General features: G+C 43.7%; 2 long non-coding RNA genes across 4 annotated transcripts; one reads left to right on the forward strand and one right to left on the reverse strand.

The window, feature by feature from the left end:
* The first annotated feature begins 20,045 nt into the window (after window positions 1-20,045).
* Window positions 20,046-27,098, forward strand: LOC311426418. Its single transcript, XR_014686733.1, has 2 exons — window positions 20,046-24,209; window positions 24,338-27,098. It is a non-coding gene; the product is annotated as an uncharacterized lncRNA (long non-coding RNA).
* Window positions 27,099-56,146: 29,048 nt separating this feature from the next.
* On the reverse strand, window positions 56,147-70,463 carry LOC311426409. Of its 3 annotated transcripts, none has more exons than XR_014686721.1 (3): window positions 70,304-70,463; window positions 57,938-58,067; window positions 56,147-57,800 (listed from the first exon to the last, which is right to left on the reverse strand). It is a non-coding gene; the product is annotated as an uncharacterized lncRNA (long non-coding RNA). The 3 variants fall into 3 exon arrangements; XR_014686722.1 differs by having other exon boundaries at window positions 57,935-58,067; XR_014686723.1 differs by having other exon boundaries at window positions 57,935-58,067; window positions 70,272-70,463.
* Window positions 70,464-72,089: the final 1,626 nt, after the last annotated feature.

Genomic DNA, 72,089 nt, shown 5'->3' on the forward strand with positions numbered 1-72,089 from the left:
TGCAGCCACTCCATCTCTTGTGGCTGGGTCAGAGAAACGAACTGTAGCAGTGCAAGTTGCCCCTGTAGACAAGGTGAAAAAATGGTATAGAGATTCAGATCGTTTAGAATGCAGAGAGTCTTCTGCCAAATCTAGGTATAGAGACGACGATGCTGGGCCATCAGGGATTCAGGAGGAGGAAGATGAGGATGCCGAAAAAACAACAGTAACTACCCGAAACCTATACCAGCGTGAGCTACAAGATGTGTGAAAAGATTTTGGTCGCTGCATAGGTGAGCAGCTTGTCACCTGGCTGCTCCAGTGATGGGACACCGGAGCCAATTGTGTGGAATTAGAGGGCAAGGAAGCCAGGCGGCTGGGATCCCTTGCTAGAGACGCAGGCATCGACAAAGCAATTGGAGATAGAACACGATCTCACAGCCTCTGGAGGTGTCTCCTCTCAGCTGTAAGGGAAAGGTATCCCTTCAAGGAAGAACTTGTATGTCTACCAGGCAAGTGGACCACTATGGAGAAGGGAATCCAGTACCTGAGGGAATTAGCCGTACGGGAGGTGATTTATGAGGACCCAGACCTCAGACAAACATCCAAAGATCCAGATGAAGTCAGGTGTACACCACCCATGTGGCGGAAGTTTGTACGGAGTGCACCATCATCATATGCCAGCTCATTGGCAATAATAGCCTGGAAAGAGGATGAGGAACCCACAGTGGATGAAGTGGCTAAACAACTCCGGCAGTACGAAGAAAGTCTCTCCTTTTCCTTACAGGCCTGTGTCGCAGTGGCTCAGGTGAATCTCGACTGGTAACATAAAGGTGAATTATTTATAGCCCGATGGGCCCATGACACCTCAGGCCATCAAGGTAAAGATGTAACATACAGATGGGCTCGTGATCGAGGGGTGGACCTGACAATCGACACTATAGCACAGGTTATTCATGATTGTGAAACATGTGCTGCAGTCAAGCAAGCCAAACGGTCAAAGCCTCTTTGGTATGGAGGACGATGGCTGAAATATAAATATGGAGAGGCCTGGAAGATTGATTACATCACACTCCCTCAAACTCGCAACGGCAAGCGCCATGTACTTACAATGGTGGAAGCAAACACCAGATGGCTGGAAACATATCCTGTGCCTCATGCCACTGCCCGGAACACTATCCTGGGCCTTGAAAAGCAAGTCCTATGGTGACATGGCACCCCAGAAAGAATAGAGTCAGACAATGGGACTCATTTCCGAAACAACCTTATAGACACTTGGGCCAAAGAGCATGGTATTGAGTGGGTGTATCACATCCCCTATCATGCACCAGCCTCCGGGAAAGTTGAACTATACAATGGACTGTTAAAGACTACCCTGAAAGCAATGGGCGCTGGGACATTCAAGCATTGGGATACGCATTTGGCAAAGGCCACCTGGTTAGTCAATACTAGGGGATCTGCCAACCGAGCTGGACCTGCCCAATCAAACCTGTTATATACTGTAGAAGGGGATAAAGTTCCTGTCGTGCACGTAAGAAATATGCTGGGTGAAACAGTCTGGGCTACTCCTGCCTCAGGAAAAGGTAAACCCATTTGTGGGATTGCTTTTGCTCAGGGACCTGGATGCACTTGGTGGGTAATGCAAAAGAATGTGGAGGTCCAGTGTGTATCTCAAGGGGATTTAAGACTGGGTTAGAGTCGCCCATGAGTTGAATTGTATCATGTTAATTATTATATAATACTGTATGTCATCTCTACCATCAGTACTATATACCCTAGATGAAAATGGTGATTAATTAGAAGGCATGGGAAAGAGTGTAACCTGAGCATGACATAAATGGAATGGAATAAGGGGTGGATAGATGTCCTGGTTTCATTTAGGACAGAGTTAATTTTCTTCCTAGTAGCTGGTAGAATGCTGTGTTTTGTCTTGGGATGAGAAGAGTGCTGATAACATGCTGATGTTTTAATTGCTGCAGAGCAGTGCTTACACAAAGCCAAGGACTTTTCAGCTTCTTGCTCTGTCCTGCCAGTGGGCAGGCTGGGGGTGCAGTAAGAGCTGGGAGGGGACAGACCCAGGACAGCTGACCCAAACTAGCCAAAGGGGTATTCCATACCATCTGACATCATGCTAAACAATATATAGGGGTGGCTAGATGGGGGGAGGAGGGCCGGACTGCTCGGGGTTAGGCTGGGCATCAGTCAGTGGGTGGTGAGCAATTGCATTGTGCATCACTTGTTTGTACACATTATTATTAGTAGTACTGTCATCATCATTATTTTTGTTGTTGTTGTTGTTGTTGTTGTTATTATTATTATTATTATTATTATTATTATTATTCTGTCTTAATAAACTGTCTTTATCTCAACTCACAGGCTTCACTTTCCCGTTTCTCTCCCCCATCCCAGAGAGGGAGGGGGGAGGGTGAGCGAACGGCTGTATGGTGTTTAGCTGCAGGCCGGGTTAAACCACAACACCTTACTATAAGCTACTAACTTAGGTATTGTTAGCAATGAGAGACATACCGACATAGCTCATTTGACACTAAAACCAATAATTCATAAGCCAGGAGAATTTCTGACAGTTTCCCTGGTCTGGTGGTTTTACCGTGCTAGGCAGCTGAACTCCACCACAGCTGCTCTCTCACTCCTCCTCCTCAGAAGAGGAGGGGAAGAAGTAAAGGAAAAAACAACTCACGGGTTGCGATAAGGATAATTTAATTAAAGGGAAAAATAATTATTATGGAAAGATTATTATTAATTAAACAACTTAACTAAAGGGAAAAAAGGGAAAGGGGAAAAGGGAGGGGAAAAGGGAAAAAACAAAACAAAGCAAATCAAGTAAAGTCTGTGTGAAAGTGCAGAGGAAAGAAATTACTCTCTACTTCCCACAAAAGAGCAATGCTTGACCACATCCTTGAAGCAGGGCCTCAAGGCATGTAGCCGGTGTTCAGGAGGACAGACGTTTTCACAATAAGAGCCCTCCCCTCTTCCTTTTTTTTGCTGAGTGTGATATATGGTATGGAATATCCCTTTGGTTGGTTTAGGTCAGCTACCCTAGTGATGTTTCTCTTCTCACTTTTTGCCCACCCCCTAGGAGGTTTAGAGAGAGTTCTGATGCTGTGCCAGCACTGCTCAGCAGCAGACCCACGCTGGTGTGATACTACTGCTGTTCTAGTTACAAGTGCAGAGCACAGCACTATATGGGCTGCTGCAGGGAAAGTTGACATCCCAGCCACACCCAGTACACCTGGTTACATGCTAGTCTATCTGCTATGTTATCTTTCCTCAGGCTCTTTTAAATTAAAGTATTCCGTCCTTATAAAATAAATTACTACAATAGCTCCAGAAGAGCTAAAAATGTGAAAGCAAGTGTAAGTGTATTTCCCTCCATCCCCCCACCCCCCAAGAGATAAATACTGGGGATATTGTTATGGTGACCTAGGAGAAATTGAACATGTATTAGAGTTGATGAAGATAAAATAATATTGACAGGTAATATATGTACTTAGTGCTTTTAAAGATCTGTTTTCCCAGAGCAGAGGAAAGTTACAAACCATACTGATTGGAGGAAAAATAAATAACAAATCTGAATGAAATTTAAGACTTCCTTCAGGATAATTTAGTTGTTTATTATTCAATAACCATTGAGTAGGACAACTGTGGCTGCAAGCTCAGTGGCAGAAAAGGGGTGATTAGAGATAAGAACTATATAGCAGAGAAGCTTCCTCATCTCAGCAAACAGTATGAACAAGATAGTAATTTGGACTAATAGGCATCATCTAGATCTACATAATGTTTTCATGTAGATATTTTTTTCCTTTACTGAAGTAAAATATAGCCCCATTAGACTTGCACTCACTCAATCTCATATTTCATTAACCAAAAAAGACATTAATAAAATGGAAGGATGACTGCTGACTTCAGGTAAACCACAAAGTTTGTTATTTGTTACAGGGATTTGCCAGGCTGCCCAGATGCAAAACTTAAAGAATTTACCATAAAAAAAAAATCAAGATCCTAGATCATCAGTAGTCATTTTTAACCTCCTTATGTCCTCACAGCAGGCACAAACAGCTGTGTTATTAATAGATGATTCTGTCCTTGATGGTAATATTTAACACATATGAGTGGGTTATCCATAATGACCACTAATAAGGCATTTGAAATCACATGGAAATGCCACCCAACACAAGGATTTTTTTTTTAATTGTTATTATTTTTACTTCCACTCTTACCCATTACCTATTCAGACCTGCTACTGCATTCTTTATCTAGCTGAACAAAATTATGCATGAAATAGTATTCTATTTAGTTTAATGGTTAACAGAACCTGAATGGCTACATGCAGTGCATTAGCTTACTTCTGAAAGACTCGGTAATTTTTAATACGGTGCAGAACTGTTCAATGTATAACCTCTGTGAACAGGCCAGCCTTATTTCCATTATCAGCAAATATATTCCAGAAGACTATTCCACAATATTCATTCTTATATTATTTCATCTTATACAAAAAGAGCTCTAAAATCAAATTCCCAAAGCTCCACTTTTTTTGCTGTTTATTATTAAATATTACCTATATTTAGCTTAGCTAGAAGCAGCTTAATAGGATTTATCCCCACTGAGCCTGTATAATAGCAGATTTGCATGTAGCAATCACATTAACATCTATGAGCTGTTTGTTGAAACCGATGAGGAAGCAATAGAATTCCAGAAAATTGGGCTTATCAAGGTCAAAATATTCCTAAAATAATATTTCTGAATTTGAAATGACTAGCATTTAAGAACTGGGACAAATTCATCTCTGCAGCATTTCATGTCCTAAAACATCATTAAGATATGCATAGATACTTGTTCCAGAATACTTCTTGCTTTTCTTAATCCGAATATATTTCTATATATACCGATGAAGCCTCACTCAACAGTTAGCTTTGATAGCTCTGTCTCCACCACTAGTGCAGAAACCCCCAAAGTAACACTGACAAGTTACTCTCAAGTAAACTTTATTTGCTGCAAGCCAGTTATCCTTCTAATGTTACATTGATATGGCTATACTGCTTTTGGGATTGGATGTTAAGGTGTCTATGTGTTTTTTGACTTGTGCTTGGCCATCTTTAAAAGCATGGTGAATTTTCCTGACTTTGGATTTATTTCATTTACCCTCACTTGGGAGAAGGGGGGGGGGGGGGGGGATAGCTACATTCAAGATATCCTACAGTATCCAAAACACCCACATGGCACTAGCAGATCTCACACTGGACCTGTAGGAGACTGCACATCTGGAACAACAGCTGCAGACCAAATAGCATTGCCAGAGCTACCTCAGATCAGAGAAGACATGTAGATAAGCACTACTGACTAAAGTTTTTAACATTTATACTCCAGCAATGTCATGTTTTCTCTTATGTGCATTGACACATACCAGAAAAGAGTAGCCAGTGGACCAATCCTATTTCAGTGTTTCTCTGAGTGTTCTTGTTCTTCCCTGTTAACCAGTGGTGGTAAGACTTCAGCCTTTAAATCTTGTGCAAGTCTGATGAAAGGAGCTCTGCTTTTTTTCTCATCTATTGCCGACAGTCTCTTTATCCTTTTATTCAATCCTTCCCTCTGAAATAGCCATTCAGTGCCTTTTGAAACAAATGGACTTAGCTGTAAGGTTGATATCTGACCTCTTCAAAAATATTTAAGATGCCCCAGGGCTTACTTGTTCATTTCTTGACTTTCAGCTTCAGACAACCAGAATACCTATGTAACTGTACTTTCTCTATTTTTTGCTAGCTCTCTCTCTTCAGAATTTTATTGCTGCATGGTATAAAGCCTTTAAAGCCTTCTAAAACAAAACACTTAAGTCTAGCTTCATCCACCTTAGCTTGATTCATCCCACTTAAGATTCAAAACATTTGTGGATGGGTCTACCCATCTCCACTTGGCAACTAGACCTCTGACAGAGATCTCAATTAGATTCCCAAAGGAGTTGAATCCAGGACCAAGAGCCAGATTCCAGCAAGTGTTTGGGTTCAGGATAATTGGGTTTGAATATATTACAAAATGCAGCGGTGAGAAGTGAAACAATATGTGCTTTATCTCTAAGTTAGAATAGCCAAGAAATAAGAGTTTTCAACTGCAGAGATGTGATGGATGTATGGGAATTCTTTTTAGCAGCAAATGAATCACTGGAGCTTCACAGAGGTTATTGAATAGATTACAACACAGGATGTCGTTAAGAAGTTTATCAAGCTTCCCTGTTAAAGCAGAAAGGTGGACTAGATGACTTTTTGCAATCTGTTGGCCTTTTGATTCAATGTTGAATTATATTTTAGTTCATGAATTATTCCTCTGGAATCTGTCCGTCTCTACCTAGTGAGGTATCTTGGCATCTAAATGAACTTTCACAGTTTTGCTCTATGAATTCTTTTCAGAGGTTGAAGAAACTTTTAGATCCAGATATGATGATCTCAGCAAATCTAACATTTTTTAAACAGATAAGAATAGTGCTAATACCTGACTCTCTTGACAGAAATTCAGGGATATTTCTTAAAAATAAAAATAAATAAATAAATAAATAAAAATCACAGCTCAACACTACGGAAACAAAACCTTTCCATTTCCTTGCTTCTTATCTGCATCTGACCTTGAGTGTCTCTTACACCTGACAAGGAATTAAAATATTTCATCTATCTTAACTCTCATTTCTCATGATTGCGGGGGGGAGCTATAATAAACATGAACATTTAATCAATAGCCTTGTATGAGCAGAACAGTAAAGTACAGACTGAATAATGAAGAAATACAATTCTTACTCCTGTTGCATCTCTAATTACAACTTTGCACTTCAGTCCTGTGATATTACCTGAGATGATGAAATGTTCTACAAAAGTATTGATTTTGTTTTGAATGTCAGATCTTGCACTTGGCAGCTTTTTCCATGAAACAAGTGAATTACACTTGGAATTCTAATTAAGTCCCGTTTTTCAAATGAGAATCAGACAAACAGCAGTATAAATATACAATTATTGGACTACAGTTATTGACCTTCATATGGGTAAAATGACCACAACTTTGAGTGGTACTGAATAGTACATTATTTGCTTTGATTGAAAGCTTTTATGAAAACAAATATTTGTCACAATGTTTGTCTTCTCAATGCATAATTTGCCATCTTGAAAAAGATTAGTTAAATAGTTGAATTGGAACATGAGAGTACCTTTTTTGTTGTTTTGTTTTTAAACTTCTTTGGTGACTTAGCAGCGTGAAGTACTAACATTCTGAAAAAATCAGTTGTCTTCTCATCTCCTCTGATTAAGAAAAGCACACATGCAAGGAAAACACCACAGAAACATGATAGAATTAGTCAGCAATGACTGCAAACCTCACTCTAAACTGAGCTTTCAGCAAGTGTGAGATCTTTGCAAAAGATGGGCTACGGCAAGCAGAGTTTAGAGGCTGGAACTGAATAAGAAAAAAATCAGTCACTGTGAAAAGCTGAAGGGAAAGACCTCAGCTGTTTGCCAGGATCAGAGAAAAGCTAACACTCAGCCATTATTTTTCACAGTATTTTTAGCTAGAGGCTGGTCACTTTTTTTTTTTTTATTTTTTATTTTTTATTTTTTATTTTTTATGTTTTATTTTTTATTTTTTATTTTTTTAAGATTTTGGCTTTGGAGAACTTCTGAGACTATACAAGACATAATTGTTAGGTAATTCTATCTCGCATTCATGGATAAGAGATACATCATTTTAACTTAATTTTCTGTTTGATTATAATTATTTAAAGACATAAGCTGGGGACCCCAGCACAAGAAAGATGCGGACCTGTTAGAGAGGGACCACAGGAGGGCTACAAGGCTGATCAGAGGGCTGTAGAACCTCTCCTGCAAAGATAGGCTGATGGAGTTGGAGTTTTTCAACCTGGAGAAGAGAAGGTTCTGGGGAGACTTCATTGTGGCCTTTCAGTACTTAAAGGGAGCTTATAAAAAAGAGGGAGGGTGACTTTTTACATAAGCAGACTGTGATAGGACAAGGAGGTTTTAAACTAAAAAAAAGCACTTGCAGGGCAAGCAGGCGATCAGGCCCAGTCAGCATGGGTTTATGAAAGGCAGGTCCTGCTTGACAAACCTGATCTCCTTCTATGACAAAGTGACGCGCTGGGTGGATGAGGGAAAGGCTGTGGATGTGGTCTACCTTGACTTCAGCAAGGCTTTTGACACCGTCTCCCACAGCATTCTCCTCAAGAAACTGGCTGCTCTTGGCCTGGACTGGCGCACGCTTCGTTGGGTTAGAAACTGGCTGCATAGCCGGGCCCAAAGAGTCGTGGTGAATGGAGTCAAGTCCAGTTGGAGGCCAGTCACTAGTGGCGTCCCCCAGGGCTCGGTGCTGGGGCCGGTCCTCTTTAATATCTTCATCGATGATCTGGACGAGGGCATCTAGTGCACCCTCAGTAAGTTTGCAGATGACACCAAGTTAGGTGCGTGTGTTGATCTGCTTGAGGGTAGGAAGACTCTGCAGGAGGATCTGGATAGGCTGCACCGATGGGCTGAGGTCAACTGCATGAAGTTCAACAAGGCCAAGTGCCGGGTCCTGCACCTGGGGCGCAATAACCCCAAGCAGAGCTACAGGCTGGGAGAGGAATGGTTGGAGAGCTGCCAGGCAGAGAAGGACCTGGGAGTGATGGTGGACAGTCGGCTGAATATGAGCCAGCAGTGTGCTCAGGTGGCCAAGAAGGCCAACGGCATCCTGGCTTGTATTAGGAACAGCGTGACCAGCAGGGCTAGGGAGGTGATCGTCCCCCTGTACTCAGCTCTGGTGAGGCCGCACCTCGAGTACTGTGTTCAGTTTTGGGCCCCTCGCTACAAGAAGGACATGGAGGTGCTTGAGCGGGTGCAGAGAAGGGCGACGAAGCTGGTGAGGGGCCTGGAGAACAAGTCCTACGAGGAGCGGCTGAGGGAGCTGGGCTTGTTCAGCCTGGAGAAGAGGAGGCTCAGGGGTGACCTTATCGCTCTTTTTAGGTACCTCAAGGGAGGCTGTAGCGAGGTGGGGGTTGGCCTGTTCTCCCACGTGCCTGGTGACAGGACGAGGGGGAATGGGCTTAAGTTGAGCCAGGGGAGTTTTAGGTTAGATGTTAGGAAGAACTTCTTTACAGAAAGGGTTGTGAGGCATTGGAACAGGCTGCCCAGGGAAGTGGTGGAGTCACCATCCCTGGAAGTCTTCAAAAGACGTTTAGATGTAGAGCTTAGGGATATGGTTTAGTGGAGGGCTGTTAGCGTTAGGTTGGAGGTTGGACTCGATGACCTTGAGGTCTCTTCCAACCTAGAAAATTCTGTGATTCTGTGATTCTGTGCCTTCCAACCCAAGCCATTTTATGATTATATGTCTATTGTTATTAGTTTTATTTTCTTTTCTATGTGTGACTCAGGTTATTTCTCCCCCCCAATATGCACCAAAACTCCCATCATCCGTTCATTGGTCTTAATAGTATTATCAACCAAGCAAAGAAAGAAAACTAAGTCTTTACCAAGACATGGCTAATTCAAAATTGCTTCCTACAACAAATTGGCAAGAAAAAAAAACAATCCAATAGACTGGAAGACTATTAAATGTTTATGTTTTTTTCCAAATTTAATGAATTTCTAAAGAGTTGACACAATGTTTCCAAATGTTGGAAATAAACTCAAAATTGATGTGCCAGTATATAAAAAGCAAACTGTATACAATGCACACAGATAAATATATACACATGAAACTAAAAAGGAATCTGTATTTTCAGTATCTGTCACATAAGGAATTCAATCACAAAAAACTTTGACCTCTTAGTGACTCATTTCAGATATTCAGACAAGTATTTCCTGTTGTGAGTTCATTATATTCACCATAGTTACTGTTAATATTACCATAGTTACTGTTAAAGTCCTTTGAAGCACCAGTGTCCTGACCTGATCATTACAGTCATCACACAATAAAGGATAGAGCATTATAAAGGTTTGAGGTGAAAAAGAAGATAATTCAGACAAAGTAGACTCCTGCCATGATATGTAACAAAATCATTTTTAAAAATGAGAAATGTGGAGGTTCAGTTTTCAAGAAAGATAACAGGCTTCACTACTACATGAATGATGTAAAAATAAAAATCTCACATAAACAGGAATTTTTCTTCAACTCACATTTTTGGAATTAATTAACAATTACAGAATCACAGAATCACAGAATTTTCTAGGTTGGAAGAGACCTCAAGGTCATCGAGTCCAACCTCCAACCTAACGCTAACAGCCCTCCACTAAACCATATCCCTAAGCTCTACATCTAAGCGTCTTTTGAAGACTTCCAGGGATGGTGACTCCACCACTTCCCTGGGCAGCCTGTTCCAATGCCTCACAACCCTTTCTGTAAAGAAGTTCTTCCTAACATCTAACCTAAAACTCCCCTGGCTCAACTTAAGCCCATTCCCCCTCGTCCTGTCACCAGGCACGTGGGAGAACAGGCCAACCCCCACCTCGCTACAGCCTCCCTTGAGGTACCTAAAAAGAGCGATAAGGTCACCCCTGAGCCTCCTCTTCTCCAGGCTGAACAAGCCCAGCTCCCTCAGCCGCTCCTCGTAGGACTTGTTCTCCAGGCCCCTCACCAGCTTCGTCGCCCTTCTCTGCACCCGCTCAAGCACCTCCATGTCCTTCTTGTAGCGAGGGGCCCAAAACTGAACACAGTACTCGAGGTGCGGCCTCACCAGAGCTGAGTACAGGGGGACGATCACCTCCCTAGCCCTGCTGGTCACGCTGTTCCTAATACAAGCCAGGATGCCGTTGGCCTTCTTGGCCACCTGAGCACACTGCTGGCTCATATTCAGCCGACTGTCCACCATCACTCCCAGGTCCTTCTCTGCCTGGCAGCTCTCCAACCATTCCTCTCCCAGCCTGTAGCTCTGCTTGGGGTTATTGCGCCCCAGGTGCAGGACCCGGCACTTGGCCTTGTTGAACTTCATGCAGTTGACCTCAGCCCATCGGTGCAGCCTATCCAGATCCTCCTGCAGAGCTTTCCTACCCTCAAGCAGATCGACACACGCACCTAACTTGGTGTCATCTGCGAACTTACTGAGGGTGCACTCGATGCCCTCGTCCAGATCATCGATGAAGATATTAAAGAGGACCGGCCCCAGCACCGAGCCCTGGGGGACGCCACTAGTGACTGGCCTCCAACTGGACTTGGCTCCATTCACCACGACTCTTTGGGCCCGGCTATCCAGCCAGTTTCTAACCCAACGAAGCGTGCGCCAGTCCAAGCCAAGAGCAGCCAGTTTCTTGAGGAGAATGCTGTGGGAGACGGTGTCAAAAGCCTTGCTGAAGTCAAGGTAGACCACATCCACAGCCTTTCCCTCATCCACCCAGCGCGTCACTCTGTCATAGAAGGAGATCAGGTTCGTCAAGCATGACCTGCCTTTCATAAAGCCATGCTGACTGGGCCTGATCGCCTGCTTCCCCTTCAAGTGCTGCATGATGACTCTCAGGAGGATCTGCTCCATGAGCTTTCCTGGCACTGAGGTCCAACTGACAGGCCTGTAGTTTCCTGGGTCTGCCCTCCGGCCCTTCTTGTAGATGGGCGTCACGTTTGCTAGCCGCCAGTCGATTGGGACCTGCCCCGATAGCCAGGACTGTTGATAAATGATGGACAGCGGCTTGGCCAGCTCCTCTGCCAGTTCCCTCAGTACCCTTGGGTGGATCCCATCTGGCCCCATCGACTTGTGCACATCTAAGTGCCGTAGTAGGTCACCAACCAGTTCTTCATGGATAATGAGGGCCACATCCTGCTCCCCATCCCCTTCCACCAGCTCAGGGTACTGGGTATCCAGAGAACATCCGGTATTGCCGCTTAAGACTGAGGCAAAGAAGGCATTGAGCACCTCCGCCTTTTCCTCATCTCTTGTAACTAAGTTTCCCCCCGCATCCAGTAAAGGATGGAGATTCTCCTTAGTCCTCCTTTTTGTGTTGATGTATTTATAGAAACGTTTTTTGTTATCTTTAACGGCAGTAGCCAGATTGAGCTCCAGATGAGCTTTGGCCTTCCTAATTTTGTCCCTGCACAGCCTCGCTACTTCTTTAAAGTCCTCCTTAGTGGCCTGCCCACTTTTCCAAAGCTTATAAACCCTCTTTTTCCTCCTAAGATCAAGCCACAATTCTCTGTTGAGCCAGGCCGGTCTTCTTCCCCGCCAGCTCGTCTTTGGGCACGTGGGAACAGACCGTTCCTGCGCCATTAAGACTTCCCTCTTGAAGAGCGCCCAGCCTTCCTGGACCCCTCTGCCCTTCAGAACCGCCTCCCAAGGGACTCCACCAACCAGTGTCCTGAGCAGCTCAAAGTCAGCCCTCCGAAAGTCCAATACAGCGGTTTTACTGGTCCCCTTCCTGGCCTCGCCAAGAATAGTGAACTCCACCATTGCGTGGTCACTCTGCCCTAGACAGCTCCCGACGATCACATCCTCCACCAGTCCTTCTCTGTTTGTGAAGAGAAGGTCTAGCGGGGCACCTCCCCTGGTAGGCTCACTAACCAGCTGCGTCAGGAAGCTATCTTCCACGCTCTCCAGAAACCTCCTAGACTGCTTTCTCAGGGCTGTGTTGTGCTTCCAGGATATGTCAGGGAAGTTGAAGTCCCCCACGAGTACAAGAGCTGATGATTTTGCGACCTCTGTCAGCTGCCTGTAGAATTCCTCATCCGTCTCCTCATCCTGGTTCGGCGGTCTATAGCAGACCCCGACCAGGACACTAGCCTTGTTGTCCCTGCCGATCCTAACCCAAAGGGACTCGACCTTGTCATTCCCAACCTCGAGTTCTACAACCTCGAAAGACTCTCTAATATAGAGAGCCACACCACCACCCCTTCTATGCTGCCTGTCCCTTCTATAGAGCTTATAGCCAGGCATTGCAGCACTCCAGTCATGAGACTGGTCCCACCACGTCTCCGTGATGGCAACCAAGTCGTAGCCTGCCTGCAGCACGATGGCTTCCAGCTCCTCCTGTTTGTTACCCATGCTGCGTGCATTGGTGTAGATGCACTTCAGCTGGGCCATTGCCTTATCCTCCGGCCTTGCCATTGTTCCCCCTGGCACAGTCCCAACAATCCTAGCCTCAGCCCCATCCCCCTTCCTACCTAGTTTAAAGCCCTCTCAATGAGCCCTGCCAGTTCCTGGCCCAGGATCCTTTTTCCCCTAAAAGATAGGGACCCGTCTGCGGCCATCAGGCCAGGTGCTGAGTAAAGTGCCCCATGATCAAAAAACCCAAGATTTCTGCGTTGGCACCAGCCCCGGAGCCACGTGTTTAACAGGTGGGCTTTCCGTGTCCTCTCTGAACTCCTCCCTGCCACCATAGGGATGGACGAAAACACCACCTGCACTCCCGCTCCATCCACTAACCGACCCAGCCCCCTAAAGTCCCTTTTGATAGCCTTGAGGCTTCTCTCTTCGATGTTATCACTGCCCGCCTGGACTATCAAAAGGGGGTAATAGTCAGAGGGGCGTACCAGGTTAGGAAGCTTCCTGGCAACGTCCCTGACCCTGGCCCCAGGGAGACAGCAGACTTCCCTACGGGTAGGGTCCGGCCGACAAATAGGGCCCTCTGTTCCCCTAAGAATCGAGTCACCAACAACAATAACCCTCCTGTCTTTTTTGGTGGAGGCAGTCCTGAGGCGCGGAGTCGACCTCCTCGCTCCAGGCATCCTCCTGGGAACATTTGCTACCTCTTCCTCACACACCGGCCTCTCAATCTCTAGGGCCTCAAACCTGTTGTGTAAGGGCACCTGGGAAGGTGGGGCCGGAAGGGGAGAGCATCGCCTGCGATGTCGAGCAGGGACCTGTTTCCATTCCTCCTCAGCTCCCAGATCCCCTCCCTCTGCCCGACGGGGACAGGGCAGGGGGTCCGCCCCCATTTGGGGAGTCTCACCTCGGCACCTCCCCTTGAGGCCCTGAATTAATTAACAATAAGCTCAATATTTCTTGCAAAACATTATCATTCCTCAAACATTAATATCTTTCAGATTGGTTTTTGTTTGGTTGGTTTGTTTTTAAAGCCATTTCTATGCTATATTTTTCCTTCATCAGCTTTTTCAAAAAGTCAGTTTCACAATAAGGCTAGTAGAACAGCTAGCCAGACTATAACAAAGAGGCCATCTGTTTCAATTATTTACCTGCACCAGATCCCTCTTATTTATGGAAACCTTCTTCTCTCTTGTCATCTGGGATCACACTGACTGTTGTAGAGCCCAAAGGGACTGCAGTGAACACTAGGCCGATGGAGAGTAGCAGAAGCCATGCAGCAAGTCAAGAGAGAACAGGAGGTGCTACAGAAACCTCAGAGTAGACAACTAGTACTCCATCCACTACATTAATCCAACTTTTATCTTGGAACATATCCCAAATAAAAACTTGTAAATTGGAAAAGTATTATCCTCTGTTTGTGAATAACCTATTGTTCTGAACTTTTTGCTTTGAAGTCAGTACTTGCTCCAGGGTGATTCAACACTGTACTTTGGCTTTGATGTACAATCTTAAAAGCACCATTACAAGCATTTACTGGAAGGAAATACCTTGTTGCCATGGCTACTAGTGCATCACTTGAAATTGTGATATAGCTGGATTTCATCACCATGACACCAATTTTCTCCAGTGCAGCAACAGAGAGACTAGATCATAACTGTATTAGATGTAGTAGTGTTGCATTTCCATTTTTTCACTTCTTAAAGTTTGTACAGGTGAAACCCATGCCTGTAAAGGCAAATCTGTAAACCAAAGAAAACCATGAGAACTTTACAGGAGAAAAAATAAACAGTATTATTGGCTTTGTTTCTTACTAGGAAAGATGAAAAGCAGAATCCTGTATGAAGCCAGCTGTCAGGCTTACCATATCTATTTTGCTAAGAGACAATGGCAGTCAAATTAAGTGCCACTCCTTACAACTGTTTGGCCCTAATCCAATGCTCACTTTCTCATCTGAATGCAAGATGGTGAGGTGTGAGGTAAGGAACGTTTCTAAAACTCTTAGGGTATGCCTTCATTTTAGACAGAACAAGGCAGAGAAGATCCACAGCAGAGAGGGGGAAGCATCCACACAACATTTTTATCCCCAGAGGTTCATATACAGCCAACTCATAGCAGAAAGTGTGACAAAATTGCCATTGTGTTTGGAAATAACCTTTTATTCCAGGTTTGTCATGACTCAGTCCAGTTCATTTTTCCCTATACCTGTCACATAGATGTGTACAGAGACAGCTATTTTGTTCCAGGTATCATAAAAAAAAAAAAAATCTATTGAGAAAGATACAACAAATGAATGAGAAACATTTAAAGGACTTTAAATTTATTTAAAGTAAGGTAATTTAATAAAGAATTTTTATAATCTAACAAGATCCTTTTCTTTATTCGCAATAGCCTAGAAGACTACAATAAGACGTTATTTTAATGAGTTTAGTCTTCTAAGTAAGTTCTCTGTAATACTTTAGCCATTCTCTTGCTCTCTCAAATTTGTCAGATCAGAATACAACAAGGATGAATGAACACCATGGAGGAGATGTTGATTTCTGGAAATCATCCAAACCTCAAAAGAGGACCAAAGTTCAGAGCACCCATTTCTTTAAATAAAAATCTAGTCATTCAGTTTCAGTGTCTCCTGGTCACCTTAACTTGCCAAACCATGTCAGAGAGGATTCTTCTCTGTATTTACAACCACTTAATAGAAATGTGAATCCAGTACTATGTGAATGTTAATGTTCCAACCAGTAATGCTGCAGATGCTTAAAATAGATCCCAGTGGCTTCTCATAGTCTCTATTTTCCACTCTTCTACACAAGGTTTAAGAAATGCAATCAAACTTTGAAAAATAATGCTTCATTCAGGTTCATCTGGGGAGCAGAGAAGGCTTTTAATTTTACAGAAAATGAAGCAAAAACCCAGCCTGTCCATTCCTTAGAAAGTGGTGATAGAGAGCCATGCTCTATGGGGTTGCTGACTGGATTTATTGTATGTCACACAGATCAAAAGTGTAGGCAGCTAAAAAGTCCTGATACCCAGTTGGGTATGATCGTCTGTGAGCACAACAGACACTGACAGTGCCACAGCACAATACTTCTGCTTGCCAAGTTAATTAAGTTAGGATTGAATGCCCATGGATAGGAGATAATATCAGCCACATACAAAGGATACGTGATATGGTAATTAGATTTATAAGAACTGCTTTGTCTTTCTGACAGGGAGACAAAAATGTGCTGCTGCTAAAGAGATGGGACTCCTGCCATATTCAAAAGCATGCTTTATTTGTATTTTTTTTCCTTTATTATTTCTATTTCCCATTTAATAAAAATCTGAGCCTTTGAGCTATATGCAAGGGAAATGGCAGAAAAGGTGACAAGCCCAGGAAACTGCCAGAAGTGAACTTCTCAACTCAAAGCAACATCTCAAGGCAGGCTGTAAATAGGATTACTTTTATTAGGCTACTGCGTGCTACAGCCATTCTCATTAAGGGCCTGTAACTCTGCACACAGTGGAGTGACGGCAGCCCAAGCCTTGGGGACCCAGAACAGTGCCCCCAGTGCTGCACATCACTCAGGTGGAACCACCCCCTTGAGTCAATAACAGTGTCCAAAGCATAAAACAGGATTTCAAAATGCCTTACAGAAGATGGGCAGGTGCTAGGATTACCCTTTCAACAGAAACATGGATTGTCAAAAGAGGACCAGAGGAACCATCAAGACCCCCTTACATCATCACCAGGTCACCAAGTTGACATCAGAGAGGGCCTTAACCACCAATTTTATGGAAATCTTCCCACCCCCCAAGCAACCCCCACCTCCTAGTCCAGTGTCTGAATCACAAGAGGCTTGAGTTAGGTAGTGCTCAGTCTGGTTTGAGTCTTGAAAAGAAATAATCAAGGCTTCAGATAAGTCCCTAAGCATTTCTGAGGTCTGGGCCACTGGGATGCAAGGTGAGGTGTAAAGATCTAACCCTTCTGGGGGAAGTGCAAGAATTATGGCCATGTCTGCACCCCGGACTTATGGGGATGAAAAAGAACAGATCCAAGAAATTGAAATAATGGAATAGCAATGCAGTGAGATTCCTGGTGAGACCAAGATATGTAGCAAAATTTGTAGGAAGCACCCGTTACTGTAGCTCATACTCATTAGAGGTAATCTTACATTTGCAAATCAGCCTGACTTTCCAGGAAAGGGGAAAGCTCATGTGAAGTTATCACTTCTCCCCACTGGAGTCTGAAATATATATACGCATGTGCACACACACACACACACTTAATCATTTGCAGCTTCAGTTTCTCCAAGCCTGGGAAAAAATTTCTGGGAAAAAAAAATTAAAAATGAGGCTGGTAAAAAGGTACCACACTACAGGAGGCTGGAAATATAACTCAGATACTCATTTCATGCATTTTATTACATCTCTGCAGTCCTTCATTGCATGAATGACTTTAATGCTAAAGTTTTCCCCAAGACAAACATTTCAATAGACATTCAAACTGCATCAACTGAAGTATCTTCAAAGTATGAGCTAATTTGAATTCCTGACCCAATGTAGCAACAGAGGGGAGCTGGAAAGCTGTGGGCCAGACTGAAGACAAGATTTAAATCACATTTGCCTCCTGTACTTAACTCCGACTCTGCAAATGCACATCAGTATTTGTGTCATGAACTAGCACAATTTTAAACACTGTGTTTAAAGATGATATACATTTATGCATTGCTATTCTAATACTTTTGAATAACATTAATGAATTATTACTAAATTGGATTAGTTTATAAAAAATGTTTGGGTATATCTTGCAGGAAGAACTTGTAGGAATACATTTAAAATATCTTTATTTTTTCCTTCCTCAGAGAGGTTTATAGGAATATATATCTCTCAAAACATACAAAAAGATGCTAAAAAGATTTTATATTTTGTGATCTGATTATACTTATTCTGTTACAGCACAAGAACACTATTTGGAAAATTAGAGTTTTAGTCCAGTCACCTTCTTAAGATTCCTATTTATATTCCTGAATGACATCTCCTATTTCTCCTAGTGATTTTACTTTGTTTGCATGGTACAAATTATCATCTGCATAGAGGAAGACCAGATCCAAATTCATTCCTGATTTATCACTACCAATGAACTAAAGGGTAAATAAAGTCCATTAAAAACAAGGTTAAAAAAATGCACGCAGTATGAGGAATAAAATGGATAAGCTAGAAGTCTTGGCCCAGTCCCACAGCTATGACATCACCGGCATAAGTGAAACCTGGTGAGATGAGTCCCGTGGCTGGTGTGGCGCAATAGATGGTGTAGTGGGTTTACGTGGCAAGGTTTTGGTAGCAGGGGGCCATAGGGGTGGCTTCTGTGAGAAAGATCTAGAAGCTGCCCCATGTTTGGTAAGGGCCCCATTGTTTTCCAGAGCTGAGCCAATAAGCGATGTTGTTTGTGCCTCTGTGAGAGCATATTTAATACAGGGAAAACACACACAGCATCTGGGAGAGTGAGAGGAGTGAGGAACAGCCTTGCAGGCACCAAGGTCAGTGTAGAAGGAAGGGGAGAGGTGCTCCAGGTGCAGGAGCAGAAGACTCCTGCAGCCTGTGGTGAGGACCATGGTGAAGCAGGCTGTCCCCCTGCAGCCCATGGAGTACCACGGTGGAGCAGGGTTCCACGCTGCAGCCCGTGGAAGAGACCACGGTGGAGCAGGTGGACCTGCACCGATGGAGGCTGCCTCCTGTGGAAGACCCCTGCCAGAGCAGATTCTGGGCCGGACCTGTGGCCCGTGGAGAGGAGCCCACGCAGGAGCAGGTGACCTGGCAGGAGCTGCTGCCCGTAGGGGACCCAGGTTGGAGCAGTTTTCTCCTGAGGGATGGACCCCGTGGTACGGACACATATCTGGAGCAGTTCTGGAAGAGCTGCTGCCTGTGGGAAGCCCACGCTGGATCAGTTCATCAAGGACTGCATCCCATGGGAGGGAACCCACGTTGGAGAAGGGGACGAGAGTGACCGAGAAGGAGCAGCAGAGAAGAAGCACTATAGGCTGACAGCAATCCCCCTTCCCCCATTCTCCTGAGGTGCTCGGGGGGAGGAGGTGGAAGAGGGTGGATGAGGGGGAAGGTGCATTTGGTTTCTTTCCTTTGTTTCTCACTTCTCTAGCTTGTTAGTAATAAGCAATAAATCTTACTGTCTCCCTATGCTGAGTCTGTTTTGCCCGTTACAATAATTATTGCGCGATCTCCTTGTCCTTATCTCAACCTTTGAGCCCTTTTCATCGTATTTTCTCCCCGTTCCTCTTTGAGGAGGGGGAGTGAGAGAGCGGCTGTGGTGGAGCTCGGCTGCCCACTCGAGCGGAACCACCACAGATGGTTACAGGCTCTTCACTTCATCTCATTGTACAGCATATGTCCAGCGGTATTCAGTGTCGCGTTAAGCGTTACGGGTCCGGTTGGATTCAGGGTACTGAACTATCACAATCAGAGATTCACCAATAACACATTAACCATTATGGGTCTGGTCGGATTCAGAGCACTGAACTACCACAGTCATGGATAACGTATAACAGCCCTTACTCTAGTCACGTTCAGTGAGAAATATCACAGCTAGGAACAATGCAATCAAGTGCAATTTCTTACAGCAACAGGTACACAGGTTCTTTGGATTGCTGGTGATAGTTACTGTCTGCAAAAGCAAGCTAGCATGCATAAAATTCACAGGTGCGCAGCCTGGAAATTAACAAGGTAAAAGGCACAAAGACTCTATAGAGATTTCTAAGTTTCCGCAGAGACATACAGTATAACCAAGTGTTCAGATCTCACCCAAAGGAATCCAAATGGGGGGGGGGGGGGGGGGAAGAGAGGCTCAGCCCATCAACTGATCCCAGGAGTCTCGAGGTCTTCAGGATGGTGTATTCCCTCGGGATAGTATCTCCCCTGACGGTGGTATCTTCCCTAACATCCCCTCTCTCTTAGGCCAATTTATATTATTTTCTATGCTTTCCAGTAGGAGGGTTCAGATTCCAGGAACTAATTATAATAGCCCTGCCTTTTCTAGAAGTAATAATGAATATGTAGGAGCCTAGGAGCATAAAAACCAGCCGCTTTATGTAACTGGTGTGCGTCTTGGTGGAGCAGAGACTCCTGGTGCACCCAGCGCTGTTTGCTTACCTCTATTCATTTAATAAATTGTAAAACTTTGTAATCCTATTTGGGACTCAGTCATTTGTTACAATTGGGGGCTCGTCCGGGATGGCTTTGTGTTGAGGGATTTTTTGAAACATCAAAAATCCCATGGCTTGCTGTAGCTGAGCAAACCAAGCTACCAGGGCAACTATGAGAAGTTCCCATGACAGTGTTCCCACATCGCCCAATTGAGGAATTCAGAAAAATATTGTTACCAGTAGCTGGCTTCAAGGACAAGGTCTACGTGACTGCTAATCACAAGGGGTTGTTTTCTTGCAGGTGGGGTTGTTTTCTTGCAGTTGTTTGTCTGAGTGCTTTTGACCAATAATCTTGTGTGAGACACTATCCACCCCTGTTAAGTTCACTTTAAAAGTTAGGCTATTCGGGCAATGAAATGGAGCATGATCTGACTCTACTGGTGTCTGTCGTGCTTTCGGCCGTGCTTCCTGTAACAGCTTTGGTTCCTGAATTCTGATTTGATCTAGGAGAGGCGCCCCACCATTTGGTGGCTCCTGTTCGAGTCAGGTCAGGACTAATGCCATCTTGAACCTGAATAAAGGTAAGCAAAGATTTTGATTTTTTGTATGAGCTCCCTTGCTGGCTGCAGCACTATATTTTGCCCGTAATTCTGCGCGCGAAGATCCGAACAAAGACGACAGAGTCGTAAGTATTTAAGGTGTATACCGTTTGGTGGGGTGGGATTCGGTTGCCTATGTGTGTAAGAGTGTGACTGAGACAGAACTCAGTTCCGAAGTGAGTGTGGAGGTCTTCTAACCGCGGTTCCAATCTAACGTGAGGGACTTGGCCGGTGAAGGACCGAAGCGATTCCTATAGGATTTGTGGGTGGGTGATAGGTTCTAAACCCCCTGCAAGACACTCTTACTAAGGTAACCAAGGGCTGTGGGAATTGCCATAGTAAAATTCCTAGATGGGTCAGACGAAATCGAAGACCAATGACCAGAAGAAAGGGAGCAAATTACCAGACATACCACCAGAAAGTCCATTAGGAATAATGATTAGAAATTGGAACGATAAGGGCCCCAGAAAAGGAAAAAGTAAATTAAAAATGGTTTAGTACTGTATGATAGAATGGCCAAAGGAGCTTTTAAAACCACATGTCCTTTGGCCTGTTTTTGGATCCTTTGAAGACTGGATTTGCCAAGCCTTAAACATACATGTTAATTCCAAGGACCCTTTTAGCCAGGAGGAAAGTGATTATGCAGGATTATGGATCAGGACTTCACGTCCTTTTCCAGCCTCAATATTTACACTAAAAGCAGACGAGAAATTTGAAGAAGAAGAAAAACGGGAAAAAGAAAAAGATGATAAATGGGAGCCATTGGATAACCTACCACCTCCATATCCTAACAATCCACCCCCGGCGGCGGCGCCCCCTCCAGTGGCCGTGGTATCTCCAGCAGTACCACCGTTGCCCCTGCCTCCACCACTAACAGCAACGGAATTAGACCAACCTCCGGCTGCATGTACGAGAAGTAGGACTGCCGTATCTGAGAGAGCTTCTCTATATCCCCTAAGAGAGGTACCCCTAGGAGTCAATCTGGGATGCATTGGGTTTGTGGCAGTCCCATTAAATACCACAGATGTAAGGAATTTCAAGAAAGAAATGGGGACCCTATTAAATGACCACCTTGGAGTAGCTGAAAAACTGGACCAATTCCTAGGCCCCAATACTTATACCTGGGAAGAAATACAGCCCATTTTAGGGATCTTATTTACTGCTGAGGATTAGAGGAATTACTTAGGGAAGCACAGAAAGTATATGTTAGGAGAGATGAGGAAAAACAAAAAGCAAAAGACAAGATCTTTGTAGCAGCAGTAAGAGAAAGTCAGAAAAAGACCTTGTCCGGAGAGAGGGAGGAATCTTATATCAAGAATTAATAATAAAAAATTTAAGGGCATTAAGAGAACCAAAGGAAATAGCAGTGGTACTTGTGAAAGGACACCAAAAGGGATTAGATTACCGAACCAGAGGAAATAATCTAGCAGATAAAGAAGCCCAGGAAGCAGCCTTGAGGACTCAGGTTGCTAAAATTAATATAGTATGGGAGGAAGAAAGGCGAGAGGGAAGAGAAAAGAAGTTTACCCCTGAAGAACAAACAAAACTGGAGAAAATAGGGGCTAAGTTAGAACAAGGAAAATGGACACTGCCAGACGGGCGAGAGATATTGCCAAAGGCTTATGCGAGGCAAATATTGGGACATTTGCATTCACAAACACATTGGGGTACAAAGGCGTTAAGTGATCATTTACTTAAACAATTTGGTTGCATTGGGATTTTTGAAATAGCAAAGCAAATTACACAAGGTTGCTTAATTATCAGAAGATAAATAAGAAAGCGTTTCGACAAGCAGTCACGGGAGGGAGAAAAACAGCTTATAGGCCTTTCGAGAAAGTACAAGTTGATTTCACTGAATTGCCCAAAGTAGAGAGGATAAAATATTTATTGTTAATAGTAGATCATTTAACACAATGGGTAGAAGCTTATCCCGTAGCACAAGCTACAGCACAAATGGTGGAAAAATTCTATTAGAACACCTGATACCTAGATATGGGATAATCCAGTACATTGATTCTGACCAGGGCACACACTTTACTTTTAAAATAATAAAATTATTATGTCAGTCATTAGGTATTCAGTGGGAATACCATACTCCGTGGCACCCACAAAGCTCAGGGAAAGTCGAAAGACTGAATCAAACAATAAAACAACAGTTGGCCAAATTAACGATCGAGACATAAATGCCCTGAACGAAATGCTTACCATTGGCACTTTTAAACCTAAGAACTAAAGCACACAGTGAGACTGGATTATCGCCATATGAAATGTTATATGGTATGCCTTATTCTCAAGGGATGCCTACAGGGAACAATGTAGTTGAGGATCGTAGCATCCAGAAATATATAATTACTATTGGAAGGAGATTACAAGAGCTAAGAGAAATTGGAATGATGGCTCAAACACCACCTTTAGGATTTGCTAAATCATAAGATACAACCAGGAGACAAGGTCTTAATAAAAACCTGGAGGGAAGAATCATTGAACCCCCAATGGGAGGGAATGTACCCTGTTTTACTTACTACTGAAACAGCTGTGAGAACAGCAGAAAGGGTTTGGACCCACGCATCTAGAATAAAAGGACCAGTAACTACTGAAACTTGGAGGGTTGAGTCCGCTCCTGGGAAACTGAAACTAAGGCTAAAGTGGGACTAATATTCTTGCATGAATTAAGGGCACCAGATAAAGAGGACAAGCCTGAAGGGAGGAAAGGGAGAAGGCAAGACCAGGGCGGGACCCTCCACTGCGGTCTGTAAGGTCTACCAAGGGAGGCAACCCCTATGGGTATTGACTGCTGAGTGAGAGGACCTCGACCGGACTTCTCCCGCACTAAGGTTGGGTTGTCCTGAGAAAATTACAAAAGAACCTTTTTTTTTTTAAACCCATATAAAATTGTGATTCGTTTTCCAGGAGCTGGATCACCCCGACAGGCTGAACAGTAACACAAGCCTGAATCAACCCTGAAAGCGGGCCCAACCCCTTGATTGAAGGCGTTTGCCTATTATGATCCAGCTACGTGGGCAGAAGACAGATCCTGGGGTTATAGGACCCCAATATATATGCTTAATAGAATAATTAGGTTACATGCTGCAATAGAAATAGTTGTAAATAAAACCAGATATGCACGTGGATTAATTGCAAAGCAAAATACCAAGATGAGAACTGCTTTGTATCAAAATCGCTTAGCTTTGGATTATTTACTAGCACAAGAAGGAGGAGTCTGTGGAAAATTTAACCTTAGTAATTGCTGTTTAGAGATTGATGATGAGGGTGTTTCTTCCTAGTAGCTGGTAGAATGCTATGTTTTGGCTTAGGATGAGAAGAGTGCTGATAACATGCTGATGTTTTAATTGTTGCAGAGCAGTGCTTACACCAAGCCAAGGACGTTTCAGCTTCTCACTCTGTCCTGCCAGCGGCCAGGCTGGGGGTGCAACAAGAGCTGGGAGGAGGGCCGGACTGCTCGGGGTTAGGCTGGGCATCGGACAGCAGGTGGTGAGCAATTGCATTGTGCATCACTTGTTTCGTACACATTATTACTAGTAGTGCTATTATCATCATTATTGTCATTATTATTATTATTATTATTATTATTATTAATTTGTCTTTATCTCAACTCACAGGCTTCATTTTCCTGTTTCTCTCTCCCATCCCAGAGAGGGAGGGGGGAGGGTGAGAGAACGGTCATGTGTTGTTTAGCTGCCCGCTGGGTTAAACCACAACAGAAGGAAAAGCTGTAAATGAACTTGTAAAGGAAATGAAGAAAATTGCACGTCCCAGTTCAAACTTGGAATGGAATCGATCTAGGAGGATTATGGGGGGAGCTTTATGGGCGGTGATTGGTTTGCTAAAATAAGGATGGTTGTATTGGGGATATGTGGAGGATTGTTAATAATTCCATGTTTAATACCCTGTATTACCAGACTAATACACTCGGTTATACAAGGAATGCAAATATCTGCGGTACCTGTTGACCCAGAACCAGGGAAAAAGAAAACCCATTCCCTGATGATAATAAAAACAAACAAAGTTCCAAAATTTGTATCAATTCGTCAAGTATTGACTTGATTGGAAAGGAAAACATGAATCAATACCATGAAAAGGGAGATGAGGGATTGTGAAATGTGTTCATGATTCGTGTCAATATGGAACAATGCTAGGGCCGCATGATATGATGAAATGTGACCTTCTGTCTTACATGCCCTTGTATAACCACAAGTCTAAGAAAAACAGAGTGGTTAATGTATATAGTTCTTATATCTTGCAAAGGAATGGTCCAGCAATTTGTGTCAATAGGGGATAAGAGAACAAAGGGGTTTCAGAATAACTGCTAACTATTATGACTGTTGCATGAGACACTATGCAAGTCTCTGACATCCAGCCAAGATGGACAAAGGAGAAGGGCAAGAAAAAAAGCCTGGGAGGAAGACTATGAGCCTTCGGCACAAGAGACCCCCAGAGGGACCACCAGAGACTGATATACATGCTCCAGTAGGAGGGTTCAGATTCCGGGAACTAATTATAATAACCCTGCCTTTTCCAAAAGTGGTGATGAATATGTATTAGCCTAGGAGCATAAAAAACAGCCGCCTTATGTAACTGGTGTGCGTCTTGGTGGAGCAGAGACTCCCGGTGCACCCAGCGTTGTTTGCTTTCCTCTATTCATTTAACAAATTGTAAAACTTTGATTGTAATCCTATTTGGGACTTAGCCATTTATTACAAAATGGTACCTCTGACAGGGCTCAGTTTACCTTCATTCTAGTGCTCTCAGACATACTGAACTAATTCAAAACTATCTTCTATACTGGCCTAGAGAAAGCTCTCTCAGCTCCTAGCAAATGGTCCCTCAGATTTCAGCACACTGTGAATTTGGGGCATTGAAATATGCAGGAGTGAGAGGTAGAAATAAAGCCAAAGTGATACATCTGTTAGCCTCAAAATATGTCCAGCGGTATTCAGCAAAACTGTGAGATAATGACCCCAAATTCTATATTCACAGGGGAAATTTACTGTGCTCTGTGCTTAGTTTTCAATGCTTAGTTATGTAGGCTTCCTTGTGCTATTGTTGCACAGCTGTTTTTAACCTGACATAATGAATTGCCTCTTCAGGTCTCAGCAAGGATAATTATTCTCCGAGCTACTCACATAACCACCCTCATCGCACACAGGGAGAATGCCAAAGTCAGGAGAGCTTGACAAAAAATACAGAAAGAAGGGAGAGAAGAAAAAAAAAAAAAAAGAAGTAACAGAAACTCCTGACAGCTTAGGCTCAACAGGTGACTGAAGTCAAACTGAGCAGATAAACCCTTCCTTACAGAGAAAGCAGACTTCAGGCTGTTCAGGGAACTAGTCAGCAAGGAGCCCCTGGTGTGGTGTAATTGCCTGAAGTAACTAGGAAAATAAAACTAACATTCACATTTTAAAGAAAATGTACAGCATTGAAGAGGCTTTCAGGGTAGGGTGTAGCTGCGTTACCTGAGCGTTCCCTAGGCTTCCAACCTTAGATGCTATCGCGCTGGGGAAACCTGATGTGCTAGCTCTAAGGAACAGTATGGAGCGTAGAGTGGAGTGGAGACACCACGGCTAGGCTCTGTAACCAGGTGGAGACTCGACTGGTCTTGTGCACACCGAGACCAATAAGCTGCACTTTTTGCTACCCTGAGCCAAGGACCTGTCATGTTTTGACAAATGCTGTATCCTAGTGTACTTTTTGATCATTATAATATCATTATAATACCAAAACACACCTCCATCCCAAAAGCTACCCGCCTCCAAGGTGCGACCACCCCTCACTGAGCACGCGCTCTGAATTTCTCGGAACCTATTACTTTAAACGGAGACAGGAGAACTTTTCACCAATCATAACTAAGATATGCTTGACTAGAGCCACTCAAGCTTCACCTAAAAGATAGAAAATAATATAAATTGGCCTAAGAGAGAGGGGATGTTAGGGAAGATACCACCGTCAGGGGAGATACCATCCCGAGTGAATACAACATCCTTAGGACCTCCTGACTCCTGGGATCAGTCGACGGGCTGAGCCTCTCTTCCCCCCCCATTGGGACGCCTTTGGGTGAGATCTGAATACTTGCTTATAAACCTCTATAGAGTCTTTGATCCTTTTAGCGCGTTTATTCCTAGGCTGCGCACCTGTAACATCTGTAACACCTATAACATCTATAACACCTGTAACATCTGTAACATCTATAAACATCTATAACACCTGTAACATCTGTAACACCTACAACACCTATAACACCTGTAACACCTATAACACCTGTGTATTTTATGCATACTAGCTTGCTTTTGCAGACAGTCACTATCGCCGGCAATCCAAAAGAACCTGATTATCTGTTGCTGTAATAAACCATACTTGATTGCATTGTGATAACTCTCATTAAGTGCAACAAGGGTGAGGGTGGTTATCCGTGATAGTTCAGTGTTCTGAATCTAACCAGACCCCCAGGCAGTTAATGCATTTTTGGTGAATGTCTGAACGGACCCCCAGGCTGTTAATGCGTTGATGGTGAATGTCTGACTGGACCCCCAGACGGTTAATGTGTTTTTGGTGAATGTCCGACTGGTTCAGTACCCTGAATCTGACCGGGCCTGTAACGGTTAATCAGCTACACCCCTTAACGCGACAGTAAAATTGGCGTAGTCGGCAGGATTGCTATGGATAAACTTCTGCAAAAATACAAGTGTGCCCCTTCCCAGGCAGGGAAGGAGTGGGCCCAAAAGTTTTGGAAAGATGAGGAAAAGGTGGTGGAGCGCATTAAGCAGTGTCAGGCTTCACGAAAGATTGGTCAAAGAAAGGGTAAAGGTGCGATTTGTGCTGTGTTAGGAGACTGTTTGTCTTGTGCTCAGCAAGAAGCTAAGGAAACTCCTGCTCCCAAACTGATCTCTGATGCGGAACATACCGCTTTGAAATCAGAGAATGAAATATTGAAGTCATCATTGGCCTTTGAAAGGGAGACCGGAAAAGCATTAGGAGTCAGAGTGGATAAACTTGTGAGCAAAAATAATTATCTTAAACAATTGCTGGAGAGGGTTAGTCATCTGTTAACTAAAATACAGCCTTGTGCTCCGGTTAAGCAGATTCGTAGACTGTTGTATAATGCAGACCCTGAAAGCTGGGATGGTGATATCTGGTTTGACAGTGATGATGGTGTTGAAGAGATTTCTGATTCTGAACCTCAATCGATTTCCTTGAGACCTTTGGTTAAGACTGAGAATACTGTTGATGATAATGATGAAATCCGCACTACTGTGCGAACAATTCCGTGGTCACCGGCGGAGTTAATTAAAATACAGGAGAAGTTCTCAAGGCGACCAGGGGAATCGGAGGTGGAGTATGTGTGGCGAGTTTCTCTTGAAGGAGGAGATCGAATTATGTTGAGTGAGGAAGAAGCAGGTGGCTTTTGGGGACCTGGAGTGTTTTTAACCACCACACCAGGAGACCATAGTTACTCTATCACTGCACGGGCGGCATATTGGGCAGGTGGTATAGATCCCCAAGAGAGAGGGGAACCCCTGGAAATTAGAGCTACAGGCTATTCTGACCTGGCTGTAGCAGTACAAAAAGCAGCCTGTATTCAGGCGATATATGAAAGAGATGAATTTAGGAAATCCCCGATGTTGGCTCCCATTGATCCTGTTCGGTTAACTCCTCTCATTCGTGGTCTCCCTGATTGTCTTAAGATGTTTGTAGCAAACACCCAGGATCGCATACAAGCTGCTCCTAGGGATGGTGATCGTGGTCGTAGGCGGAATCCAAACCCTCCTATTCCCACATGGAGTGAATTTTTCCAAGACCTAGATAAATACGGACGCCGAATGGGCTGGATTAATTCATCCAGTATTAAGCCCCAAGATCACTCTCGGTGAGTCCAGCAAATCCACACTAAAAATCCCAGATACCCTAATTTTTAAAACAGGTTCAAATTTAATAAAGAACGGGATGAGCTCTGGCGTAAGGCCCTAGCTTTGGGTGCATCCCGACCACTCTTGCGTGGTGCCTCTGTAGATGACCTCTGTAAATTAGTCCAATCTCTAGGTAAGAAAGATGTTCCAGATGGAGGGGATTGTCTAACAGGAAAAAATCCCGTCCATAAAGAATGTACACCTTCAGCACCAAGCTTAATTGACAAAACAGAACCTCAGCAAAAAAACTCCTATCCCCGGGGAGGGCAGTGAGCCACCCTGCTCGGCGGGTATTAGCAATTCAATGGCTCTCTAATGAACAATCTGACCCTATCATTGCCATTCCTGTTGGACCCCGAAAAATATTGGTAAATTTTCTTATTGACACTGGGGCCCAAATGTCAGTAATTACACATGAGACCGCACAGATCCTGGGCATAACACCTGGTCGACGCAGGGTTAAATTTACAGGAATCGATGGTGTGGAAAAACAATGCCCTACCGCAAAAATTTCACTCTGGTTGCCAGAGGAACAAAAATTAACCAGGGTAGAAGTATTAGTTGGTGCTGCATACACTAATATTTTAGGATTTGATGTACTGCGTGGTCGTATGTGGAAACTCCCTGATGGAACGGTGTGGAGTTTCGCGACATATCAAAGGGATTCGGACACAGTAAAACTGAGCCTGCTACAAACATCTATACCCTTACCTCCCTCTAAAATTACTAATGTTCGGCAATATCCGTTGCCAGCAGCAGCACTTATGGGGATTGACGGGGTGGTGACAGAATTGGAAGAAAGAGGCATTATTAAAAGGACCCATTCACCTTATAATTCACCAGTGTGGCCAGTAAAGAAATCAACTGGGCAGTGGCGCTTCACCGTGGACTACAGACAGTTAAATGCTAATACCGCACCCTTAACTGCTGCAGTCCCAAACATAGCAGAAATAGTGACATTAATACAAGGCGCTGCCCATCCTTGGATGGCTGCTTTGGATGTTAAAGATATGTTTTTTATGATTCCTCTCCTTGAGCAGGACAAAGCTCAGTTTGCTTTCACCTGGAAAGGAATCCAATATACTTTTAATAGGCTTCCACAAGGATACAAGCATTCTCCCACAATTGCCCATAATACTTTGGCTAAAATTCTAGCAGAAATTCCTATTCCACCGGATAACACAGTATATCAGTATATAGATGATATCCTGATAGGGGGAAAGGATCAGGAAAGTGTAAGAGGCACAATGGAAAACATCCGGAAGACACTGACTGATTTAGGATTGGAAATCCCTGACTCAAAGTGCCAAGGGCCTGCACAGGAAGTTAAATTCCTGGGAGTATGGTGGGTAAATGGAGCTGCCTCTATTCCTCAGGACACGCTGGAAAAAATAGAACATGGACAAAGACCTTCTAGTGTAAAAGAATTACAACAAGTATTGGGTGCTTTAAGTTATTGGTGTAAACGTATTCCAGGTTTTGCTATCATTGCGCGTCTATAACTTACTTAGGAAAGGAAAATCATGGGAGTGGACTGAACAGCATATTAATGCAATAGAATTATTAATAAAGGAATTGAGGTTGTTCCAACAGCTTGGCCCCATACACCCTACTGACCCTATCCATGTGGAATGGGGGTTCAGTGAACATGGCTCTCATTGTAACTTATGGCAAAGGGGGCCAGAGGGACCCGAGAGACCATTAGAATTCAGCTCCCACTCCTTCAGTGATACTGAAAGAAGGTATTCGGATCTTGAGAAGGGATTATTGTCTCTAGTGCGAGCAGTGAAACAGACAGAGCAATTAAGGAGAAAACAGAATGTGATCGTCCGAGGACCTTTCCGTATCCTGGATGTAGTCCGTAAAGGAACAATACCACCTGCTGGCATTGCTCAGAAGCCCACGGTTCGTAAATGGTATGCCTATCTAGAAGGTATTAGTGAGATTATGCCAATCACTGAGGGTAATACTAAAATATACAAACTACAAAAGGATATAGATAGTACCCTCCTGTTTCAGCTTCCACCGACCAAACCATCCCCGATCCAGGAAGCACCTCCTCTAAAGGAAGACAGTGATCTTACAGGAGTGTGGTTTACAGATGCCTCGTCTCATAGGGAAAACAATAAGTGGAAATACAAGGCTGTGGCATTGGAAGTAGCAACAGGAGAGAAACTGATTGAAACCGGTGAAGGCAGTGCACAGGTAGGGGAACTCAGAGCAGCTTTATTAGCTGCACAACATGGTGCTACCCATATCTATACTGACTCATATGCTGTTTTTAAAGGAGCTACCGAGTGGATCGGTCACTGGGCAGTTAATGATTGGCAGGTAAATAGAGTTCCAGTCTGGCAAACCGAAAGTTGGAAACAACTGTTAGAGATAGGAAAGCAGCGAACACTACATCTAGGATGGGTAAAAGGACATGATCAGTCAAACACTGTAGCTGCCCAATTCAATCAGCAGGTAGATAGCCTCACACGGTTGCGACAAGTTGATGTCACTAATGATAACCAAGAGTGGGAACGGTTGCTAGAATGGTTACATGTTAAGCGTGGCCACACCAGACGGGCTGACTTATACCGGGAAGGTATAGCTTGAGGATGGCCCGTATCAGTCAAACTGTGTGAACAAGTGGTGACTGCCTGTTCCCAATGTCGCTTACGGCTTAACAAGGACCATCCGAGTAAGGCACCTCCCTTGCACATTCGGGACAGGAAAACATTGTGGCACTCCTGGCAGATTGATTACATCGGCCCATTGCGATCATCAGGAGGGAAAAAGTATGTTCTAGTAGGAGTAGAGGTAATATCTGGCCTCACTATGGCTGCTGCTTTTGCATCAGCTACTGGGGAAAACACGGTAAAAGGACTAAAAGGATGGTTTAGTACACTCCCCCTACCTGAAGAAATTCAAAGTGATAATGGCTCACATTTTACAGCTGCAGTGGTACAGGACTGGGCCAGAGAGGAAGGGATCCGATGGGTATTCCACACCCCCTATTATCCTCAAGCAAACGGTATTGTAGAACGCACTAATGGATTGGTTAAGCGTTTCGCAAATACTCACGAATCTGGATGGCATTTGCGGTTACATGACGCCATCTATCAATTAAATAATAGATGGAGTGGAGATGGCTGCCCCAAAATGAAAGCCTTCTGTGCATCTTCTACCACCATCACTCCAAAGCACTACACTGAGATAGAAAAGCATCAAACTAAAATGAAAAAGCACCTTGTAGAATTTTCTCCTGGACAGCCTGTGCTGGTAAAAATGCCTCAGATTGGAATAGTACCCATGATACTGACTACTCCCAAAAATCCCTATGCATGGGAAGCTAAAGATTGCTCAGGAAAAATACACCGGATCAGCACCTGGTGGATATCACCTTCTTTCTAACCCTGCCGGTTGAATACAACCAAGCATATTTTTTTCTTTCTTTTATGTTTACAGGAACCCTGAGCGAACAGCATATGGACAGCTGGAAGATGATGAATCAACAGTTTGGATTAATAATACTATGCTCCGCCCTGACCCTGATGCAATCACTCCTGATTTACAGCCAAGGAGACCCAGGCTGGCTGTGGTCCCAAGCCTATGTTAAATACACTGGGATGTTGGGAACGCAAGCCTTAAAGGAAAAATTAAACTTAGCTACCGTGGTTATGCATGGAACTGAGGTGTTTTCAAGACACAAGTGGGGCTGGGATGAGAGATGGCTTCCACTCCTAAAGGGAAGAATAGGAGAGGAAATTCAGGTGGGGTGTAAAATGGTCAATGGCTCAACTCATGAGAAAGCCACATCAATAACAGTATCTGGAAACAAAGTGGCAACAAAGTCCTGTACTACAGATGAGTGGGATTGCTGGTATAATTTTACCCTGATAGAACCCACTATTGTAACTTGTATATGGCAACAACACTGCTCAGGTTCAGGCCTGTCGCAGTCACGGTGTACAGGACTACTATTTAGATTCAAAATAGATGTGGTTGAACCTGATCCAACTACACCACCTGACCTAACTCCATACATTACATTTGATATACTGCAGTATGGAATTAGAAATAGACCCAGTGACACCATAACACCTTATGATGATCCTTGGAATCATGCATTATCACGGTACAGCGCAATCATTGGAACACCTCAGAACAAAAGGGGCCTAAATTTATCTACCTTAGTTCTACATGGAAACAAAATATTTTCAAAAGATGAATGGAGTTGGAACGATTCTCTAAAAATGGCTGAACTTCAAGCCACATCTGGCCAGATAATACAAATTGGTTGTCGAATAACTAATGGATCCACTTATAATCGGCCTACTGAAATTAAGACAGTATACACTGATTCTACTAGACCACAAAATTATAGTACTGATTGTACCAAAATAACGGAACCAAATGTTGATTGCTGGTACAATTTTACTTTCACCAAACCTATAATTGTGTACTGTCTTTGGGGTTACAGAGGCACAGAAATATTATTTGAATTCATGGTTAATACAGAAACATTATCGACTACAAAGGATAAGAAGCCTCTGCCTCCACAGATACTTGAAAATGAACCGACTCAGCCCCCCATTGGTCTAACTCCCTCCATCTTCAATACAGGTCCTTACATAATTAAAAATGTGGGGCAACAACAAATTCACTTTAACCCTAGTTGGTCCCTAAAAAGGGTAGAGCTAGCGCTGCACATTAATATCTCTGAAATTAACCCAAAATGTACCACCTTTCTGAGAACTGCCTACACCGGCTGGTTAGCATGGTTACATGGACGTTCTCTAAAAACAATCTCAGCGCATGCCACGGGATGCAACTGGGTTATTGGGGACAGGATTAAGTATATTAAATAGCATTGATGCTGAGGTTTTAATGAGTAGAGTAACTGCTACTACAGATGACCTAAGGAAACTGGAACAACCAATAAAATCATCCTTATTGGCTTTAGGAGCAAATCAATGGCTTCTATCAGATATTTTACCCCATTGGGAACAAATTGAGGAAAATGATCATCAATTAATTGTAAATGCCCTTGGAAAAGCCCAAGGCAATACCTCCCTTGCCTTGAGCTGTATCCAAGCGCAGTTATGGATACAATCTGTAGCAGCAGCTATTATTAGAGAGGGAGAAGGAGGAACTTTGCCCACTGAAATTCGAAAATTGATTTGGGATAACGCTTCAGAATTTGAAAAAGAATTTCAAGCATGGTGGCAATTAGTCAACTTTACCCATTATGCAGAAAATGATAAAATTGTTGCCTTTGTACTTACTATAAGTAATGCCACCGTATACAATGTATATCCAATCATTGCATTAGGACTCAATCATAATGGAACTATACTTTATCCTAAAGAGCATAAAGTATGGGCCCATCAAAAGGGAGGAAAGTGGCAAACAATTGATGTAAATGCATGTATTGTGCGTGAACAAAAAGGTTTCATCTGTGAAAGTAACACGCTGGAATCCCAAGACATTTGTCTTGACACTGAGCAAAATATTTGACACTTTGAGATACATCCCAAAAGCTACCTGCCTCCAAGGTGCGACCACCCCTCACTGAGCACGCGCTCTGAATTTCTCGGAGCCTATTACTTTAAACGGAGACGGGAGAACTTTTCACCAATCATAACTAAGATATGCTTGACTAGAGCCACTCAAGCTTCACCTAAAAGATAGAAAATAATATAAATTGGCCCAAGAGAGAGGGGATGTTAGGGAAGATACCACCGTCAGGGGAGATACCATCCTGAGTGAATACAACATCCTTAGGACCTCCTGACTCCTGGGACCAGTCAACGGGCTGAGCCTCTTTCCCCCCACCCCCCCCCATTGGGGCGCCTTCGGGTGAAATTTGAACACTTGGTTATAAATCGCTCTAGAGTCTTTGTGCCTTTTAACATGTTAATTTCCAGGCTGCGCACCTGTAACACCTGTAACACCTGTAACACCTGTGTATTTCATGCATGCTAGCTTGCTTTTGCAGACAGTCACTATCGCCGGCAATCCAAAGAACCTGTGTACCTGTTGCTGTAATAAATCACACTTGATTGCATTGTTATAGCTCTCATTAAATGCAACTAGGGTAAGGGTAGTTATACGTTACTGGTGAATCCGTGACCGTGATAGTTCAGTGTTCTGAATCCGACCGGACCCCAGACGGTTAACGCGTTATTGGTGAATATCCGACCGGACCCCAGACGATTAACGCGTTATTGATGAATATCTGACCGGACCCCAGACGGTTAATGCGTTATTGGTGAATCCGACTGGACCCCAGACGATTAATGCGTTATTGGTGAATCCGACTGGACCCCAGACGATTAATGCGTTATTGGTGAAATCTGTGACTGTGATAGTTCAGTAACCTGAATCCAACCGGGCCCATAACGGTTAATCAGCTACACCCCTTAACGCGACACCTGGGCAACTGCTTTTGAAGGCCTTGGCGTCCATCAGTACTGGTCGGTCTTTAAGCACAGCCTGGCTGACCAGGGATCTTCTGCTGGAGCTTAGGCAAAAAAAGAAAATGTATGGCTGCTGGAAGGAGGGTCAGGCAATGTGGAAGGAATACAGGGACACTGTTAGCTTTTGTAGGGAGAAAATTCGTGTGGCCAATTGAGTTGTGAGCTGGAGGACCATGATGGTAGGAATGATAAACTCCCAACCGACCCTCAATGTGTGCGGGATTTGCTGCTCCGCTTGGATCCATACAAGTCCATGGGTCTGGATGGGATTAATCCCAGGGTGCTTAGAGAGCTGGATGACATCATCGCGGGACCTCTCTCAGTTATTTTTCAATGGTCTTGGGAATCTGGAGAGGTCCCGGTAGACTGGAAGCTGGCAAATGTTGCACCAGTTTTCAAGAACGGCAAGAAAGAAGACTCTAGCCATTACAGGCCTGTCAGTCTCACGTCAGTGCCTGGTAAAATTATGGAGAAGATAATCCTTGAAGTTACTGAAGCGCACCTGGGGGACAATGCAGTCATTGGTCCCAGCCAACATGGGTTCACGAGAGGTAGATCCTGCCTAACAAATTTGATTTCCTTTTATGATAAGATCACCCATCTAGTCGATCAAGAGAAACCAGCTGATGTGACTTTTTTGTATTTCAGCAAAGCTTTTGACACGGTTTCCCATAGGATCCTACTGGACAAAATGTCCAGCATACAGCTGGACAAAAACATCTTACGATTGGGTGAGCAATTGGCTGACGGGCAGGGCTAAAAGGGTTGTGGTAAATGGGGCCACATCAGGCTGGCGGATGGTCACTAGTGGGGTCCCCCAAGGCTCCATTATAGGGCCAGTTCTCTTCAATGTTCTTATAAACGATTTGGATGTAGGACTAGAAGGTGTTTTGAGCAAATTTGCTGGCGACACCAAACTTGGAGGAGTTGTGGACTCAGATGAGGGTGGAAAAGCCTTGCAGAGAGATCTGGACAGATCAGAGAGCTGGGAAATCACCAACTGCATGAAGTTTAACAAGAGCAAGTGCTGGGTCCTGCATCTGGGATGGGGCAACCCTGTCTATACGTACAGACTAGGCGACGAGATGCTGGAGAGCAGCCCCACAGAGAGGGATCTGGGGGTTGTGGTTGATAGCAAGTTGAATATGAGCCAGCAGTGTGCCCTGGCAGCCAGGAGGGCCAACCGTATCCTGGGGTGCATCAAGCACGGCATCGCTAGTCGGTCGAGGGAAGTGATTTTCCCACTCTGCTCTGCGCTGGTGCGGCCTCACCTCGAGTACTGTGTGCAGTTCTGGGCACCACAGTACAAAAAGGATGTAAAACTGTTGGAGAGTGTCCAGAGGAGGGCGACGAAGATGGTGAAGGGCCTAGAGGGGAAGACGTATGAGGAGCGGCTGAGGTCACTTGGCCTTTTCAGCCTGGAGAAGAGGAGGCTGAGGGGATACCTCATCGCAGTCTACTGCTTCTTCGCGAGGGGGAGTGGAGGGGCAGGCGCTGACCTATTCTCCTTAATAATCAGTGATAGGACCTGCGGGAACGGTGTTAAGCTGAGGCAGGGGAGGTTTTAGGCTGGACATCAGGAAGAGGCTCTTCACCGAGAGCGTGGTCGCACACTGGAACAGGCTCCCCAGTGAAGTAGTCACTGCACCACACCTGTCTGAATTTAAGAAGCATTTGGACCGTGCACTTAGTCACATGGTCTAAACTTTTGGGCAGACCTGTGCAGTGCCAGGAGTTGGACTTGATGATCCTTATGGGTCCCTTCCAACTCAGGATAGCCTATGATTCTATGATTCTATGAACTAAGCACAAAACCTCCTCTTCTCCAGGCTGAACAGTCCAAGTGACCTCAGCCGCTCCTCATACGTCTTCCCCTCTCCAACACTCTCCAACAGTTTTACATCCTTTTTGTACTGTGGTGCCCAGAACTGCACACAGTACTCGAGGTGAGGCCGCACCAGCGCAGAGTAGAGCGGGACAATCACTTCCCTTGACTGACTAGAAATGCCATGCAAAGTCAGTATATTGAATAAAGAATCTGTGATGATTTGCATCAGCAATTAAATTAATTATTCTATGTCAAATCTAAGGGACCTTTTTTTATTTTTATTTTTTGATTTTGTGGCTTCCAAGGTACAGGAACAACAATGCTACTGGGAAGAAAGTGGATTACCCAGGATGACAGTGTGAATAGGATCTGCTGGGATCACCTCTATCATCTGCATGAATCTGTTATGACTTCAGCTGGAACAATAAACTTAAAAATTTATCCTGACAATGCTCAGACCATTTTAGCTAGACAGAAACCTTTCTAACTTTACTCATTGATCATTAATAATTTATATGTTTTTTCTTCCTCACTTCTATCCTTAAAAGAACATATAGAAACTATAGAAGTCTTTTTTTCTTTTTTTCTTTTTTTTTTTTTTTTTTTTTCCCCTCCTTAAAGTAAAGATAGAGAGAAGCTACCAGTCTCTGAACTCTGAAATTTCTTGTGTTCACACATCAGTTGTTTATTTTGGCTATGAACTTTGCAAGTTTCTCAAGCAAGGCCACATGCATCAGGCCTTTCTCTAAAGCAGCTGACACACTATCACTGCACAGCAGATGCTAATGAAGACAAGAATAAAACATTTAAAATTCAACACTTTATCTCCAATATAAAAATTAGAAAGAGGAAAACAGAAAAAGTTGCTAACAACAGTAACACCAATTTATTTTGAACAGGAGTGACTTTGTTCTTTTTTTAAATACAAAATTTATATGAAAAAATCAGGGTTGAAATCATTATCAAAAAAGAGAAAAGCATTTTGGTGACACAATAAATGAAATAATACTTGGATGCGGCCACTGTCTGCATATTCCATTATCTGCTTAGACTGCATTTTTGCTGAATATGAAATGATTGTCACAGTAAGGATATTCCAGATTATAGGGTAAACATAGCAGGCATACCTTTCCAGTTATCTCTAAATCAACCAATTATTCTAACTCAGTTGAATAAATATTTTACTTTAATTTCCCTGGGGCTGACGAAAGATTTCCTGGAAAGCTTTGGACAAATAAGGGGGGACAAAAAAAGAAGACTGACATTTTCTTTTAAAAAACATTCTCATCTGCTCAAATGAATTTGCCTTGCATTTTCATCTTCCTGGCAAAGCTAATAAACTGCAGTCAGAAATCATAAGTGAATCAGACTCTATTGGTCATATGCAAACAGCCAGAAATAAACGGGCATTAAGGATTCTTGTGACATTTTTCTTGCACAGTGCTGTGGAAGTAGCCAGAAAGAGCAGGCTTACAGCAACCCACATGCTACAGCCCAGCAAAGAAAATTAATCCACTCAAACCAGTTAATTGGCACCTCTTAAAAAGACTGAAATGCCAATTGTGATTATTTAGGGGATTACATGCGGATTTGAGTTTAGTGTTTGTGTTTGCCTTCCTATTTTGGTAGTACAGGGTGAATGTTATTAATGAAATTAGTAGTCAAATAAGGAGATCATCTTAATAATTGCAAATAAGCTTTTTGACAAGATTAGTTGCCATGCATGACCTGTGCAGGAGATTCACCATCTTTTCCACTCATTGTGTTCACTAGTCTTTTAGTTTCTTGGCCCAAGTCTGCTGCATTCAGTAACTGCTGCCCAGCTCAACATCTCAGCTTGCCTGAGAGATGGAATGCTACTAAACGGTATGATTGCCTCCCATATAAAGTGATTTTTTTTTTTTCTCCAAAGGTTTAGTAACCATTGCCAAATATAGATCAAAATGAACTGATCGGGCTTTCAGAAAATGTAAGAAAGGAAAAATAAGTGGAAAGGTGATGAAGGCTTTCATTTCTGTACTACTCCTGCAGCTTCTACTGATGGGATGAACTGATTGATGGGTTTGGTGGTACGAGCATTTTAGCCATATCTTCTCCTTATTTGATTTGAACCAGAAAGCCAGGAAAAAGGCAATTTCTGTGTAGTTGTTTGACTACACAGACTGTTATCTTGTTGTAAGAAAACAATATAACCATGAAGAATATGACTGGGAATGGATTGTAGCATTGAATGACTCTGCTCAGAGCTAAGTCCCAAGAGCATGCTGGTCAAGCTATGTTTCACACATCACTTCATGCAGGTTTGGGGTGCTCTTGAATACTAAGACATCATTTTTGTTCTTGCTTAACAACAAAGTTTAAGCAACTGTTTTCACTTGTAACTGAAAACAGCTATCAGCTTAAAAACACTGAAACAGTGACATATAAATCATATAATGAAAATAGTCTTTCCTTACTGGCTTAGCTTGAAAAATAGTAATTAAAAAAATCTTGTAGATAATTAAACATAATCACAGAGTTGTTGAGAAGTTCTAATGCAGAGCTCACCAAAGCTTGTCCAAATGTGGTTTCCTGAGACTGTACATTAAAAGAGGCTAAGTCCCCTATCAACAAACATATACAACTGGTCAACAACATTACTGGTTAATTAGCAAGGAAGATGTCTCCACATCCACTCATGTATTTCCCTAGCTCTTTTTCTTTGATTTGGACAACGGAGTTGGAAAGCTAAGCAGAAATATACATATATTCTATTCCTATCAGAGAGTGCCTTAAATGGCATTTTCTACAGTATTTTGTCTTTTCTTTTCAGAGACGTGTTCCTACTTCAGGGAAGAAAAAAACAAAAAACAAAAAAAAAAAAAACAAACCATAAATAGAAAATTAAAAGCGATGTTTTTGCAATCATTATACAAAGTGATGTGAATGTGTCAAAACGTCAGCAGAATCTTCTTTCTATCTTGGGTAAAAATAGAAAGATGCTATGTTTAGAGATGTTCTGCATCCTTGAGCCTTAATAACTTTGTAAAGTATCACAGAACAGAATTATAGTGAAAATGTTTTTTTATTTTAGAAATATATTAAGGGACAACCAAAATGGACTCACAAAAAAGGGATAATAGCTGAGAACAGTACTAGAAATACTCAACATGTTCATTTTCAATTTAATTAACCCCGAGCAGTCCGGACCCCTCCCCCGGCTAGCCACCCCTATATATTGTTTAGCATGACATCAGATGGTATGGAATACCCCTTTGGCTAGTTTGGGTCAGCTGTCCTGGGTCTGTCCCCTCCCAGCTCTTCCTGCACCCCCAGCCTGCCTGTTGGCAGGACAGAGCAAAAGGCTGAGGTGTCCTTGGCTTGGTATAAGCACTGCTCTGCAACAATTCTGTGATTCTGTGATTCTGTGAATTAAAACATCGGGGTGTTATCAGCACTCTTCTCATCCTAAGCCAAAACACAGCATTCCACCAGCTACCAGGAAGAAAATTAATTCTGTTCTAACTGAAACCAGGACACAAGGTTAGATTTAAGCTAGCATTTTCAGACAGGTAATCAAGTACAGAACCAAGTTGATTGGGCCTCCTGATAAATTACTTTGAATTGAGGAACTCTGTAAACCGGTCAGCTATATTCTCATTAAAAATAAGCCAAGAAAAGGTGTCAAAGTAGTCACTTGTAAGATCTTCCAAACACACTTTGAATAATGCAGCACTTTTTCATTGTTGAAATTCTTGTTTATATTTTTATGAAGGCATTTGCTTTTGCTATCAAGAAGCCATGAGAGACAAATATGGATGTAATACTATATAAAAGCAAACAAACAAATAAATAAATAAATAAAAATAGTGGAGTTGAACATCTTTTCTGTTTTACACCCTCCATAAATATAAAGCATCAGATAATAGAAACCAGTTCATATGATGTACTGTAAGTCAGGTGCTATTACAGTCAAAAGTGTTATCTGCTTTAGTAAATAGTTGCAATAATCTATAGCCTAATATACTATAAACCATTGTAATAGATAAGAAGAAAGCCAGGAATGTCTCTTACGAATAGTCTCTACTCTTTATTTGAGTTTTCAGGGAGCAGCATGGAAAGATTTTCCTACCCCATCATAATCTTACATTTCAAATTTACATTTCAAATTGAGCTAATTCAGCAATACAAATAACTCCTAAATAAATAAATAAATAAATAAATAAATAAAAATAAAGAGGTAACAGTCTGGAGAAGTCAGAGTCTCTCAGAACTATTTAGCTAATAATTTATCCTTTAATATACTCTTAAATCAAAAATAAAGTGGAAGAGAATGACAAATCTTGTTTTCTTTTCCATTCGTTAAATTTAAAGGAAGAGGAACAGTACATTTAGGCACTTTTTCTAAATGTGATATCTGCAGAGGCCAATACCAACAAGTAGTGAATATTGGAATCAGGATTCAGTAACCACACAGAAGCTCCTCCTGACATTGTATTGGCACTCCAGGTATTTAACCTACATATCCAATACACTGATGAGTAAGTAAAGCACTAAGAATGGTCCAGCTGGCAGAAGAGTAAAGCTGTTAGTGCAGCTTATCTAGCTAATTCTGATTTTTATAGCCAAAGTTTTCATCTGTATGCAACATGAACTCTAACTTTCTTAGCATTTATAACAGATACTTCTTTGCACAGATATATGCGTATCAGATATATAAAATAAATCTTTAAACACTTAATGATGTCTGGTTGTGTTACAAACAGCCTTGTAACACTAAAAAGTTTAGGAACCCCTGATCCTGAAAAGCAGCCTTGAAGAACAAATTGTATAGGTCTAAACTCAAAGGTTTCTTGTACATTTTACTTATACAATCTTTTATCTAGGCATTTTCTTTTTCTTTTTCTTTTTCTTTTTCTTTTTCTTTTTCTTTTTCTTTTTCTTTTTCTTTTTCTTTTTCTTTTTCTTTTTCTTTTTCTTTTTCTTTTTCTTTTTTCTTTTTTCTTTTTTCTTTTTCTTTTTCCTTTTTTTCTTTTTCTTTTTACTTTTTTTCATTTTCTTTTTCATTATCCCCAGCCTATGTATTCTTTATTTCATTTAGTAAATTTCTGCATTTATATTTTGGTTCTTTAATGTATAAATCTTCTAGTATGTGTTTTTGTGAAATCTAGGTGATTTTCATCAGTGGTTTCTCTCTTGTAACAAATTGAAAATGAACATGTTGAGTATTTCTAGTACTGTTCTCAGCTATTATCCCTTTTTTGTGAGTCCATTTTGGTTGTCCCTTAATATATTTCTAAAATAAAAAAACATTTTCACTATAATTCTGTTCTGTGATACTTTACAAAGTTATTAAGGCTCAAGGATGCAGAACATCTCTAAACATAGCATCTTTCTATTTTTACCCAAGATAGAAAGAAGATTCTGCTGACGTTTTGACACATTCACATCACTTTGTATAATGATTGCAAAAACATCGCTTTTAATTTTCTATTTATGGTTTGTTTTTTTTTTTTTGTTTTTTGTTTTTTTCTTCCCTGAAGTAGGAACACGTCTCTGAAAAGAAAAGACAAAATACTGTAGAAAATGCCATTTAAGGCACTCTCTGATAGGAATAGAATATATGTATATTTCTGCTTAGCTTTCCAACTCCGTTGTCCAAATCAAAGAAAAAGAGCTAGGGAAATACATGAGTGGATGTGGAGACATCTTCCTTGCTAATTAACCAGTAATGTTGTTGACCAGTTGTATATGTTTGTTGATAGGGGACTTAGCCTCTTTTAATGTACAGTCTCAGGAAACCACATTTGGACAAGCTTTGGTGAGCTCTGCATTAGAACTTCTCAACAACTCTGTGATTATGTTTAATTATCTACAAGATTTTTTTAATTACTATTTTTCAAGCTAAGCCAGTAAGGAAAGACTATTTTCATTATATGATTTATATGTCACTGTTTCAGTGTTTTTAAGCTGATAGCTGTTTTCAGTTACAAGTGAAAACAGTTGCTTAAACTTTGTTGTTAAGCAAGAACAAAAATGATGTCTTAGTATTCAAGAGCACCCCAAACCTGCATGAAGTGATGTGTGAAACATAGCTTGACCAGCATGCTCTTGGGACTTAGCTCTGAGCAGAGTCATTCAATGCTACAATCCATTCCCAGTCATATTCTTCATGGTTATATTGTTTTCTTACAACAAGATAACAGTCTGTGTAGTCAAACAACTACACAGAAATTGCCTTTTTCCTGGCTTTCTGGTTCAAATCAAATAAGGAGAAGATATGGCTAAAATGCTCGTACCACCAAACCCATCAATCAGTTCATCCCATCAGTAGAAGCTGCAGGAGTAGTACAGAAATGAAAGCCTTCATCACCTTTCCACTTATTTTTCCTTTCTTACATTTTCTGAAAGCCCGATCAGTTCATTTTGATCTATATTTGGCAATGGTTACTAAACCTTTGGAGAAAAAAAAAAAATCACTTTATATGGGAGGCAATCATACCGTTTAGTAGCATTCCATCTCTCAGGCAAGCTGAGATGTTGAGCTGGGCAGCAGTTACTGAATGCAGCAGACTTGGGCCAAGAAACTAAAAGACTAGTGAACACAATGAGTGGAAAAGATGGTGAATCTCCTGCACAGGTCATGCATGGCAACTAATCTTGTCAAAAAGCTTATTTGCAATTATTAAGATGATCTCCTTATTTGACTACTAATTTCATTAATAACATTCACCCTGTACTACCAAAATAGGAAGGCAAACACAAACACTAAACTCAAATCCGCATGTAATCCCCTAAATAATCACAATTGGCATTTCAGTCTTTTTAAGAGGTGCCAATTAACTGGTTTGAGTGGATTAATTTTCTTTGCTGGGCTGTAGCATGTGGGTTGCTGTAAGCCTGCTCTTTCTGGCTACTTCCACAGCACTGTGCAAGAAAAATGTCACAAGAATCCTTAATGCCCGTTTATTTCTGGCTGTTTGCATATGACCAATAGAGTCTGATTCACTTATGATTTCTGACTGCAGTTTATTAGCTTTGCCAGGAAGATGAAAATGCAAGGCAAATTCATTTGAGCAGATGAGAATGTTTTTTAAAAGAAAATGTCAGTCTTCTTTTTTTGTCCCCCCTTATTTGTCCAAAGCTTTCCAGGAAATCTTTCGTCAGCCCCAGGGAAATTAAAGTAAAATATTTATTCAACTGAGTTAGAATAATTGGTTGATTTAGAGATAACTGGAAAGGTATGCCTGCTATGTTTACCCTATAATCTGGAATATCCTTACTGTGACAATCATTTCATATTCAGCAAAAATGCAGTCTAAGCAGATAATGGAATATGCAGACAGTGGCCGCATCCAAGTATTATTTCATTTATTGTGTCACCAAAATGCTTTTCTCTTTTTTGATAATGATTTCAACCCTGATTTTTTCATATAAATTTTGTATTTAAAAAAAGAACAAAGTCACTCCTGTTCAAAATAAATTGGTGTTACTGTTGTTAGCAACTTTTTCTGTTTTCCTCTTTCTAATTTTTATATTGGAGATAAAGTGTTGAATTTTAAATGTTTTATTCTTGTCTTCATTAGCATCTGCTGTGCAGTGATAGTGTGTCAGCTGCTTTAGAGAAAGGCCTGATGCATGTGGCCTTGCTTGAGAAACTTGCAAAGTTCATAGCCAAAATAAACAACTGATGTGTGAACACAAGAAATTTCAGAGTTCAGAGACTGGTAGCTTCTCTCTATCTTTACTTTAAGGAGGGGAAAAAAAAAAAAAAAAAAGAAAGAAAAAAAGAAAAAAAGACTTCTATAGTTTCTATATGTTCTTTTAAGGATAGAAGTGAGGAAGAAAAAACATATAAATTATTAATGATCAATGAGTAAAGTTAGAAAGGTTTCTGTCTAGCTAAAATGGTCTGAGCATTGTCAGGATAAATTTTAAGTTTATTGTTCCAGCTGAAGTCATAACAGATTCATGCAGATGATAGAGGTGATCCCAGCAGATCCTATTCACACTGTCATCCTGGGTAATCCACTTTCTTCCCAGTAGCATTGTTGTTCCTGTACCTTGGAAGCCACAAAATCAAAAAATAAAAATAAAAAAAGGTCCCTTAGATTTGACATAGAATAATTAATTTAATTGCTGATGCAAATCATCACAGATTCTTTATTCAATATACTGACTTTGCATGGCATTTCTAGTCAGTCAAGGGAAGTGATTGTCCCGCTCTACTCTGCGCTGGTGCGGCCTCACCTCGAGTACTGTGTGCAGTTCTGGGCACCACAGTACAAAAAGGATGTAAAACTGTTGGAGAGTGTTGGAGAGGGGAAGACGTATGAGGAGCGGCTGAGGTCACTTGGACTGTTCAGCCTGGAGAAGAGGAGGTTTTGTGCTTAGTTCATAGAATCATAGAATCATAGGCTATCCTGAGTTGGAAGGGACCCATAAGGATCATCAAGTCCAACTCCTGGCACTGCACAGGTCTGCCCAAAAGTTTAGACCATGTGACTAAGTGCACGGTCCAAATGCTTCTTAAATTCAGACAGGTGTGGTGCAGTGACTACTTCACTGGGGAGCCTGTTCCAGTGTGCGACCACGCTCTCGGTGAAGAGCCTCTTCCTGATGTCCAGCCTAAAACCTCCCCTGCCTCAGCTTAACACCGTTCCCGCAGGTCCTATCACTGATTATTAAGGAGAATAGGTCAGCGCCTGCCCCTCCACTCCCCCTCGCGAAGAAGCAGTAGACTGCGATGAGGTATCCCCTCAGCCTCCTCTTCTCCAGGCTGAAAAGGCCAAGTGACCTCAGCCGCTCCTCATACGTCTTCCCCTCTAGGCCCTTCACCATCTTCGTCGCCCTCCTCTGGACACTCTCCAACAGTTTTACATCCTTTTTGTACTGTGGTGCCCAGAACTGCACACAGTACTCGAGGTGAGGCCGCACCAGCGCAGAGCAGAGTGGGAAAATCACTTCCCTCGACCGACTAGCGATGCCGTGCTTGATGCACCCCAGGATACGGTTGGCCCTCCTGGCTGCCAGGGCACACTGCTGGCTCATATTCAACTTGCTATCAACCACAACCCCCAGATCCCTCTCTGTGGGGCTGCTCTCCAGCATCTCGTCGCCTAGTCTGTACGTATAGACAGGGTTGCCCCATCCCAGATGCAGGACCCAGCACTTGCTCTTGTTAAACTTCATGCAGTTGGTGATTTCCCAGCTCTCTGATCTGTCCAGATCTCTCTGCAAGGCTTTTCCACCCTCATCTGAGTCCACAACTCCTCCAAGTTTGGTGTCGCCAGCAAATTTGCTCAAAACACCTTCTAGTCCTACATCCAAATCGTTTATAAGAACATTGAAGAGAACTGGCCCTATAATGGAGCCTTGGGGGACCCCACTAGTGACCATCCGCCAGCCTGATGTGGCCCCATTTACCACAACCCTTTTAGCCCTGCCCGTCAGCCAATTGCTCACCCAATCGTAAGATGTTTTTGTCCAGCTGTATGCTGGACATTTTGTCCAGTAGGATCCTATGGGAAACCGTGTCAAAAGCTTTGCTGAAATACAAAAAAGTCACATCAGCTGGTTTCTCTTGATCGACTAGATGGGTGATCTTATCATAAAAGGAAATCAAATTTGTTAGGCAGGATCTACCTCTCGTGAACCCATGTTGGCTGGGACCAATGACTGCATTGTCCCCCAGGTGCGCTTCAGTAACTTCAAGGATTATCTTCTCCATAATTTTACCAGGCACTGACGTGAGACTGACAGGCCTGTAATGGCTAGAGTCTTCTTTCTTGCCGTTCTTGAAAACTGGTGCAACATTTGCCAGCTTCCAGTCTACCGGGACCTCTCCAGATTCCCAAGACCATTGAAAAATAACTGAGAGAGGTCCCGCGATGATGTCATCCAGCTCTCTAAGCACCCTGGGATTAATCCCATCCAGACCCATGGACTTGTATGGATCCAAGCGGAGCAGCAAATCCCGCACACATTGAGGGTCGGTTGGGAGTTTATCATTCCTACCATCATGGTCCTCCAGCTCACAACTCAATTGGCCACACGAATTTTCTCCCTACAAAAGCTAACAGTGTCCCTGTATTCCTTCCACATTGCCTGACCCTCCTTCCAGCAGCCATACATTTTCTTTTTTTGCCTAAGCTCCAGCAGAAGATCCCTGGTCAGCCAGGCTGTGCTTAAAGACCGACCAGTACTGATGGACGCCAAGGCCTTCAAAAGCAGTTGCCCAGGTGTCGCGTTAAGGGGTGTAGCTGATTAACCGTTATGGGCCCGGTTGGATTCAGGTTACTGAACTATCACAGTCACAGATTTCACCAATAACGCATTAACCGTCTGGGGTCCGGTCAGATATTCATCAATAACGCGTTAATCGTCTGGGGTCCGGTCGGATATTCACCAATAACGCGTTAACCGTCTGGGGTCCGGTCGGATTCAGAACACTGAACTATCACGGTCACGGATTCACCAGTAACGTATAACTACCCTTACCCTAGTTGCATTTAATGAGAGCTATAACAATGCAATCAAGTGTGATTTATTACAGCAACAGGTACACAGGTTCTTTGGATTGCCGGCGATAGTGACTGTCTGCAAAAGCAAGCTAGCATGCATGAAATACACAGGTGTTACAGGTGTTACAGGTGTTACAGGTGCGCAGCCTGGAAATTAACATGTTAAAAGGCACAAAGACTCTAGAGCGATTTATAACCAAGTGTTCAAATTTCACCCGAAGGCGCCCCAATGGGGGGGGGTGGGGGGAAAGAGGCTCAGCCCGTTGACTGGTCCCAGGAGTCAGGAGGTCCTAAGGATGTTGTATTCACTCAGGATGGTATCTCCCCTGACGGTGGTATCTTCCCTAACATCCCCTCTCTCTTGGGCCAATTTATATTATTTTCTATCTTTTAGGTGAAGCTTGAGTGGCTCTAGTCAAGCATATCTTAGTTATGATTGGTGAAAAGTTCTCCCGTCTCCGTTTAAAGTAATAGGCTCCGAGAAATTCAGAGCGCGTGCTCAGTGAGGGGTGGTCGCACCTTGGAGGCAGGTAGCTTTTGGGATGTATCTCAAAGTGTCAAATATTTTGCTCAGTGTCAAGACAAATGTCTTGGGATTCCAGCGTGTTACTTTCACAGATGAAACCTTTTTGTTCACGCACAATACATGCATTTACATCAATTGTTTGCCACTTTCCTCCCTTTTGATGGGCCCATACTTTATGCTCTTTAGGATAAAGTATAGTTCCATTATGATTGAGTCCTAATGCAATGATTGGATATACATTGTATACGGTGGCATTACTTATAGTAAGTACAAAGGCAACAATTTTATCATTTTCTGCATAATGGGTAAAGTTGACTAATTGCCACCATGCTTGAAATTCTTTTTCAAATTCTGAAGCGTTATCCCAAATCAATTTTCGAATTTCAGTGGGCAAAGTTCCTCCTTCTCCCTCTCTAATAATAGCTGCTGCTACAGATTGTATCCATAACTGCGCTTGGATACAGCTCAAGGCAAGGGAGGTATTGCCTTGGGCTTTTCCAAGGGCATTTACAATTAATTGATGATCATTTTCCTCAATTTGTTCCCAATGGGGTAAAATATCTGATAGAAGCCATTGATTTGCTCCTAAAGCCAATAAGGATGATTTTATTGGTTGTTCCAGTTTCCTTAGGTCATCTGTAGTAGCAGTTACTCTACTCATTAAAACCTCAGCATCAATGCTATTTAATATACTTAATCCTGTCCCCAATAACCCAGTTGCATCCCGTGGCATGCGCTGAGATTGTTTTTAGAGAACGTCCATGTAACCATGCTAACCAGCCGGTGTAGGCAGTTCTCAGAAAGGTGGTACATTTTGGGTTAATTTCAGAGATATTAATGTGCAGCGCTAGCTCTACCCTTTTTAGGGACCAACTAGGGTTAAAGTGAATTTGTTGTTGCCCCACATTTTTAATTATGTAAGGACCTGTATTGAAGATGGAGGGAGTTAGACCAATGGGGGGCTGAGTCGGTTCATTTTCAAGTATCTGTGGAGGCAGAGGCTTCTTATCCTTTGTAGTCGATAATGTTTCTGTATTAACCATGAATTCAAATAATATTTCTGTGCCTCTGTAACCCCAAAGACAGTACACAATTATAGGTTTGGTGAAAGTAAAATTGTACCAGCAATCAACATTTGGTTCCGTTATTTTGGTACAATCAGTACTATAATTTTGTGGTCTAGTAGAATCAGTGTATACTGTCTTAATTTCAGTAGGCCGATTATAAGTGGATCCATTAGTTATTCGACAACCAATTTGTATTATCTGGCCAGATGTGGCTTGAAGTTCAGCCATTTTTAGAGAATCGTTCCAACTCCATTCATCTTTTGAAAATATTTTGTTTCCATGTAGAACTAAGGTAGATAAATTTAGGCCCCTTTTGTTCTGAGGTGTTCCAATGATTGCGCTGTACCGTGATAATGCATGATTCCAAGGATCATCATAAGGTGTTATGGTGTCACTGGGTCTATTTCTAATTCCATACTGCAGTATATCAAATGTAATGTATGGAGTTAGGTCAGGTGGTGTAGTTGGATCAGGTTCAACCACATCTATTTTGAATCTAAATAGTAGTCCTGTACACCGTGACTGCGACAGGCCTGAACCTGAGCAGTGTTGTTGCCATATACAAGTTACAATAGTGGGTTCTATCAGGGTAAAATTATACCAGCAATCCCACTCATCTGTAGTACAGGACTTTGTTGCCACTTTGTTTCCAGATACTGTTATTGATGTGGCTTTCTCATGAGTTGAGCCATTGACCATTTTACACCCCACCTGAATTTCCTCTCCTATTCTTCCCTTTAGGAGTGGAAGCCATCTCTCATCCCAGCCCCACTTGTGTCTTGAAAACACCTCAGTTCCATGCATAACCACGGTAGCTAAGTTTAATTTTTCCTTTAAGGCTTGCGTTCCCAACATCCCAGTGTATTTAACATAGGCTTGGGACCACAGCCAGCCTGGGTCTCCTTGGCTGTAAATCAGGAGTGATTGCATCAGGGTCAGGGCGGAGCATAGTATTATTAATCCAAACTGTTGATTCATCATCTTCCAGCTGTCCATATGCTGTTCGCTCAGGGTTCCTGTAAACATAAAAGAAAGAAAAAAATATGCTTGGTTGTATTCAACCGGCAGGGTTAGAAAGAAGGTGATATCCACCAGGTGCTGATCCGGTGTATTTTTCCTGAGCAATCTTTAGCTTCCCATGCATAGGGATTTTTGGGAGTAGTCAGTATCATGGGTACTATTCCAATCTGAGGCATTTTTACCAGCACAGGCTGTCCAGGAGAAAATTCTACAAGGTGCTTTTTCATTTTAGTTTGATGCTTTTCTATCTCAGTGTAGTGCTTTGGAGTGATGGTGGTAGAAGATGCACAGAAGGCTTTCATTTTGGGGCAGCCATCTCCACTCCATCTATTATTTAATTGATAGATGGCGTCATGTAACCGCAAATGCCATCCAGATTCGTGAGTATTTGCGAAACGCTTAACCAATCCATTAGTGCGTTCTACAATACCGTTTGCTTGAGGATAATAGGGGGTGTGGAATACCCATCGGATCCCTTCCTCTCTGGCCCAGTCCTGTACCACTGCAGCTGTAAAATGTGAGCCATTATCACTTTGAATTTCTTCAGGTAGGGGGAGTGTACTAAACCATCCTTTTAGTCCTTTTACCGTGTTTTCCCCAGTAGCTGATGCAAAAGCAGCAGCCATAGTGAGGCCAGATATTACCTCTACTCCTACTAGAACATACTTTTTCCCTCCTGATGATCGCAATGGGCCGATGTAATCAATCTGCCAGGAGTGCCACAATGTTTTCCTGTCCCGAATGTGCAAGGGAGGTGCCTTACTCGGATGGTCCTTGTTAAGCCGTAAGCGACATTGGGAACAGGCAGTCACCACTTGTTCACACAGTTTGACTGATACGGGCCATCCTCAAGCTATACCTTCCCGGTATAAGTCAGCCCGTCTGGTGTGGCCACGCTTAACATGTAACCATTCTAGCAACCGTTCCCACTCTTGGTTATCATTAGTGACATCAACTTGTCGCAACCGTGTGAGGCTATCTACCTGCTGATTGAATTGGGCAGCTACAGTGTTTGACTGATCATGTCCTTTTACCCATCCTAGATGTAGTGTTCGCTGCTTTCCTATCTCTAACAGTTGTTTCCAACTTTCGGTTTGCCAGACTGGAACTCTATTTACCTGCCAATCATTAACTGCCCAGTGACCGATCCACTCGGTAGCTCCTTTAAAAACAGCATATGAGTCAGTATAGATATGGGTAGCACCATGTTGTGCAGCTAATAAAACTGCTCTGAGTTCCCCTACCTGTGCACTGCCTTCACCGGTTTCAATCAGTTTCTCTCCTGTTGCTACTTCCAATGCCACAGCCTTGTATTTCCACTTATTGTTTTCCCTATGAGACGAGGCATCTGTAAACCACACTCCTGTAAGATCACTGTCTTCCTTTAGAGGAGGTGCTTCCTGGATCGGGGATGGTTTGGTCGGTGGAAGCTGAAACAGGAGGGTACTATCTATATCCTTTTGTAGTTTGTATATTTTAGTATTACCCTCAGTGATTGGCATAATCTCACTAATACCTTCTAGATAGGCATACCATTTACGAACCGTGGGCTTCTGAGCAATGCCAGCAGGTGGTATTGTTCCTTTACGGACTACATCCAGGATACGGAAAGGTCCTCGGACGATCACATTCTGTTTTCTCCTTAATTGCTCTGTCTGTTTCACTGCTCGCACTAGAGACAATAATCCCTTCTCAAGATCCGAATACCTTCTTTCAGTATCACTGAAGGAGTGGGAGCTGAATTCTAATGGTCTCTCGGGTCCCTCTGGCCCCCTTTGCCATAAGTTACAATGAGAGCCATGTTCACTGAACCCCCATTCCACATGGATAGGGTCAGTAGGGTGTATGGGGCCAAGCTGTTGGAACAACCTCAATTCCTTTATTAATAATTCTATTGCATTAATATGCTGTTCAGTCCACTCCCATGATTTTCCTTTCCTAAGTAAGTTATAGACGCGCAATGATAGCAAAACCTGGAATACGTTTACACCAATAACTTAAAGCACCCAATACTTGTTGTAATTCTTTTACACTAGAAGGTCTTTGTCCATGTTCTATTTTTTCCAGCGTGTCCTGAGGAATAGAGGCAGCTCCATTTACCCACCATACTCCCAGGAATTTAACTTCCTGTGCAGGCCCTTGGCACTTTGAGTCAGGGATTTCCAATCCTAAATCAGTCAGTGTCTTCCGGATGTTTTCCATTGTGCCTCTTACACTTTCCTGATCCTTTCCCCCTATCAGGATATCATCTATATACTGATATACTGTGTTATCCGGTGGAATAGGAATTTCTGCTAGAATTTTAGCCAAAGTATTATGGGCAATTGTGGGAGAATGCTTGTATCCTTGTGGAAGCCTATTAAAAGTATATTGGATTCCTTTCCAGGTGAAAGCAAACTGAGCTTTGTCCTGCTCAAGGAGAGGAATCATAAAAAACATATCTTTAACATCCAAAGCAGCCATCCAAGGATGGGCAGCGCCTTGTATTAATGTCACTATTTCTGCTATGTTTGGGACTGCAGCAGTTAAGGGTGCGGTATTAGCATTTAACTGTCTGTAGTCCACGGTGAAGCGCCACTGCCCAGTTGATTTCTTTACTGGCCACACTGGTGAATTATAAGGTGAATGGGTCCTTTTAATAATGCCTCTTTCTTCCAATTCTGTCACCACCCCGTCAATCCCCATAAGTGCTGCTGCTGGCAACGGATATTGCCGAACATTAGTAATTTTAGAGGGAGGTAAGGGTATAGATGTTTGTAGCAGGCTCAGTTTTACTGTGTCCGAATCCCTTTGATATGTCGCGAAACTCCACACCGTTCCATCAGGGAGTTTCCACATACGACCACGCAGTACATCAAATCCTAAAATATTAGTGTATGCAGCACCAACTAATACTTCTACCCTGGTTAATTTTTGTTCCTCTGGCAACCAGAGTGAAATTTTTGCGGTAGGGCATTGTTTTTCCACACCATCGATTCCTGTAAATTTAACCCTGCGTCGACCAGGTGTTATGCCCAGGATCTGTGCGGTCTCATGTGTAATTACTGACATTTGGGCCCCAGTGTCAATAAGAAAATTTACCAATATTTTTCGGGGTCCAACAGGAATGGCAATGATAGGGTCAGATTGTTCATTAGAGAGCCATTGAATTGCTAATACCCGCCGAGCAGGGTGGCTCACTGCCCTCCCCGGGGATAGGAGTTTTTTTGCTGAGGTTCTGTTTTGTCAATTAAGCTTGGTGCTGAAGGTGTACATTCTTTATGGACGGGATTTTTTCCTGTTAGACAATCCCCTCCATCTGGAACATCTTTCTTACCTAGAGATTGGACTAATTTACAGAGGTCATCTACAGAGGCACCACGCAAGAGTGGTCGGGATGCACCCAAAGCTAGGGCCTTACGCCAGAGCTCATCCCGTTCTTTATTAAATTTGAACCTGTTTTAAAAATTAGGGTATCTGGGATTTTTAGTGTGGATTTGCTGGACTCACCGAGAGTGATCTTGGGGCTTAATACTGGATGAATTAATCCAGCCCATTCGGCGTCCGTATTTATCTAGGTCTTGGAAAAATTCACTCCATGTGGGAATAGGAGGGTTTGGATTCCGCCTACGACCACGATCACCATCCCTAGGAGCAGCTTGTATGCGATCCTGGGTGTTTGCTACAAACATCTTAAGACAATCAGGGAGACCACGAATGAGAGGAGTTAACCGAACAGGATCAATGGGAGCCAACATCGGGGATTTCCTAAATTCATCTCTTTCATATATCGCCTGAATACAGGCTGCTTTTTGTACTGCTACAGCCAGGTCAGAATAGCCTGTAGCTCTAATTTCCAGGGGTTCCCCTCTCTCTTGGGGATCTATACCACCTGCCCAATATGCCGCCCGTGCAGTGATAGAGTAACTATGGTCTCCTGGTGTGGTGGTTAAAAACACTCCAGGTCCCCAAAAGCCACCTGCTTCTTCCTCACTCAACATAATTCGATCTCCTCCTTCAAGAGAAACTCGCCACACATACTCCACCTCCGATTCCCCTGGTCGCCTTGAGAACTTCTCCTGTATTTTAATTAACTCCGCCGGTGACCACGGAATTGTTCGCACAGTAGTGCGGATTTCATCATTATCATCAACAGTATTCTCAGTCTTAACCAAAGGTCTCAAGGAAATCGATTGAGGTTCAGAATCAGAAATCTCTTCAACACCATCATCACTGTCAAACCAGATATCACCATCCCAGCTTTCAGGGTCTGCATTATACAACAGTCTACGAATCTGCTTAACCGGAGCACAAGGCTGTATTTTAGTTAACAGATGACTAACCCTCTCCAGCAATTGTTTAAGATAATTATTTTTGCTCACAAGTTTATCCACTCTGACTCCTAATGCTTTTCCGGTCTCCCTTTCAAAGGCCAATGATGACTTCAATATTTCATTCTCTGATTTCAAAGCGGTATGTTCCGCATCAGAGATCAGTTTGGGAGCAGGAGTTTCCTTAGCTTCTTGCTGAGCACAAGACAAACAGTCTCCTAACACAGCACAAATCGCACCTTTACCCTTTCTTTGACCAATCTTTCGTGAAGCCTGACACTGCTTAATGCGCTCCACCACCTTTTCCTCATCTTTCCAAAACTTTTGGGCCCACTCCTTCCCTGCCTGGGAAGGGGCACACTTGTATTTTTGCAGAAGTTTATCCATAGCAATCCTGCCGACTACGCCAATTTTACTGTCGCGTTAAGGGGTGTAGCTGATTAACCGTTACAGGCCCGGTCAGATTCAGGGTACTGAACCAGTCGGACATTCACCAAAAACACATTAACCGTCTGGGGGTCCAGTCAGACATTCACCATCAACGCATTAACAGCCTGGGGGTCCGTTCAGACATTCACCAAAAATGCATTAACTGCCTGGGGGTCTGGTTAGATTCAGAACACTGAACTATCACGGATAACCACCCTCACCCTTGTTGCACTTAATGAGAGTTATCACAATGCAATCAAGTATGGTTTATTACAGCAACAGATAATCAGGTTCTTTTGGATTGCCGGCGATAGTGACTGTCTGCAAAAGCAAGCTAGTATGCATAAAATACACAGGTGTTATAGGTGTTACAGGTGTTATAGGTGTTGTAGGTGTTACAGATGTTACAGGTGTTATAGATGTTTATAGATGTTACAGATGTTACAGGTGTTATAGATGTTATAGGTGTTACAGATGTTACAGGTGCGCAGCCTAGGAATAAACGCGCTAAAAGGATCAAAGACTCTATAGAGGTTTATAAGCAAGTATTCAGATCTCACCCAAAGGCGTCCCAATGGGGGGGGAAGAGAGGCTCAGCCCGTCGACTGATCCCAGGAGTCAGGAGGTCCTAAGGATGTTGTATTCACTCGGGATGGTATCTCCCCTGACGGTGGTATCTTCCCTAACATCCCCTCTCTCTTAGGCCAATTTATATTATTTTCTATCTTTTAGGTGAAGCTTGAGTGGCTCTAGTCAAGCATATCTTAGTTATGATTGGTGAAAAGTTCTCCTGTCTCCGTTTAAAGTAATAGGTTCCGAGAAATTCAGAGCGCGTGCTCAGTGAGGGGTGGTCGCACCTTGGAGGCGGGTAGCTTTTGGGATGGAGGTGTGTTTTGGTATTATAATGATATTATAATGATCAAAAAGTACACTAGGATACAGCATTTGTCAAAACATGACAGGTCCTTGGCTCAGGGTAGCAAAAAGTGCAGCTTATTGGTCTCGGTGTGCACAAGACCAGTCGAGTCTCCACCTGGTTACAGAGCCTAGCCGTGGTGTCTCCACTCCACTCTACGCTCCATACTGTTCCTTAGAGCTAGCACATCAGGTTTCCCCAGCGCGATAGCATCTAAGGTTGGAAGCCTAGGGAACGCTCAGGTAACGCAGCTACACCCTACCCTGAAAGCCTCTTCAATGCTGTACATTTTCTTTAAAATGTGAATGTTAGTTTTATTTTCCTAGTTACTTCAGGCAATTACACCACACCAGGGGCTCCTTGCTGACTAGTTCCCTGAACAGCCTGAAGTCTGCTTTCTCTGTAAGGAAGGGTTTATCTGCTCAGTTTGACTTCAGTCACCTGTTGAGCCTAAGCTGTCAGGAGTTTCTGTTACTTCTTTTTTTTTTTTTTTCTTCTCTCCCTTCTTTCTGTATTTTTTGTCAAGCTCTCCTGACTTTGGCATTCTCCCTGTGTGCGATGAGGGTGGTTATGTGAGTAGCTCGGAGAATAATTATCCTTGCTGAGACCTGAAGAGGCAATTCATTATGTCAGGTTAAAAACAGCTGTGCAACAATAGCACAAGGAAGCCTACATAACTAAGCATTGAAAACTAAGCACAGAGCACAGTAAATTTCCCCTGTGAATATAGAATTTGGGGTCATTATCTCACAGTTTTGCTGAATACCGCTGGACATATTTTGAGGCTAACAGATGTATCACTTTGGCTTTATTTCTACCTCTCACTCCTGCATATTTCAATGCCCCAAATTCACAGTGTGCTGAAATCTGAGGGACCATTTGCTAGGAGCTGAGAGAGCTTTCTCTAGGCCAGTATAGAAGATAGTTTTGAATTAGTTCAGTATGTCTGAGAGCACTAGAATGAAGGTAAACTGAGCCCTGTCAGAGGTACCATTTTGTAATAAATGGCTAAGTCCCAAATAGGATTACAATCAAAGTTTTACAATTTGTTAAATGAATAGAGGAAAGCAAACAACGCTGGGTGCACCGGGAGTCTCTGCTCCACCAAGACGCACACCAATTACATAAGGCGGCTGTTTTTTATGCTCCTAGGCTAATACATATTCATCACCACTTTTGGAAAAGGCAGGGTTATTATAATTAGTTCCCGGAATCTGAACCCTCCTACTGGAGCATGTATATCAGTCTCTGGTGGTCCCTCTGGGGGTCTCTTGTGCCGAAGGCTCATAGTCTTCCTCCCAGGCTTTTTTTCTTGCCCTTCTCCTTTGTCCATCTTGGCTGGATGTCAGAGACTTGCATAGTGTCTCATGCAACAGTCATAATAGTTAGCAGTTATTCTGAAACCCCTTTGTTCTCTTATCCCCTATTGACACAAATTGCTGGACCATTCCTTTGCAAGATATAAGAACTATATACATTAACCACTCTGTTTTTCTTAGACTTGTGGTTATACAAGGGCATGTAAGACAGAAGGTCACATTTCATCATATCATGCGGCCCTAGCATTGTTCCATATTGACACGAATCATGAACACATTTCACAATCCCTCATCTCCCTTTTCATGGTATTGATTCATGTTTTCCTTTCCAATCAAGTCAATACTTGACGAATTGATACAAATTTTGGAACTTTGTTTGTTTTTATTATCATCAGGGAATGGGTTTTCTTTTTCCCTGGTTCTGGGTCAACAGGTACCGCAGATATTTGCATTCCTTGTATAACCGAGTGTATTAGTCTGGTAATACAGGGTATTAAACATGGAATTATTAACAATCCTCCACATATCCCCAATACAACCATCCTTATTTTAGCAAACCAATCACCGCCCATAAAGCTCCCCCCATAATCCTCCTAGATCGATTCCATTCCAAGTTTGAACTGGGACGTGCAATTTTCTTCATTTCCTTTACAAGTTCATTTACAGCTTTTCCTTCTGTTGTGGTTTAACCCAGCGGGCAGCTAAACAACACATGACCGTTCTCTCACCCTCCCCCCTCCCTCTCTGGGATGGGAGAGAGAAACAGGAAAATGAAGCCTGTGAGTTGAGATAAAGACAAATTAATAATAATAATAATAATAATAATAATAATAATAATGACAATAATGATGATAATAGCACTACTAGTAATAATGTGTACGAAACAAGTGATGCACAATGCAATTGCTCACCACCTGCTGTCCGATGCCCAGCCTAACCCCGAGCAGTCCGGCCCTCCTCCCAGCTCTTGTTGCACCCCCAGCCTGGCCGCTGGCAGGACAGAGTGAGAAGCTGAAACGTCCTTGGCTTGGTGTAAGCACTGCTCTGCAACAATTAAAACATCAGCATGTTATCAGCACTCTTCTCATCCTAAGCCAAAACATAGCATTCTACCAGCTACTAGGAAGAAACACCCTCATCATCAATCTCTAAACAGCAATTACTAAGGTTAAATTTTCCACAGACTCCTCCTTCTTGTGCTAGTAAATAATCCAAAGCTAAGCGATTTTGATACAAAGCAGTTCTCATCTTGGTATTTTGCTTTGCAATTAATCCACGTGCATATCTGGTTTTATTTACAACTATTTCTATTGCAGCATGTAACCTAATTATTCTATTAAGCATATATATTGGGGTCCTATAACCCCAGGATCTGTCTTCTGCCCACGTAGCTGGATCATAATAGGCAAACGCCTTCAATCAAGGGGTTGGGCCCGCTTTCAGGGTTGATTCAGGCTTGTGTTACTGTTCAGCCTGTCGGGGTGATCCAGCTCCTGGAAAACGAATCACAATTTTATATGGGTTTAAAAAAAAAAAGGTTCTTTTGTAATTTTCTCAGGACAACCCAACCTTAGTGCGGGAGAAGTCCGGTCGAGGTCCTCTCACTCAGCAGTCAATACCCATAGGGGTTGCCTCCCTTGGTAGACCTTACAGACCGCAGTGGAGGGTCCCGCCCTGGTCTTGCCTTCTCCCTTTCCTCCCTTCAGGCTTGTCCTCTTTATCTGGTGCCCTTAATTCATGCAAGAATATTAGTCCCACTTTAGCCTTAGTTTCAGTTTCCCAGGAGCGGACTCAACCCTCCAAGTTTCAGTAGTTACTGGTCCTTTTATTCTAGATGCGTGGGTCCAAACCCTTTCTGCTGTTCTCACAGCTGTTTCAGTAGTAAGTAAAACAGGGTACATTCCCTCCCATTGGGGGTTCAATGATTCTTCCCTCCAGGTTTTTATTAAGACCTTGTCTCCTGGTTGTATCTTATGATTTAGCAAATCCTAAAGGTGGTGTTTGAGCCATCATTCCAATTTCTCTTAGCTCTTGTAATCTCCTTCCAATAGTAATTATATATTTCTGGATGCTACGATCCTCAACTACATTGTTCCCTGTAGGCATCCCTTGAGAATAAGGCATACCATATAACATTTCATATGGCGATAATCCAGTCTCACTGTGTGCTTTAGTTCTTAGGTTTAAAAGTGCCAATGGTAAGCATTTCGTTCAGGGCATTTATGTCTCGATCGTTAATTTGGCCAACTGTTGTTTTATTGTTTGATTCAGTCTTTCGACTTTCCCTGAGCTTTGTGGGTGCCACGGAGTATGGTATTCCCACTGAATACCTAATGACTGACATAATAATTTTATTATTTTAAAAGTAAAGTGTGTGCCCTGGTCAGAATCAATGTACTGGATTATCCCATATCTAGGTATCAGGTGTTCTAATAGAATTTTTCCACCATTTGTGCTGTAGCTTGTGCTACGGGATAAGCTTCTACCCATTGTGTTAAATGATCTACTATTAACAATAAATATTTTATCCTCTCTACTTTGGGCAATTCAGTGAAATCAACTTGTACTTTCTCGAAAGGCCTATAAGCTGTTTTTCTCCCTCCCGTGACTGCTTGTCGAAACGCTTTCTTATTTATCTTCTGATAATTAAGCAACCTTGTGTAATTTGCTTTGCTATTTCAAAAATCCCAATGCAACCAAATTGTTTAAGTAAATGATCACTTAACGCCTTTGTACCCCAATGTGTTTGTGAATGCAAATGTCCCAATATTTGCCTCGCATAAGCCTTTGGCAATATCTCTCGCCCGTCTGGCAGTGTCCATTTTCCTTGTTCTAACTTAGCCCCTATTTTCTCCAGTTTTGTTTGTTCTTCAGGGGTAAACTTCTTTTCTCTTCCCTCTCGCCTTTCTTCCTCCCATATGTCCTGGTTTCAGTTAACACAGAATTAATTTTCTTCCTAGTAGCTGGTGGAATGCTGTGTTTTGGCTTAGAATGAGAAGAGTGCTGATAACACCCCGATGCTTTAATTGTTGCAGAGCAGTGCTTATACTAAGCCAAGGACATCTCAGCCTTTGCTCTGTCCTGCCAACGGGCAGGCTGGGGGGTGCAGTAAGAGCTGGGAGGGGACAGACCCAGGACAGGTGACCCAAACTAGCCAAAGGGGTATTCCATACCATCTGACGTCATGCTAAACAATATATAGGGGTGGCTAGCCGGGGGGAGGGGGCCGGACTGCTCGGGGTTAGGCTGGGCATCGGTCAGCGGGTGGTGAGCAATTGCATTGTGCATCACTTGTTTGTACATACTATTATTACTTTCGTATTATCACCATTGTATCATCATTATTATTATTGTTATTATTATTTTGTTATTTTTTTTTTCCTGTCTTATTAAACTGTCTTTATCTCAACTCACGGGCTTCACTTTCCATTTCTCTCCCCCGTCCCAGAGAGGGAGGGGGGAGGGTGAGCGAACGGCTGCGTGGTGTTTAGCTGCCGGTCGGGTTAAACCACGACAGTCTTTTTGGCGTCCAATGTGGGGCCCGAAAGGTTGAGATAACGGCAGATCTGATCAGAGTGTGTTAAACTAAAATTGGTGTAAGGATTAGACCTGCTTAATAGTCACTTGTCATGATGCTGATTGCTTTAATCACAACTCTGCTGCGCCTGTTTTCCAAATTGAGTATTATAGTACATTATTTTCCGTATTTGCTCTCTGTAGTGTTGTTTCTCCTCTCCAGGCCCTGGTTTCAGACCATTATGGTACTAAGTGTTATAGCAATGGCTTATGAGACGATAAGATATCTGGTCATGACTCTAACTTGGTATTTATACTCAGTAACATCGTGGACTCTGTACTTTGGAAACAGCATCTTGGGAACTATTAGCAATTATACCTATTGTTTTTCTCCATTAGAGAGTCAATCTGTGGAGGGGAAAGGGGAGGATATTTTTCCTTACTTGCTTACTCTCCCTTTCTCCTTCACCACCCCTGTATCCTCCTGGGTCACTCTGCCTTCCTCCTTCACCACCCTCTTATCCCCTGAGCTTGTCACAATAGCTCTCCAAGATATTGAATATTTCTGGAATACTCAGAATACCATAGTCTTGTTGTTCTGCCTCATGAATGCACTTCAGATTCTGCTTAAAGTTAAACAACTACTTATGAAGCTCATCCGGAGATCTGCCCGGAGGCAGTATAGTTGTGGGTGGCAGGGAGTATGGGTGGATATGGGCAGGCATCTAGAGCAGTTGGCACCCCCAGTGTGTTGGAAATTCACCCCTGAACAATGGCAAAATCCTCAAAAACTGGCAGAATGCTTGAAAAAAAGGTGTAATGATTCTGGCAGTTCCAAAGTAACACAAATCATTGTAACGTGCTGGGGCCTGGCTCATGCCTATCGAGCTGCCATTGATACTGCTGTCAACTTAGTGACAGACCCTGCGGCCACTCCAAACCCTGTGACAGATCCAACGGCCACTGTGACCCCTACGGTGGATTCTGCAGCTGCTCCAGTCCCAGTTCCTGCAGCCGCTCCAGTCCCAGCTCCTGCAGCCGCTCCAGTCCCAGCTCCTGCAGCCGCTCCAGCTCCAGCTCCTGCAACTGCTCCAGTCCCAGCTCCTGAAGCTGCTCCAGCTCCAGCTCCTGCAGCCGCTCCAGTCCCAGCTCCTTCAGCCGCTCCAGTCCCAGCTCCTGCAGCCGCTCCAGTCCCAGCTCCTGCAGCCGCTCCAGCTCCAGCTCCTGCAACTGCTCCAGTCCCAGCTCCTGAAGCTGCTCCAGTCCCAGCTCCTGCAGCCGCTCCAGTCCCAGCTCCTGCAGCCGCTCCAGTCCCAGCTCCTGCAGCCGCTCCAGTCCCAGCTCCTGCAGCCGCTCCAGTCCCAGCTCCTGCAGCCGCTCCAGCTCCAGCTCCTGCAACTGCTCCAGTCCCAGCTCCTGAAGCTGCTCCAGCTCCAGCTCCTGCAGCTGCTCCAGTCCCAGTTCCTGCAGTCGCTCCAGTTCCAGCTCCGGCCGCTACTCCAGTCCCAGTTCCTGCAACTGCTCCAGTCCCAGCTCCTGAAGCCGCTCCAGCTCCAGCTCCTGAAGCCGCTCCAGCTCCAGCTCCTACTGCTGCTCCAGTCCCAGCTCCTGCAACTGCTCCAGCTCCAACTCCAGCTCCTGTAGCCGCTCCAGCTCCTGTGGCCGTGTCAGAGAAACGAGCTGTAGCAGTGCAAGTTGACCCTGCAGAGGGCATTCCAACCTCTGTGGCAGACCCTGTAACAAAGTCAGAGAAACGAGCAGTAGCAGTGCAAGCTGCCCCTGTAGAGAAGGTGAAAATATGGTATAGAAATTCAAGTCGTTTAGAACGCAGAGAGTCTTCTGCCAATCCAGGTAAGGCTTCTGCCAAAACTAAGTATAGAGATGACGAAGATGATGACGACGCTGGGCCGTCAAGGATTCAGGAGGAGGAAGATGAGGATGCCGAAAGAGCAACAGTAACTACCCGAAGCCTAAACGAGCGCGAGCTACGAGATGTGCGAAAAGATTTTGGTCGCTGTATAGGTGAGCAGCTTGTCACCTGGCTGCTCCGGTGCTGGGACTCTGGAGCCAATTGTGTGGAATTAGACGGCAGGGAAGCCAAGCGGCTGGGATCCCTTGCTCGAGACGCCGGCATTGACAAAGCAATTGCAGATGGAGCACGACCCACCAGCCTCTGGAGGCGTCTCCTCTCAGCTGTGAGGGAAAGGTATCCCTTCAAGGAAGATATTTTATGTCTACCAGGCAAGTGGACCACTATGGAGAAGGGAATCCAGTACCTGAGGGAATTAGCCGTACGGGAAGTGATTTATGAGGATCCAGACCTCAAACAAACATCCACAGATCCAGATGAAGTCAAGTGTACACGACCCATGTGGCGGAAGTTTGTACGGAGTGCACCATCATCATATGCCAGCTCATTGGCAATAATGGCCTGGAAAGAGGATGAGGAACCCACAGTGGGTGAAGCGGCTAAACAACTCCGGCAGTACGAAGAAAGTCTCTCCTCTTCCTTACAGGCCTGCGTCTCAGCTGTGGAGAAACTTTCTGAAAAGGTTCACCAACTTGAAGAGAATCTATTGTCCTCCCCACCTGAACCAACCAGTGCCCACCGACCAAAGGAGAACACTTGGGAGAAACTTTCTGAAAAGGTTCACCAACTTGAAGAGAGATTATTCTCCTTCGCACCTGTACAAAGCAGTGTCTCAGCTGTCAGGGGTAGGCGTTCACCCACACAAGGAAGACGATATGGTGGGTACTCACCCCGTGCCACCCTGTGGTTTTACTTACGAGACCATGGAGAGGACATGAGAAAGTGGGATGGAAAATCTACCGCGACCCTAGAGGCACGGGTACGTGAGTTGCAAAAGAAAACAATCAGGAAAAAGGGATTCTCCGAAAAGTTTGCTGCTCCAACTTCCAGCAGACAGTCCTTCAAACACAGAAACGAGGAAGATTCTGACCAGGATTAGGGGGGCCCTGTCTCCACCCAGGGGGAGGAAAGGGACAATCGAGTTTATTGGACTGTGTGGATTCGATGGCCTGGCACATCACGCGCACAGAAGTATAAGGCTTTAGTAGACACCGGTGCACAATGTACTATAATGCCATCGAGCTATAAAGGACCAGAGCCCATCTATATTTGTGGAGTGACCGGGGGATCTCAGCAGTTGACTGTATTGGAGGCTGAAGTGAGTCTGACTGGGAATGAGTGGGAAAAGCACCGCATTGTGACTGGTCCGGATGCTCCATGTATCCTTGGCATAGACTATCTTAGAAGAGGATACTGCAAGGACCCAAAAGGGTTCCGGTGGGCTTTTGGTATTGCTGCCTTAGAGACAGAGGGCATTAAACAATTATCTACCTTGCCTGGTCTCTCAGAGGACCCCTCTGTTGTGGGGTTGCTGAGGGTCGAAGAACAGCAAGTGCCAATTGCTACCACAACTGTGCACCGGCGGCAATATCGCACCAACCGAGACTCCCTGATTCCCATCCATAAGCTAATTCGTCAATTGGAGAGCCAAGGAGTGATCAGCAAGACTCATTCACCTTTCAATAGTCCCATATGGCCAGTGCGAAAGTCTAATGGCGAGTGGAGACTAACAGGGGACTATCGCGGCCTGAACGAAGTCACGCCACCACTGAGTGCTGCAGTGCCGGACATGCTGGAACTTCAGTATGAACTTGAATCGAAGGCAGCCAAGTGGTACGCCACAATTGATATCGCTAATGCATTTTTCTCCATCCCTCTAGCAGCAGAGTGCAGGCCACAATTTGCCTTCACTTGGAGGGGAGTCCAATATACTTGGAATAGGCTGCCCCAGGGGTGGAAACACAGCCCTACCATTTGCCATGGGCTGATCCAGTCTGCACTAGAGCAGGGGGAAGCTCCTGAACACCTGCAGTACATCGATGACATTATTGTGTGGGGTGACACAGCAGAGGAAGTTTTCGAGAAAGGGAAGAAAATAGTCCAAATCCTTCTGAAAGCCGGTTTTGCCATAAAACAAAATAAAGTCAAAGGACCTGCACGGGAGATCCAGTTTTTAGGAATAAAATGGCAAGATGGACGTCGTCAAATCCCAATGGATGTGATCAACAAAATAACAGCTATGTCTCCACCAACTAACAAAAAAGAAACACAGACTTTCCTAGGTGTTGTGGGGTTTTGGAGAATGCACATCCCAAATTACAGTCTGATTGTAAACCCACTCTACCAAGTAACTCGTAAGAAGAATGAGTTTGAATGGGGCCCTGAACAACGACAAGCCTTTGAACAAATCAAGCAGGAAATAGTCCATGCAGTAGCCCTTGGGCCAGTTCGAACAGGACCAGATGTAAAGAATGTGCTCTACACTGCAGCCGGGGAGAACGGCCCCACCTGGAGCCTCTGGCAGAAAGAACCTGGGGAAACTCGAGGTCGGCCTCTGGGGTTTTGGAGTCGGGGATACAGAGGATCTGAGGCCCGCTATACTCCAACTGAAAAGGAGATATTGGCAGCATATGAAGGAGTTCGATCTGCTTCGGAGGTGGTCGGTACTGAAGCGCAGCTCCTCCTAGCACCCCGATTACCGGTACTAGGCTGGATGTTCAAGGGAAGGGTCCCCTCTACGCATCATGCAACTGATGCTACATGGAGCAAGTGGGTTGCACTGATTACTCAGCGGGCTCGAATAGGAAACCCCAGTCGCCCAGGAATATTGGAAGTGATCATGGACTGGCCAGAAGGCAAATACTTTGGGATATCATCAGAGGAGGAGGTGGGTCGTGCTGAAGAAGCCCCACTGTACAACCAGTTGCCAGAGAATGAAAAGAAATATGCCCTGTTCACTGATGGGTCCTGTCGTATTGTGGGGAAGCATCGGAGATGGAAGGCTGCTGTATGGAGTCCTACGCGACGAGTTGCAGAAGCTGCTGAGGGAGAAGGTGAATCGAGTCAGTTTGCAGAAGTGAAAGCCATTCAGCTGGCTTTAGACATTGCTGAACGAGAAAAATGGCCAGTTCTCTATCTCTACACCGATTCATGGATGGTAGCAAATGCCCTGTGGGGATGGTTACAGCAATGGAAGCAAAACAACTGGCAGCGTAGGGGCAAACCTATCTGGGCTGCTGCATTGTGGCAAGATATTGCTGCTCGGGTAGAGAACCTGGCTGTGAAAGTACGCCACGTAGATGCTCATGTGCCCAAGAATCGGGCTACTGAAGAACATCAAAACAACCAGCAGGTGGATCAGGCTGCTAAGATTGAAGTAGCTCAGGTGGACCTGGATTGGCAGCATAAAGGTGAATTATTTATAGCCCGATGGGCCCATGACACCTCAGGCCATCAAGGTAGAGATGCAACATACAGATGGGCTCGTGATCGAGGGGTGGACTTGACCATGGACGCTATAGCACAGGTTATTCATGACTGTGAAACATGTGCTGCAATCAAGCAAGCCAAACGGTCAAAGCCTCTTTGGTATGGAGGACGATGGCTGAAATATAAATATGGAGAGGCCTGGCAGATTGATTACATCACACTCCCTCAAACTCGCAATGGCAAGCGCCACGTACTTACAATGGTGGAAGCAACCACCGGATGGCTGGAAACATATCCTGTGCCTCATGCTACCACCCGGAACACCATCCTGGGCCTTGAAAAGCAAGTCCTATGGCGACATGGCACCCCAGAAAGAATAGAATCAGACAATGGGACTCACTTCCGAAACAACCTTATAGACACTTGGGCCAAAGAACATGGTATTGAATGGGTGTATCACATCCCCTATCATGCACCAGCCTCCGGGAAAGTTGAACGATACAATGGCCTGTTAAAGACTACCTTGAAAGCAATGGGCGCTGGGACGTTCAAAAACTGGGATACGCATTTGGCAAAGGCCACCTGGTTAGTCAATACTAGGGGATCTACCAACCGAGCTGGACCTGCCCAATCAAACCTGTTACGTACTGTAGATGGGGATAAAGTTCCTGTAGTGCATGTAAAAAATATGCTGGGTAAAACAGTCTGGGCTACTCCTGCCTCAGGAAAAGGCAAACCTATTCGTGGAATTGTTTTCGCTCAGGGACCTGGATATACTTGGTGGGTGATGCAAAAGAACGGAGAGGTCCGGTGTGTACCTCAAGGAGATTTAATACTGGGTGAGAATAGCCCATGAACTGAATTGCACCATGTTAAATAGTATATTATACTGTATGTTATCACTACCATGATTACTATAGGTGACTAATTAGAATGTATGGAAAAGAGTGTAACCTGAGCATGACATAAATGGTATGGAATAAGGGGTGGATAGATGTCCTGGTTTCAGTTAACACAGAATTAATTTTCTTCCTAGTAGCTGGTGGAATGCTGTGTTTTGGCTTAGAATGAGAAGAGTGCTGATAACACCCCGATGCTTTAATTGTTGCAGAGCAGTGCTTATACTAAGCCAAGGACATCTCAGCCTTTGCTCTGTCCTGCCAACGGGCAGGCTGGGGGGTGCAGTAAGAGCTGGGAGGGGACAGACCCAGGACAGGTGACCCAAACTAGCCAAAGGGGTATTCCATACCATCTGACGTCATGCTAAACAATATATAGGGGTGGCTAGCCGGGGGGAGGGGGCCGGACTGCTCGGGGTTAGGCTGGGCATCGGTCAGCGGGTGGTGAGCAATTGCATTGTGCATCACTTGTTTGTACATACTATTATTACTTTCGTATTATCACCATTGTATCATCATTATTATTATTGTTATTATTATTTTGTTATTTTTTTTTTCCTGTCTTATTAAACTGTCTTTATCTCAACTCACGGGCTTCACTTTCCATTTCTCTCCCCCGTCCCAGAGAGGGAGGGGGGAGGGTGAGCGAACGGCTGCGTGGTGTTTAGCTGCCGGTCGGGTTAAACCACGACATATTAATTTTAGCAACCTGAGTCCTCAAGGCTGCTTCCTGGGCTTCTTTATCTGCTAGATTATTTCCTCTGGTTCGGTAATCTAATCCCTTTTGGTGTCCTTTCACAAGTACCACTGCTATTTCCTTTGGTTCTCTTAATGCCCTTAAATTTTTTATTATTAATTCTTGATATAAGATTCCTCCCTCTCTCCGGACAAGGTCTTTTTCTGACTTTCTCTTACTGCTGCTACAAAGATCTTGTCTTTTGCTTTTTGTTTTTCCTCATCTCTCCTAACATATACTTTCTGTGCTTCCCTAAGTAATTCCTCTAATCCTCAGCAGTAAATAAGATCCCTAAAATGGGCTGTATTTCTTCCCAGGTATAAGTATTGGGGCCTAGGAATTGGTCCAGTTTTTCAGCTACTCCAAGGTGGTCATTTAATAGGGTCCCCATTTCTTTCTTGAAATTCCTTACATCTGTGGTATTTAATGGGACTGCCACAAACCCAATGCATCCCAGATTGACTCCTAGGGGTACCTCTCTTAGGGGATATAGAGAAGCTCTCTCAGATACGGCAGTCCTACTTCTCGTACATGCAGCCGGAGGTTGGTCTAATTCCGTTGCTGTTAGTGGTGGAGGCAGGGGCAACGGTGGTACTGCTGGAGATACCACGGCCACTGGAGGGGGCGCCGCCGCCGGGGGTGGATTGTTAGGATATGGAGGTGGTAGGTTATCCAATGGCTCCCATTTATCATCTTTTTCTTTTTCCCGTTTTTCTTCTTCTTCAAATTTCTCGTCTGCTTTTAGTGTAAATATTGAGGCTGGAAAAGGACGTGAAGTCCTGATCCATAATCCTGCATAATCACTTTCCTCCTGGCTAAAAGGGTCCTTGGAATTAACATGTATGTTTAAGGCTTGGCAAATCCAGTCTTCAAAGGATCCAAAAACAGGCCAAAGGACATGTGGTTTTAAAAGCTCCTTTGGCCATTCTATCATACAGTACTAAACCATTTTTAATTTACTTTTTCCTTTTCTGGGGCCCTTATCGTTCCAATTTCTAATCATTATTCCTAATGGACTTTCTGGTGGTATGTCTGGTAATTTGCTCCCTTTCTTCTGGTCATTGGTCTTCGATTTCGTCTGACCCATCTAGGAATTTTACTATGGCAATTCCCACAGCCCTTGGTTACCTTAGTAAGAGTGTCTTGCAGGGGGTTTAGAACCTATCACCCACCCACAAATCCTATAGGAATCGCTTCGGTCCTTCACCGGCCAAGTCCCTCACGTTAGATTGGAACCGCGGTTAGAAGACCTCCACACTCACTTCGGAACTGAGTTCTGTCTCAGTCACACTCTTACACACATAGGCAACCGAATCCCACCCCACCAAACGGTATACACCTTAAATACTTACGACTCTGTCGTCTTTGTTCGGATCTTCGCGCGCAGAATTACGGGCAAAATATAGTGCTGCAGCCAGCAAGGGAGCTCATACAAAAAATCAAAATCTTTGCTTACCTTTATTCAGGTTCAAGATGGCATTAGTCCTGACCTGACTCGAACAGGAGCCACCAAATGGTGGGGCGCCTCTCCTAGATCAAATCAGAATTCAGGAACCAAAGCTGTTACAGGAAGCACGGCCGAAAGCACGACAGACACCAGTAGAGTCAGATCATGCTCCATTTCATTGCCCGAATAGCCTAACTTTTAAAGTGAACTTAACAGGGGTGGATAGTGTCTCACACAAGATTATTGGTCAAAAGCACTCAGACAAACAACTGCAAGAAAACAACCCCACCTGCAAGAAAACAACCCCCTTGTGATTAGCAGTCACGTAGACCTTGTCCTTGAAGCCAGCTACTGGTAACAATATTTTTCTGAATTCCTCAATTGGGCGATGTGGGAACACTGTCATGGGAACTTCTCATAGTTGCCCTGGTAGCTTGGTTTGCTCAGCTACAGCAAGCCATGGGATTTTTGATGTTTCAAAAAATCCCTCAACACAAAGCCATCCCGGACGAGCCCCCAATTGTAACAAATGACTGAGTCCCAAATAGGATTACAAAGTTTTACAATTTATTAAATGAATAGAGGTAAGCAAACAGCGCTGGGTGCACCAGGAGTCTCTGCTCCACCAAGACGCACACCAGTTACATAAAGCGGCTGGTTTTTATGCTCCTAGGCTCCTACATATTCATTATTACTTCTTGGTTCAATATCTTCTGGGACAGGACAGTTTTGGGCAATTGTGAGATTAAAAAATGAAACTGTGAAGAAAAATTCCTCAGAAAAGAGCAATATACCATTTCTTTGAATTCTCGGCATTTTAAATATTCCCATAACATCAGGCTAAGAAACTACCCGAGAACAACAGTGTTGAGGGATTTTTGAAATACCAAGGAGGCCATGATTTGCTGCAGCTGAGCAAACCAAGCTACCAGGACGACTATGAGAAGTTCCCATGACAGTGTTCCCACATCACCCAATTGAGGAATTTAGAAAAATATTGTTGCCAGCAGCTGGCTTCAAGGACGAGATCTACGTGACTGCTAATCACAAGGGGGTTGTTTTCTTGCAGGTGGGGTTGTTTTCGTGCAGTTGTTTGTCTGAGTGCTTTTGACCAATAATCTTGTATGAGACACTATCCGCCCCATTAATTTTGCTATAAAAGTCAGGTTATTTGTGTAATAAAGTAGAGCATGATCTGACCATACTACTGTCTGTCGTGTTTTTGGTTTTTATTCCTGGAACCTATGGCACCCGAACAGGCTGAGACCCGGAGATGCTGAGAGACGCTGAGAGACACTAAGAGACGCTGAGAGACCTGAGAGACACTGAGACCTGACAGACACTGAAAAACCTGATAGACGCTGAGAGACTCCAAGCACAGACCCGGACACAGGTATCGCGGTGAGATGTGGAGATAGAGAGATCGCAGTGAGACGCAGAGACAGAGATCGCGGTGAGACGCAGAGGCAGAGATCGCGGTGAGACGCGGAGCAGAATCATGGTAAGATGCGGAAGAGTGAAGTAACGTGGTGAGACGCGGGACATCCGGGGTCGAGTTGCTATGAGACATCGGAGGCATCAGTGGAAACGGCACACGATCGCCACCGTGTGGTGAGTTGGCACATAGCAGAGGGGTGGAGATCACGACCCTGCAGCTCATCTGACGTAACCATGGAGGAGGAAGCAGCTATCCAGCTTCTCTCTAGTATTCTCTCTAAGACAGGTATATCTTGCAATGTAAAAAAGATCAAATCCTTGGTGCACTGGGCTCAGAAGGAGGGTTTTCTGAAGGAAATCCCTCTAATGTTTAGCCCAGATGAGTGGCAGCACGTAGGAAATCACTTATGGGATAAAGCCATCTCAAGTGGAAAGCTAGATAAAGATGCAAGTTGCACACAGTGATTAATGTGCTGTGCGGTACGAAAACCGAACAGCAGATGGCGATGGCGGCGGCACAATCTTTGTCAGTACTGTCTGGGACTGACAGAACGCCGAGTATGAAACCTGAGACCTCAGGAACACGGCTGGCACAATCTTTTTCGTCAGTTCCTGCACCCACCCCAGTTTGGGGTATGCCCTCTTCAATAAATCAATCAGCGGCAGAAATAACTACGGGACTATAGGAGCAGAGTGCTGATGGGGAGTGGGGACTCCACACTCCCCACCCCCTGCACCAGAAAACCTTGATGAAGCTGTGCTGCCAGCATTGGTGCCGCTGCCAGGCAGCAATAAATCCACTCGGGATGCTTCGCCAATGAGAGGTGCAGCAGCAGCTTGCGAAAATCGACCTTCACTGGAGGAGTTGTTCCAAGAACTGCTAGTGAAATTGGAAAACTTAAAAATTATAGATTCGGAGGAGCTTCTTCTATCGTCTGCCCCACCGGAGCCGACTCCCTCATTGTCCATCGCTACACCACCGTTGGCACTAAGGAGGGACAGGTGCTCCGACATCATACGTGATACCATCATAGAAAGGCATTGGCATGCTACATCCTTGGCCTGCCCTATTATTATCGACCTTGTGCAAGGCACCGGGTCGTGGCAGCCGCATGATTGGAAGCTTTCACAACAAGCTCCAAAAACGGTTATGGACTATGGTTTACAATCCCAGGCGGCTCGACAGATATTTTAATGGATTTTCCAGGCAGAACTAATGTGTCCACTTGACTGTCAAAACTTGTCACACTCATTTTTAACTCCTTCCCCATTGTTATTGTTTGAAAGGGAATGGTTGCAGTTACCACAGGGGGAAGCGGGTCAACTGCGTCAACCGGGGGACCCTCTGTATGGGATTACTGCAGAGATGTTAAAGGGAATGGGTCCTTATCTCAGTACCCAAATTCAGTTGCAGTTCCCTGTGATTATTCACCAAACAGCTGCACAGCTCGCACTGAGGGCTCTTCTTAGTCTCCCAGGGGAAAAGAAAGCACCTTCATTCTCATCACTAGAACAGGGCCCTGGGGAACCATATGCTAAATGTATCGGTCGGTTGTGGGCAGCAATTGCTGATCATCCTGATCTAACAGCGGAGTCTAAAAGCAGTGTGTTCAAAATGCTTGCATTTGATAATGCAAGCCCAAAAACTCAAAACATCTTAGTTACACTGCCGAGAACCGTAGCAGTAGAGGACATGTTGGTACAGAGAGCTGATCAGTCCAGGCAACCAGAT

The sequence above is a fragment of the Aythya ferina genome (assembly GCF_964211825.1).
Source record: "Aythya ferina genome assembly, chromosome: W".
In the NCBI taxonomy this organism is placed as follows: Eukaryota; Metazoa; Chordata; class Aves; order Anseriformes; family Anatidae; genus Aythya; species Aythya ferina.